The sequence below is a fragment of the Pseudorca crassidens genome, chromosome 5, assembly GCF_039906515.1.
Source record: "Pseudorca crassidens isolate mPseCra1 chromosome 5, mPseCra1.hap1, whole genome shotgun sequence".
NCBI classification, from domain to species: Eukaryota; Metazoa; Chordata; class Mammalia; order Artiodactyla; family Delphinidae; genus Pseudorca; species Pseudorca crassidens.
In genome coordinates, this window is record NC_090300.1 from 2,042,010 (window position 1) to 2,114,098 (window position 72,089).

A 72,089-nucleotide genomic window follows, 5' to 3' on the forward strand; every position below is an offset into this window, starting at 1 on the left:
AACTATTCCCACCCGTCCCAGGTAAAACACCTGAATATATACAAGGACTTGAAAGCCTAGAGGAAGGGCCATAGAGCCACACGAGTGACAGCATGCCGGCCGACTTGGTGCCTGCAGGCCAGCCAGGATGGTCCTGGCCCTGGGTGCTCTTCTGGAAGATTTCCATTTCCCTGCCTGAGATACCCGTCCTGTCCCTGCCCCCACTGCTTTTTTCCTTCCTCACCTCTGCCCAGGGAGAAATTCCAGCAGCAGGTATGGGTGACACATCCTCTTCTTTAGCAGGTGGCAGCCTGGCAACTGCTGCAGAAAGTCCAGCAGAGCCCCACTCACACTGGGCCACCCACAAAGCCGTGGCCTCTCACTCCCTCCCACCAGCCCAGCCCCGAGACTGCTGAAAGGGCAGAGAAAATGGCGTCAGGCACGGCTGCAGGGGCTCTTGCTGCCTGGAGTGGTATTTATATTGATCTCAACCCAGGCACACCTGGGGAGGGCTGGCCCGCACGGTAAGGCTGCCCAGGTCAGCCAATCATCACCCCTCAGGGGCTCACAGTTGCAGAAAATGGAACTTGCTGAACCGGCCAGGTCCAAGGAACAGGTGTGGGCTCCTGAGAGTCAGGATAGACAAGGGGCTGCAGCTTTGGCTTGTTTTCTAATCATTTTATCTGGCCCATGAGTGGGAGACAACTTCAAGAAAACCCTCTCCTTATGAGAGGAACCCAGGAGTCAGGGAGAGGAGGGGTGGGTGGTGGTTGGAGACAGAGGCCTGGTGCCCCGGGTGCAGTGGAAGTCTCTGGAAGACCAGGTGGAGGGAGGCCGCACAGAGTGATGCCCAGGGTCACGGACCTGTCGCAGCTGCTGTTTGTTAGTTCAAGTCCTGCTCTGAGGTGCTCTGTGTCAGCTCTGAGTGACAGGTGAGCTGGGGGTGCTCTGCAATGAGGGCTATGTGCACGGTTCCTGTGTGCCCAGCCCTGCCACGGTACCTGCAAGGGTAGCTCTGTATCCTGGGAAGGGCCTGACCACGAGAGCCCCGTGGGCTGGGGTGGGGGTGGGGTACCTGCCCAGGTGAGCTCCATATTCTGGGATTGGTCTGACCACGAGAGCCCCATGGGCTGCTGGGGACCTGGTAAAGGATGTCAGGACAGTCAGTGAAGCCACCGAGGATATACCTCCAGTTGCTCCTAATTCCTACACCCTGCTGGTCATTCTACCAACCACCAGGACATGGTATTCTGTATTAGTCTTCAATGATGCCTTCTTTTGTATTCCATTAGTCCCAGAGTCACAAGAAATTTTGGCTTGTGAGTGGCAGGACTCAACATACAACTAAAACAATACTTCCGGGCCGTCTTGCCCCAAGGGTGCAAAAATTCCCACACCATCTTTGGGGAAAGCTTAGCTAAAGACCTAAAAGTTCTACCTCTGGAAAAGGAAACCCTCCTTCAGTACGCAGATGACATTCTGATTGCCAGCCCTACTAAGGAGGCCTCTGAACTACCAAGCCAATAAAGGATAGAAGTTGTCCAAGAAAAAGCTCAAATATCACAGACCGCAGTGACCTGCCTGGGCTTCATTCTCACAGAAGGTCGGAGAAGCCCATCCCAGGAAAAGGAAGAAACCATTTGCAGCCTTACCCCTTTCTAAAACTAGAAGACAGCTTAGGGGTTCCTGGGGAGGCCAGGGTTTGCTGCTTCTGGATCCCTAACTACAGTCTACTAGCTGGGCCTCTATATGAAACACTGAAAGGAAAAGATGATGATCCTTTTGAATAGAATCCAGAAGTGGCCTTTCAAGAATGGAAAGAGCAGTCAATTCAGACCCTTGCCCTGGAACTCCCTAATTTAGCTAAACCCTTTGACCTTTACATTCCCGGTGAAAGGTGAATCGCCATTGGAGAATTAGTGCAAAAACTGGGACCACTTGAAATGGAACAATGCAAGAATGCCATCCAGGTAGGATAAACTACGGTCACCAAGGGGCTTGGCCCACTGCCGCATCTGGCCAAGATACTGGCGGTATCTAAAAACCTGGAAATCAGCAGCCCAAAAGGCCACCTCCCTCCTAAGGGAAAAGGACCCCACGTGGTGATCCTAACCACCAACCATGCCCTGAAGTTGCAGGGTTCGCTCCGTGGGCACACCGACCTCGAGTGAGGAGGCCCTCCAACTCCAACATCCAGAGAGATAACCGGGGGCAACAGGGCACCATGACGATTCGTGTGAACATCACTTGACCTGGAGTTTCTCTCATAAAACAACAAGAGTGTGTCCCAAAAGAGCAGACTACTGCTTGCAGGACTTACTGCACCCAGAGGGGAGCTAATAATCTTGGCGGGGGAACCGTATATCACACTGTCACCATAGAAAAGCCTACAGACACCGTGATGATGGTGGCCAATAAGACCGGCTGGACTCCTGTTTACTTCAAAAGGCTGTTGACTCAGTGGTCATCATGGTCCTTGATCACCACTGACCCTGGACTGTCTGGGAGTTGAGCGGGCAGGGCTCTGACACCTGGTGCTGTTTGTACGTTAATTCAGGGGCCTAATTGAAGAAAGCGCAGACTACTGGTCAGAGCATCTAGGCTGGCAGAAACGGTCAGCCTAAGGTGGCCGAACAAATGTGGGGCGGGGTGAAACCGGCCCCCACAGCGTCTCTGCATATCTCTTTCCTGGACCCTTAAAGGTCATTAGAATCTATAACACTTCCAATGCTGGTGCTCAGGTGGACGAGCAGGGAGGCAGGGGACCTGGGGACAATCAACATCACCTGGAGGCTGCTGGGGAGAAGCTCTGACCCTCGCCCCCGGGTATTAGGGCTCCCAACTCAGCACTCAGCAGTTACAGAAGAAGTGTCTGCACCCTCAGCACTCCAAGAATGAGGAACGGGACAAAAGGCAGAGGAGGGGTTTGTCCCCAGCAAAGCCCATTAAAAATCCCTGGGAGATAAAAATAGAATCTGGGCAATAAAGTCAAGTCTAACCTTTTTTATCCTTTGTGCTTTGTCTAATTTCACGTGCTCCTAGGGTCCCGCATGCAGAGGTTCCACACCCGGCACTTCAGACCAGATTTCCTAGTGCAGAATGGCTGGGTCGACACCTCAGCTCCTGGGGCCCAGTGCAGACTCCGCGATATAGAGCCTGAGCTGCAGCCAACCTGGCCCTCGAGAGCTCCGCCCCCTCCCTCCCACTGACTCTGACAGGATCTCTACACAGCAGCCCAGCCCACAGCCCACGGGGTAGTGCATGCTCTCACCTCTCCATTCTCTGATCAAAATATAAAGTTTCCTTTGCTTGTGAACCAAACTCAGTCTCGATCTGTTGGCCCCAATGACACTGGGCAGGGGGACACTTGTTGGGGTCCACTCTGGAGGATCAGTAACAGAAATTGAGACTATTGTAACCTCAATGAACAGATGTGTGAGCCAAACTGTAGTTAACATAGAACAGTGTATAAGGCTCGGGTAAAATAAGATGTTTCTAACACTTCCATTTGATATTTCCATCACTTTATTATAAGCAAGTTCAGTGAAAAGGTTTGTCTTATTTGTCAGGTCAATATGAGAGAAACGAAGTGATTTCTTTCCAAGGATGTACATCTAATAATCTTGGTTAAAGCTTCAATCTTGTTTTAAATGCTTTTCCATTGAAAATGATACCTCTCTTTCAGCTCCCCCATTTCTGAGAAGTATAAAATCTTATAATTTATTATTACCAAAGGGGAAAGGTGGGAGGAGGGATAAATTAACAGTTTGGGATTAACACATACACACTGCTATGTATAAAATAGATCATCAACAAGGAACTACTGTATAGCACAGGGAACTACACTCAACATTTTGCAATAACCTATAAGGGGAAATAATCTGAAAAAGAATAGATATTTTTATTGACATCATCTATCAATGACAGTTAAAGTGTAACCTAAGGGAAGCTGGTGGTGAGTGCTTCTGACCCTGAAGACTTCAATCATCTAAAGTTTGGACTCTGCCTACTTCCCAAGGCCCTTAATGAACATATGTGTAGCCGTAGCTTAAAAAATTCCCCAGTTTGGGTTTCGGGGAGACACTGATTTTGAAAAAGCCCTGGTGTTCTCCTTACATGAATGGGACTCTTCCTACTGCTAAAACATGTCTGTCACACCCAGAGGATGGTATACCGTCTGATCGGGAAGAGTTTGGGAAAGGCATCTCATCTCCTCATCTCCTGGTGCTCGGGTTCACCCCTCCAGCGTCTTTATTAACAGTCTCCCCACTTGGAGATGTCAGCACTGTCAACATCCTGTTGCGTACAGTTTGGAATTTGTCCAGAGGATGAAGCGGAAGGATGAGGAACAATGAGAGACAAGTCCTAGGTGTTCAGACAGGCACATGTCACTCTAATTTCCAATCAGGAAGACGAATTGACCAAAGGCTAGGGTTGCCCATGGAAACAGTATAGGGCTTGAGGAAATCCCGCTGCTTTGTGGCCAGTTCCCATAAACACAAGTTGAACAATGGAACTCAGGGGCAGTAAAATTCACAAAACTGCAGAGTTGAAAATATCCATCACTGAAAAATGTCTTGAGGAAAGTCAGAGAAAAGGACTTGTAAGCAAGGGAGAATGGCAGGAAAGGGATTTGAGGAGGTAGAAAGGACTCGCCATTAAGCACAAGAAAAGGAGCTGAACATTGCCAACATTGCAGTTGGCCAAAAAGGGTGTATGCGTTTTTTTCTGTATATATTCAAGAAAAGGGCATACACTTTTTTAGCCAACCAAACAGGTGGGCACTGGAAGTCAATACTACAAAAGATATCACTTCGCATCAGTCAGAAGAGCCATCCTCATAAAGCGTAAACAACAGAAATGCAAGACAGGGCAAGGAGAAGAGGGAGCCCTGTGAGACTTATAGTGGAAATGTATATTGCCAACGGCCATTCTGGAGAAGTGTATTGTGTTTACTAAAACATCTAAAAAATGAGCTACAGAGCATAGGGCACTTGCACTCATGGGCGTATATCTTGAGAAAAACAAAAATCGAGAGGACACAGGCACCCCAATGTTTACCCCCTCTCTGTTTAAAAGATCCTCAACTAGGATATAACTTAAATGTCTCTGGAGGGAAAAAATGGGTAGAGATGTAGTACTTAGGTAGAGTGGAATATTATTCAGCCTGGAAATCAATGAAATATGGCCAGTTGTAACAACTCTGGAGGAGTTACGTATGATCTTTCTAAGTGACATAATTCAAAAAGAAAAAGACACATATCATAAGATATCACTTAAAGGTGGAATCCAAAATGGCTACACATGAAATAAATTACAAAACAAAAACATAGTCAAATATGTAGAAAACACGCATAAGGCTGCTAAACGGGAAAGGTGGGGAGGGGTGAGGCATCACCCAGGAGGTTGAAATTAGCAAAGATACCATTCCAAATACCAAACTGATAATCAACAAGGCCTACACGGTAGCTAAAAGAACTGCACTCAGCACACTCAAGTCACTGGAAAAGAATATATACGACTGGTAAGAATCTGAAAAAGAATTTACTGATGTCTCTCTGTATGTGAATCAAGTGGATGTACAGCAGCAAGAAACAGAGCTTTGAAAATCAGCTGTAACCAATATAGTAATAAATTGAAAAAAATAAACGACAGAGAGACAGAGAAAACCTCTTACAACTTTTCCTCAGGGCCGGTGATGCAACATGGATTGAACACATCTAGACCCACAGCAGGATGAGACATAAGGCTGGAAACTGTTTGCGCTAAGAGAAATGTGAGGTTGGGTGAGGAAATGCACACCCTTTAAAGTAATACTACCTGGTACCCATTCAATGGGTCCCAAATATGCAGGTTCAAGGGATCTTCCTACAGCTAAAACATGCATGGAAAACCCAGAGGACTGTACACCATGTGATCGGGAGATGTGTCTAAAATGCAGCTCATTTATCCTCTCCTGGTGCTCCTGTTCACCATTCCAGCCACGTTACTTAGAATCTCCCCACTTGGAGAATCAGCACATTTCAACTTCTGTTTCACACATTTTGCAAATTGTGAGGAGGATGAACGGGGAACCAATGAGAGAATAGTTGTAGGGGTTTGGACGGGCACATATCACTCTAATTTCCCATTAAGAATAAGAATTGAAAAAAGGCTCAGCCCGCCTCGCCCGAGCCAAAATAGGGCCTGAAGCAATCCTGCGGGTTTGAGGCCAGCTCACAAAAGAGCAACTTAAAAAATGGAGCTCAGGGTCACTGCAATTCACAAACCTGCAGAGTTATAAATGAAAACTAACGTCCAAAAATATGTTGAGGTAAGGCAAAGAAGAGGATCTGAATGCAAGACAGAATTGCAAGAAACAGATTTCAAGAGATAGATTGGACTCGTCTTTAAAGCACATGAAAAGCGGCAGAATTTCGACAATGATGCAGTTGGCCCAAAAGGGCGTATGCGTTTTTTCCTGATTATATCCAGGAAAAAACGCATACGCACTTTATGGGCAACGAAGCAAGCAAGCAATGCAAATGTGCACAACAAAGAAGTCTCATTTCCCACTGGTCAAAAGGGCCATCCTAAAAAATTGTAAAAACCAGAAATGCAGGACAGGCCATGGAGAACAGGGAGCCTTTATACGCTGATGGGCAGTGTGTGAACTGCCGAGAGCCACTCTGGAGAAGTGTATGGTGGTTCCTAAATCATCTAAAAAACAGAGCTACAGAGCATAGGACACTTCCAATCATGGGAGTATATCTAGGGAAGTCTAAAAATCAACAAGACACAAGCACACCACAGTTTAGGGCTACTCTGTTTACAAGAACCTCAACTTCAGTATACCTTAAATATCCCAGGAAAGAGAGCAATGGATAAAGAAGATGTGGTACTTATGTACAATGGAATATTTCTTCACCATGAAATCAATGTAATAAGGCTAGTAGAAGGATAAAGAGTGGATTTAGGTCCGATAATACTACTTGAAATAAGTCAAACAGAAAAAGAAACATATCATAAGATATCACTTATAGAGGGAGGGTAAATATGGCTGCACAAGAAATGAATTACAGAACAGAACAGTGTCTCACATTTAGAAAACACACTTATTTCAGCTTAAGGGGAAAGGAGAGGTGGGGTGATGCATAAAACCAGAGTTTGAAATTAGCACAGATACCGTTCAATAAACCAAATAGATATTAGACAAGATCTACACCTTGCTCAATGAACTGGCCTCAACACACCCTATACACCGCAGAGAAATCTATCTGAGTAATAAGAATCTTAAAACCCATGTATTGATATATCTCCATAAGGGAATCAAGTGTGTGCAGAGCGGCACAAACACAGCAGTGAAAATGAGCTAAACCCCATTATAGAAATAAATTTTAAAAACAAAACGCAGAAACAATGAAAGAGAGAAAAATTCTTACAAAATTCGCTCAGGGGCTGTGATGCAACCTGGATTGACCACATATAAACCCACAGCTGGATAAGACATAAGGCTGGACACTTGGGGCTGAGAGGATTGATGAGCTTTGGTGAGCAACTGCCAAAAGTTTAATGCAATACTTCATGCTACTCATTCCAAGGGTCCCAACACTCCAGGTTGAAGGGAATCTTCCTACAGCTAAACCATGCTTGGGAAACCCAGCGACTGGTATACCATATGATCGGGAAAGGTTTCTAAAACGCACCTCATTTTTCCTCTCCTGGGGCTCCGGATCGACATTCCAGCCGCTTTACCAAAAATATCCCCACATGGAGAGTCAATGCCTTTAAGTTCTGGTATCGCACAGTCTGCAGTTAGTGCGGAGGATGAATGAGAATAGGGGGAACCAGTGAGAAACTAGCTGTAGCGGTTTCAATGGGCACATGTCACTCTAATTTCACATCAGTAAGAAGAATAAACCAAAGGGACAGCAAGGTGTCCCAGAAGAAGAATAGGGCCTGAAGGAATCCTGTGGTTATGAGGCAAGATCACAAAAATAAGAGCTGAAAAATGGAGCTAAGGGCCACTGCAATTCAAAAACCTGCAGAGTTATAAAGGCCAACTATTTTCAAAAAATATATTGAGGTAAGGCTATGAAGAGGCATTGAAAGCAAGGCAGAATTGCAGGAAAACGATTTCAGGAGGTAGACTGGAATTGCATTTAAAGCATAGGAAAAGAGGCAGAACGTCCACAATGATTCACTTGGCCAAAAAGGGCGTATGCCTTTTTTCCTGAATTTATTCAGGAAAAAAGGCATACGCCCTTTTTGGCCAACCAAGCAAGCTTGCAAAGGAAATCTGCACTACAATGAAGTCTCACTTCCCCCTGGTCAAAAGGGCCATCTGAAAAAACGTGTAAAATCCAGAAAGGCAGGACAGGCCATGGAGAACTGGGAGCCTTGTTATGCTGATGGACGGGATGTAAATGGCCAACAGCCACTCGGGAGAAGTGTATGGGGTTTCCTGAAACATCTAAAAAACAAAGCAACAGAGCCTAGGGCACTTCCACTTATGGTCCTATAGCTTAGGGAAATTAAAATAAAAAAGACACAGCCACCCCAAAATTTGGGACGCCTCTGTTTACAAGAACCTCATTTACGGTAGAAGTTCAATATCGCATAAAGTGAAAAATGGATAAAGAAGTTGTGGTACTTACGTACAATGCAATATCACTCAGCAATGAAATCTATGTCATCAGGCCCATAGCAGCATAAAGAGTGGATTCAGGTATGATGATTCTAACTGAAATAAGTCACACAGAAAAAGAAACATCATAAGATATCACTAATACACGGAATGTAAACTTGGCTACACAGGAACTGAATTCCAAAACAGAACAGGGTCTCAAATTTAGAAAACCAACTTATGCTTGCTTAAGGGGAAAGGTGAGTTGGGGTGCTGCATAAATCCAGAGATTGAAATGAGCACAGATAAAGTTTCTTAAGCCAAATATGGAATAGACAAGAGCTACTCCTTGCTCAACGAAATGGACTCAACACCCCATATTAAACGCCTAAGAATGTACCTGACTAGTAAGTATCTTAAAACCTATGGATTGCTATGTCTCCGAAAGAGAATCAAGCGTGTGAACAGGGGCATAAATGCAACAGTGATAGGATTGGAGAGGTTCGGTGAGCAAATGAAGACCCTTTGAAGTCATATTGCATGGTACCCATTCCACGGGTCTCAACTCTCCAGGTTTAAGGTATTCTTCCTTCAGCTAAAACATGCATGTGGAACCCAGAGTATGATCAACCATGTGAATGGGAGACGTGTTCAAATATGTCTCAGTTTTCGTACCCTGGTACTCGGGTGCAACATTCCAGACGCTTTACTAACACTCTCCCCACTTGGAGAGTCAGCGCCTTTAACCTCCTGTTTCGCCCAGTTTGCAATTTCTGCGGAAGATGAACAGGAATAGGGAGAACCAATGAGAGACTAGCTGGAGGTGTCTGGACGGGCAAATTTAACTCTCATTTCCCACCAGGAAGAGGAAATAACCAAAGGCTCAGCATGGCGTGCCGGAAACAGATTAGGGCCTGAAGCCATTCTGCGGTGTTGTGGCCGGCTCAAAGGAAAGCGAGTTGAAGAAAGGAGCTCAGGGGCACTGTAATTCACAAACCTGCAGAGTTATAAATGACAGCTATCGTCCAAAAATATACTGAAGTAAGGCTGCCAAGAGGACTTGAAAGCGGGGCAGAATTGCAGGAAACCGATTTCAGGAGGTAGACTGGAATTGCATTGAAAGCATAGGAAAAGAGGCAGAACGTCCACAATGATGCACTTGGCCAAAAAGGGCGTATGCGTTTTTTCCTGAGGAAAAAACGCATACGCCCTTTTTGGCCAACCAAGCAAGCTTGCAAAGGAAATCTGCACTACAATGAAGTCTCACTTCCCCCCGGTCACAAGGGCCATCTGAAAAAAGTGTAAAATCCAGAAAGGCAGGACAGGCCATGGAGAACTGGGAGCCTTGTTATGCTGATGGGCGGGATGTAAATTGCCAACAGCCACTTGGGAGAAGTGTATGGTGTTTCCTGAAACATCTAAAACACAAAGCAAAAGAGCCTAGGGCACTTGCACTTATGGTCCTATAGCTTAGGGAAATTAAAATCAAAAAGACACAGCCACCCCAAAGTTTGGGACGCCTCTGTTTACAAGAACCTCGTTTACGGTACAAGTTCAATATTGCAAAGAGCGAAAAATAGATAAAGAAGTTGTGGTACTTACGTACAATGCAATATCACTCAGCAATGAAATCTATGTCATCAGGCCCGTAGCAGCATAATGAGTGGATTCAGGTATGATGATTCTAACTGAAATAAGTCACACAGAAAAAGAAATATCATAAGATATCACTAATACACGGAATGTAAACTTGTCTACACAGGAACTGAATTCCAAAACAGAACAGGGTCTCAAATTTAGAAAACCAACTTATGCTTGCTTAAGGGGAAAGGTGAGTTGGGGTGCTGCATAAAACCAGAGATTGAAATGAGCACAGATAAAGTTCCTTAAGCCAAATATGGAATAGACAAGAGCTACTCCTTGCTCAACGAAATGGACTCAACACCCCATATTAAACGCCTAAGAATGTACCTGACTAGTAAGTATCTTAAAACCTATGGATTGCTATGTCTCCGAAAGAGAATCAAGCATGTGTACAGGGGCATAAACGCAGCAGTGATAGGATTGGAGAGGTTCAGTGAGCAAATGAAGACCCTTTGAAGTCATATTGCATGGTACCCATTCCACGGGTTTCAACTACCCAGGTTTAAGGTATTCTTCCTTCAGCTAAAACATGCATGTGGAACCTAGAGTATGATCAACCATGTGATCGGGAGACGTGTTCAAATATGTCTCAGTTTTCGTACCCTGGTACTCGGGTGCAACATTCCAGACGCTTTACTAACACTCTCCCGACTTGGAGAGTCAGTCCCTTTAACCTCCTGTTTGGCCCAGTTTGCAATTTCTGCGGAAGATGAACAGGAATAGTGAGAACCAATGAGAGACTAGCTGGAGGTGTCTGGACGGGAAAATTTAACTCTCATTTCCCACCAGGAAGAGGAAATAACCAAAGGCTCAGCGTGTCGTGCCGGAAACAGATTAGGGCCTGAAGCCATCCTGCGGTGTTGCGGCCAGGTCACAAGAAAGCGAGTCGAAGAAAGGAGCTCAGGGGCACTGTAATTCAAAAACCTGCAGAGTTATAAATGACAGCTATCATCCAAAAATATACTGAAGTAAGGCTGTCAAGAGGACTTGAAAGCGGGGCAGAATTGCAGGAAACCGATTTCAGGAGGTAGACTGGAATTGCATTGAAAGCATAGGAAAAGAGGCAGAACGTCCACAATGATGCACTTGGCCAAAAAGGGCGTATGCGTTTTTTCCTGAGGAAAAAACGCATACGCCCTTTTTGGCCAACCAAGCAAGCTTGCAAAGGAAATCTGCACTACAATGAAGTCTCACTTCCCCCCGGTCAAAAGGGCCATCTGAAAAAAGTGTAAAATCCAGAAAGGCAGGACAGGCCATGGAGAACTGGGAGCCTTGTTATGCTGATGGGCGGGATGTAAATTGCCAACAGCCACTCCGGAGAAGTGTATGGTGTTTCCTGAAACATCTAAAAAACAAAGCAACAGAGCCTAGGGCACTTCCACTTATGGTCCTATAGCTTAGGGAAATTAAAATCAAAAAGACACAGCCACCCCACAGTTTGGGACAGCTCTGTTTACAAGAACCTCGTTTACGGTACAAGTTCAATATCGCAGAAAGTGAAAAATGGATAAAGAAGTTGTGGTACTTATGTACAATGCAAAATCACTCAGCCATGAAATCTATGTCATCAGGCCCGTAGCAGCATAATGAGTGGATTCAGGTATGATGATTCTAACTGAAATAAGTCACACAGAAAAAGAAACATCATAAGATATCACTAATACACGGAATGTGAACTTGGCTACACATGTACTGAATTACAAAACAGAACAGGGTCTCAAGTTTAGAAAACCAACTTATGCTTGCTTAAGGGGGAAAGTGAGTTGGGGTGCTGCATAAAACCAGAGTTTGAAATTAGCACAGATACCATTCAATAAGCCAAATATGTAATAGACAAGACCTACCCCTTGCTCAACAAAATGGACTCAACAATGAGGTATCACCTCACACCTGATAGAATGGGCATCATGAGAAAATCTACAAACAAAAATGCTGGAAAGGGTGTGGAGAAAAGGAACCCTCTTCCACTATTGTTGGGAATATAAATTGATACAGTCACTACGGAGAACAATATGGAGTTTCTTAAGAAACTAACAATAGAATTACCATATGATACAGCAATCCCAGTACTGGACATATACCCAGACAAAACCATAAATCAAAACGAGACATTCACCGCAATGTTCATTGCATCACTATTTACAATATCGAGGTAATGGAAGCAACCTAAATGCCCACAGACAGACGAATGCATAAAGCTGTGGTACATATATAAAATGGAATATTACTAAGCCATGAAAAGGAATGAAATTGGGTCATTTGTAGAGACGTCGATGGATCTAGAGACTGTCATACAGAGTGAAGTAAGTCAGAAAGAGAAAAACAAATCTTGTATATTCATGCATATATGTGGAACCTAGAAAAACTGTACAGATTAACCATTTTGCAAGGCATAAATAGAGCAACAGATGTAGACAACAAATGTATGGACAACAAGGGGGGAAAGCTGTTGGGGGGATGGTGGTGGGAGGAGTTGAGAGACTGGGATTGGCATGTATACATTTATATGTATAAAATAGATAACCAATAAGAACCTGCTGTATAAAAATATAAAATAAAATTCAAAATTAAAAAGAAATAAAATTTAAAAAATAAAACAGAAAAAACAATTATTCCCTTCACATACATGTATTTATATGAATAAATTATTTCCATGCTTATATCTGTAAATACAAAAAAGAGGAATAAAATCTACCTTGAAGCAAAAACGAAAAAGAGAAAAAAAACACAGAACCCACCAGTTCCACAGAAGGAAACCGTATCAGGGCACTTGCTCCAGTTGTAAACAATTCTGAAGTTGGCCAGTGGTGGGGAATCGTCTCCCATTCAGCCAGCAGCCCCCACGCAACAAGCGTCCTCATTGCAAAGCTGGGGCACCGTGCCGAGGCATCTGTGAGTAAACGTGAGCTGAGCCCCAGGCCAGTTGCTGCTGAACTATTCCCACCCGTCCCAGGTAAAACACCTGAATATATACAAGGACTTGACAGCCTAGAGGAAGGGCCATAGAGCCACACGAGTGACAGCATGCCGGCCGACTTGGTGCCTGCAGGCCAGCCAGGATGGTCCTGGCCCTGGGTGCTCTTCTGGAAGATTTCCATTTCCCTGCCTGAGATACCCGTCCTGTCCCTGCCCCCACTGCTTTTTTCCTTCCTCACCTCTGCCCAGGGAGAAATTCCAGCAGCAGGTATGGGTGACACATCCTCTTCTTTAGCAGGTGGCAGCCTGGCAACTGCTAAGGAAAGTCCAGCAGAGCCCCACTCACACTGGGCCACCCACAAAGCCGTGGCCTCTCACTCCCTCCCACCAGCCCAGCCCCGAGACTGCTGACAGGGCAGAGAAAATGGCGTCAGGCACGGCTGCAGGGGCTCTTGCTGCCTGGAGTGGTATTTATATTGATCTCAACCCAGGCACACCTGGGGAGGGCTGGCCCGCACGGTAAGGCTGCCCAGGTCAGCCAATCATCACCCCTCAGGGGCTCACAGTTGCAGAAAATGGAACTTGCTGAACCGGCCAGGTCCAAGGAACAGGTGTGGGCTCCTGAGAGTCAGGATAGACAAGGGGCTGCAGCTTTGGCTTGTTTTCTAATCATTTTATCTGGCCCATGAGTGGGAGACAACTTCAAGAAAACCCTCTCCTTATGAGAGGAACCCAGGAGTCAGGGAGAGGAGGGGTGGGTGGTGGTTGGAGACAGAGGCCTGGTGCCCCGGGTGCAGTGGAAGTCTCTGGAAGACCAGGTGGAGGGAGGCCGCACAGAGTGATGCCCAGGGTCACGGACCTGTCGCAGCTGCTGTTTGTTAGTTCAAGTCCTGCTCTGAGGTGCTCTGTGTCAGCTCTGAGTGACAGGTGAGCTGGGGGTGCTCTGCAATGAGGGCTATGTGCACGGTTCCTGTGTGCCCAGCCCTGCCACGGTACCTGCAAGGGTAGCTCTGTATCCTGGGAAGGGCCTGACCACGAGAGCCCCGTGGGCTGGGGTGGGGGTGGGGTACCTGCCCAGGTGAGCTCCATATTCTGGGATTGGTCTGACCACGAGAGCCCCATGGGCTGCTGGGGACCTGGTAAAGGATGTCAGGACAGTCAGTGAAGCCACCGAGGATATACCTCCAGTTGCTCCTAATTCCTACACCCTGCTGGTCATTCTACCAACCACCAGGACATGGTATTCTGTATTAGTCTTCAATTATGCCTTCTTTTGTATTCCATTAGTCCCAGAGTCACAAGAAATTTTGGCTTGTGAGTGGCAGGACTCAACATACAACTAAAACAATACTTCCGGGCCGTCTTGCCCCAAGGGTGCAAAAATTCCCACACCATCTTTGGGGAAAGCTTAGCTAAAGACCTAAAAGTTCTACCTCTGGAAAAGGAAACCCTCCTTCAGTACGCAGACGACATTCTGATCGCCAGCCCTACTAAGGAGGCCTCTGAACTACCAAGCCAATAAAGGATAGAAGTTGTCCAAGAAAAAGCTCAAATATCACAGACCGCAGTGACCTGCCTGGGCTTCATTCTCACAGAAGGTCGGAGAAGCCCATCCCAGGAAAAGGAAGAAACCATTTGCAGCCTTACCCCTTTCTAAAACTAGAAGACAGCTTAGGGGTTCCTGGGGAGGCCAGGGTTTGCTGCTTCTGGATCCCTAACTACAGTCTACTAGCTGGGCCTCTATATGAAACACTGAAAGGAAAAGATGATGATCCTTTTGAATAGAATCCAGAAGTGGCCTTTCAAGAATGGAAAGAGCAGTCAATTCAGACCCTTGCCCTGGAACTCCCTAATTTAGCTAAACCCTTTGACCTTTACATTCCCGGTGAAAGGTGAATCGCCATTGGAGAATTAGTGCAAAAACTGGGACCACTTGAAATGGAACAATGCAAGAATGCCATCCAGGTAGGATAAACTACGGTCACCAAGGGGCTTGGCCCACTGCCGCATCTGGCCAAGATACTGGCGGTATCTAAAAACCTGGAAATCAGCAGCCCAAAAGGCCACCTCCCTCCTAAGGGAAAAGGACCCCACGTGGTGATCCTAACCACCAACCATGCCCTGAAGTTGCAGGGTTCGCTCCGTGGGCACACCGACCTCGAGTGAGGAGGCCCTCCAACTCCAACATCCAGAGAGATAACCGGGGGCAACAGGGCACCATGACGATTCGTGTGAACATCACTTGACCTGGAGTTTCTCTCATAAAACAACAAGAGTGTGTCCCAAAAGAGCAGACTACTGCTTGCAGGACTTACTGCACCCAGAGGGGAGCTAATAATCTTGGCGGGGGAACCGTATATCACACTGTCACCATAGAAAAGCCTACAGACACCGTGATGATGGTGGCCAATAAGACCGGCTGGACTCCTGTTTACTTCAAAAGGCTGTTGACTCAGTGGTCATCATGGTCCTTGATCACCACTGACCCTGGACTGTCTGGGAGTTGAGCGGGCAGGGCTCTGACACCTGGTGCTGTTTGTACGTTAATTCAGGGGCCTAATTGAAGAAAGCGCAGACTACTGGTCAGAGCATCTAGGCTGGCAGAAACGGTCAGCCTAAGGTGGCCGAACAAATGTGGGGCGGGGTGAAACCGGCCCCCACAGCGTCTCTGCACATCTCTTTCCTGGACCCTTAAAGGTCATTAGAATCTATAACACTTCCAATGCTGGTGCTCAGGTGGACGAGCAGGGAGGCAGGGGACCTGGGGACAATCAACATCACCTGGAGGCTGCTGGGGAGAAGCTCTGACCCTCGCCCCCGGGTATTAGGGCTCCCAACTCAGCACTCAGCAGTTACAGAAGAAGTGTCTGCACCCTCAGCACTCCAAGAATGAGGAACGGGACAAAAGGCAGAGGAGGGGTTTGTCCCCAGCAAAGCCCATTAAAAATCCCTGGGAGATAAAAATAGAATCTGGGCAATAAAGTCAAGTCTAACCTTTTTTATCCTTTGTGCTTTGTCTAATTTCACGTGCTCCTAGGGTCCCGCATGCAGAGGTTCCACACCCGGCACTTCAGACCAGATTTCCTAGTGCAGAATGGCTGGGTCGACACCTCAGCTCCTGGGGCCCAGTGCAGACTCCGCGATATAGAGCCTGAGCTGCAGCCAACCTGGCCCTCGAGAGCTCCGCCCCCTCCCTCCCACTGACTCTGACAGGATCTCTACACAGCAGCCCAGCCCACAGCCCACGGGGTAGTGCATGCTCTCACCTCTCCATTCTCTGATCAAAATATAAAGTTTCCTTTGCTTGTGAACCAAACTCAGTCTCGATCTGTTGGCCCCAATGACACTGGGCAGGGGGACACTTGTTGGGGTCCACTCTGGAGGATCAGTAACAGAAATTGAGACTATTGTAACCTCAATGAACAGATGTGTGAGCCAAACTGTAGTTAACATAGAACAGTGTATAAGGCTCGGGTAAAATAAGATGTTTCTAACACTTCCATTTGATATTTCCATCACTTTATTATAAGCAAGTTCAGTGAAAAGGTTTGTCTTATTTGTCAGGTCAATATGAGAGAAACGAAGTGATTTCTTTCCAAGGATGTACATCTAATAATCTTGGTTAAAGCTTCAATCTTGTTTTAAATGCTTTTCCATTGAAAATGATACCTCTCTTTCAGCTCCCCCATTTCTGAGAAGTATAAAATCTTATAATTTATTATTACCAAAGGGGAAAGGTGGGAGGAGGGATAAATTAACAGTTTGGGATTAACACATACACACTGCTATGTATAAAATAGATCATCAACAAGGAACTACTGTATAGCACAGGGAACTACACTCAACATTTTGCAATAACCTATAAGGGGAAATAATCTGAAAAAGAATAGATATTTTTATTGACATCATCTATCAATGACAGTTAAAGTGTAACCTAAGGGAAGCTGGTGGTGAGTGCTTCTGACCCTGAAGACTTCAATCATCTAAAGTTTGGACTCTGCCTACTTCCCAAGGCCCTTAATGAACATATGTGTAGCCGTAGCTTAAAAAATTCCCCAGTTTGGGTTTCGGGGAGACACTGATTTTGAAAAAGCCCTGGTGTTCTCCTTACATGAATGGGACTCTTCCTACTGCTAAAACATGTCTGTCACACCCAGAGGATGGTATACCGTCTGATCGGGAAGAGTTTGGGAAAGGCATCTCATCTCCTCATCTCCTGGTGCTCGGGTTCACCCCTCCAGCGTCTTTATTAACAGTCTCCCCACTTGGAGATGTCAGCACTGTCAACATCCTGTTGCGTACAGTTTGGAATTTGTCCAGAGGATGAAGTGGAAGGATGAGGAACAATGAGAGACAAGTCCTAGGTTTTCAGACAGGCACATGTCACTCTAATTTCCAATCAGGAAGACGAATTGACCAAAGGCTAGGGTTGCCCATGGAAACAGTATAGGGCTTGAGGAAATCCCGCTGCTTTGTGGCCAGTTCCCATAAACACAAGTTGAACAATGGAACTCAGGGGCAGTAAAATTCACAAAACTGCAGAGTTGAAAATATCCATCACTGAAAAATGTCTTGAGGAAAGTCAGAGAAAAGGACTTGTAAGCAAGGGAGAATGGCAGGAAAGGGATTTGAGGAGGTAGAAAGGACTCGCCATTAAGCACAAGAAAAGGAGCTGAACATTGCCAACATTGCAGTTGGCCAAAAAGGGTGTATGCGTTTTTTTCTGTATATATTCAAGAAAAGGGCATACACTTTTTTAGCCAACCAAACAGGTGGGCACTGGAAGTCAATACTACAAAAGATATCACTTCGCATCAGTCAGAAGAGCCATCCTCATAAAGCGTAAACAACAGAAATGCAAGACAGGGCAAGGAGAAGAGGGAGCCCTGTGAGACTTATAGTGGAAATGTATATTGCCAACGGCCATTCTGGAGAAGTGTATTGTGTTTACTAAAACATCTAAAAAATGAGCTACAGAGCATAGGGCACTTGCACTCATGGGCGTATATCTTGAGAAAAACAAAAATCGAGAGGACACAGGCACCCCAATGTTTACCCCCTCTCTGTTTAAAAGATCCTCAACTAGGATATAACTTAAATGTCTCTGGAGGGAAAAAATGGGTAGAGATGTAGTACTTAGGTAGAGTGGAATATTATTCAGCCTGGAAATCAATGAAATATGGCCAGTTGTAACAACTCCGGAGGAGTTACGTATGATCTTTCTAAGTGACATAATTCAAAAAGAAAAAGACACATATCATAAGATATCACTTAAAGGTGGAATCCAAAATGGCTACACATGAAATAAATTACAAAACAAAAACATAGTCAAATATGTAGAAAACACGCATAAGGCTGCTAAACGGGAAAGGTGGGGAGGGGTGAGGCATCACCCAGGAGGTTGAAATTAGCAAAGATACCATTCCAAATACCAAACTGATAATCAACAAGGCCTACACGGTAGCTAAAAGAACTGCACTCAGCACACTCAAGTCACCGGAAAAGAATATATATGACTGGTAAGAATCTGAAAAAGAATTTACTGATGTCTCTCTGTATGTGAATCAAGTGGATGTACAGCAGCAAGAAACAGAGCTTTGAAAATCAGCTGTAACCAATATAGTAATAAATTGAAAAAAATAAACGACAGAGAGACAGAGAAAACCTCTTACAACTTTTCCTCAGGGCCGGTGATGCAACATGGATTGAACACATCTAGACCCACAGCAGGATGAGACATAAGGCTGGAAACTGTTTGCGCTAAGAGAAATGTGAGGTTGGGTGAGGAAATGCACACCCTTTAAAGTAATACTACCTGGTACCCATTCAATGGGTCCCAAATATGCAGGTTCAAGGGATCTTCCTACAGCTAAAACATGCATGGAAAACCCAGAGGACTGTACACCATGTGATCGGGAGATGTGTCTAAAATGCAGCTCATTTATCCTCTCCTGGTGCTCCTGTTCACCATTCCAGCCACGTTACTTAGAATCTCCCCACTTGGAGAATCAGCACATTTCAACTTCTGTTTCACACATTTTGCAAATTGTGAGGAGGATGAACGGGGAACCAATGAGAGAATAGTTGTAGGGGTTTGGACGGGCACATATCACTCTAATTTCCCATTAAGAATAAGAATTGAAAAAAGGCTCAGCCCGCCTCGCCCGAGCCAAAATAGGGCCTGAAGCAATCCTGCGGGTTTGAGGCCAGCTCACAAAAGAGCAACTTAAAAAATGGAGCTCAGGGTCACTGCAATTCACAAACCTGCAGAGTTATAAATGAAAACTAACGTCCAAAAATATGTTGAGGTAAGGCAAAGAAGAGGATCTGAATGCAAGACAGAATTGCAAGAAACAGATTTCAAGAGATAGATTGGACTCGTCTTTAAAGCACATGAAAAGCGGCAGAATTTCGACAATGATGCAGTTGGCCCAAAAGGGCGTATGCGTTTTTTCCTGATTATATCCAGGAAAAAACGCATACGCACTTTATGGGCAACGAAGCAAGCAAGCAATGCAAATGTGCACAACAAAGAAGTCTCATTTCCCACTGGTCAAAAGGGCCATCCTAAAAAATTGTAAAAACCAGAAATGCAGGACAGGCCATGGAGAACAGGGAGCCTTTATACGCTGATGGGCAGTGTGTGAACTGCCGAGAGCCACTCTGGAGAAGTGTATGGTGGTTCCTAAATCATCTGAAAAACAGAGCTACAGAGCATAGGACACTTCCAATCATGGGAGTATATCTAGGGAAGTCTAAAAATCAACAAGACACAAGCACACCACAGTTTAGGGCTACTCTGTTTACAAGAACCTCAACTTCAGTATACCTTAAATATCCCAGGAAAGAGAGCAATGGATAAAGAAGATGTGGTACTTATGTACAATGGAATATTTCTTCACCATGAAATCAATGTAATAAGGCTAGTAGAAGGATAAAGAGTGGATTTAGGTCCGATAATACTACTTGAAATAAGTCAAACAGAAAAAGAAACATATCATAAGATATCACTTATAGAGGGAGGGTAAATATGGCTGCACAAGAAATGAATTACAGAACAGAACAGTGTCTCACATTTAGAAAACACACTTATTTCAGCTTAAGGGGAAAGGAGAGGTGGGGTGATGCATAAAACCAGAGTTTGAAATTAGCACAGATACCGTTCAATAAACCAAATAGATATTAGACAAGATCTACACCTTGCTCAATGAACTGGCCTCAACACACCCTATACACCGCAGAGAAATCTATCTGAGTAATAAGAATCTTAAAACCCATGTATTGATATATCTCCATAAGGGAATCAAGTGTGTGCAGAGCGGCACAAACACAGCAGTGAAAATGAGCTAAACCCCATTATAGAAATAAATTTTAAAAACAAAACGCAGAAACAATGAAAGAGAGAAAAATTCTTACAAAATTCGCTCAGGGGCTGTGATGCAACCTGGATTGACCACATATAAACCCACAGCTGGATAAGACATAAGGCTGGACACTTGGGGCTGAGAGGATTGATGAGCTTTGGTGAGCAACTGCCAAAAGTTTAATGCAATACTTCATGCTACTCATTCCAAGGGTCCCAACACTCCAGGTTGAAGGGAATCTTCCTACAGCTAAACCATGCTTGGGAAACCCAGCGACTGGTATACCATATGATCGGGAAAGGTTTCTAAAACGCATCTCATTTTTCCTCTCCTGGGGCTCCGGATCGACATTCTAGCCGCTTTACCAAAAATATCCCCACATGGAGAGTCAATGCCTTTAAGTTCTGGTATCGCACAGTCTGCAGTTAGTGCGGAGGATGAATGAGAATAGGGGGAACCAGTGAGAAACTAGCTGTAGCGGTTTCAATGGGCACATGTCACTCTAATTTCACATCAGTAAGAAGAATAAACCAAAGGGACAGCAAGGTGTCCCAGAAGAAGAATAGGGCCTGAAGGAATCCTGTGGTTATGAGGCAAGATCACAAAAATAAGAGCTGAAAAATGGAGCTAAGGGCCACTGCAATTCAAAAACCTGCAGAGTTATAAAGGCCAACTATTTTCAAAAAATATATTGAGGTAAGGCTATGAAGAGGCATTGAAAGCAAGGCAGAATTGCAGGAAAACGATTTCAGGAGGTAGACTGGAATTGCATTTAAAGCATAGGAAAAGAGGCAGAACGTCCACAATGATTCACTTGGCCAAAAAGGGCGTATGCCTTTTTTCCTGAATTTATTCAGGAAAAAAGGCATACGCCCTTTTTGGCCAACCAAGCAAGCTTGCAAAGGAAATCTGCACTACAATGAAGTCTCACTTCCCCCTGGTCAAAAGGGCCATCTGAAAAAACGTGTAAAATCCAGAAAGGCAGGACAGGCCATGGAGAACTGGGAGCCATGTTATGCTGATGGACGGGATGTAAATGGCCAACAGCCACTCGGGAGAAGTGTATGGGGTTTCCTGAAACATCTAAAAAACAAAGCAACAGAGCCTAGGGCACTTCCACTTATGGTCCTATAGCTTAGGGAAATTAAAATAAAAAAGACACAGCCACCCCAAAATTTGGGACGGCTCTGTTTACAAGAACCTCATTTACGGTAGAAGTTCAATATCGCATAAAGTGAAAAATGGATAAAGAAGTTGTGGTACTTACGTACAATGCAATATCACTCAGCAATGAAATCTATGTCATCAGGCCCATAGCAGCATAAAGAGTGGATTCAGGTATGATGATTCTAACTGAAATAAGTCACACAGAAAAAGAAACATCATAAGATATCACTAATACACGGAATGTAAACTTGGCTACACAGGAACTGAATTACAGAACAGAACAGGGTCTCAAATTTAGAAAACCAACTTATGCTTGCTTAAGGGGAAAGGTGAGTTGGGGTGCTGCATAAATCCAGAGATTGAAATGAGCACAGATAAAGTTTCTTAAGCCAAATATGGAATAGACAAGAGCTACTCCTTGCTCAACGAAATGGACTCAACACCCCATATTAAACGCCTAAGAATGTACCTGACTAGTAAGTATCTTAAAACCTATGGATTGCTATGTCTCCGAAAGAGAATCAAGCGTGTGAACAGGGGCATAAACGCAACAGTGATAGGATTGGAGAGGTTCGGTGAGCAAATGAAGACCCTTTGAAGTCATATTGCATGGTACCCATTACACGGGTCTCAACTCTCCAGGTTTAAGGTATTCTTCCTTCAGCTAAAACATGCATGTGGAACCCAGAGTATGATCAACTGTGTGAACGGGAGACGTGTTCAAGTATGTCTCAGGTTTCCTCCCCTGGTACTCGGGTGCAACATTCCAGACGCTTTACTAACACTCTCCCCACTTGGAGAGTCAGCGCCTTTAACCTCCTGTTTGGCCCAGTTTGCAATTTCTGCGGAAGATGAACAGGAATAGCGAGAACAAATGAGAGACTAGCTGGAGGTGTCTGGACGGGAAAATTTAACTCTCATTTCCCACCAGGAAGAGGAATTAACCAAAGGCTCAGCGTGCCGTGCCGGAACCAGATTAGGGCCTGAAGCCAACCTGCGGTGTTGCGGCCAGGTCACAAGAAAGCGAGTTGAAGAAATGAGCTCAGGGGCACTGTAATTCACAAACCTGCAGAGTTATAAATGACAGCTATCGTCCAAAAATATACTGAAGTAAGGCTGCCAAGAGGACTTGAAAGCGGGGCAGAATTGCAGGAATCCGATTTCAGGAGGTAGACTGGAATTGCATTGAAAGCATAGGAAAAGAGGCAGAACGTCCACAATGATGCACTTGGCCAAAAAGGGCGTATGCGTTTTTTCCTGAATATATTCAGGAAAAAACGCATACGCCCTTTTTGGCCAACCAAGCAAGCTTGCAAAGGAAATCTGCACTACAATGAAGTCTCACTTCCCCCCGGTCAAAAGGGCCATCTGAAAAAAGTGTAAAATCCAGAAAGGCAGGACAGGCCATGGAGAACTGGGAGCCTTGTTATGCTGATGGGCGGGATGTAAATTGCCAACAGACACTCGGGAGAAGTGTATGGTGTTTCCTGAAACATCTAAAAAACAAAGCAACAGAGCCTAGGGCACTTTTACTTATGGTCCTATAGCTTAGGGAAATTAAAATCAAAAAGACACAGCCACCCCAAAATTTGGGACGGCTCTGTTTACAAGAACCTCGTTTACGGTACAAGTTCAATATCGCAGAAAGTGAAAAATGGATAAAGAAGTTGTGGTACTTACGTACAATGCAGTATCACTCAGCAATGAAATCTATGTCATCAGGCCCATAGCAGCATAATGAGTGGATTCAGGTACGATGATTCTAACTGAAATAAGTCACACAGAAAAAGAAACATCATAAGATATCACTAATACACGGAATGCAAACTTGGCTACACAGGAACTGAATTCCAAAAGAGAACAGGGTCTCAAATTTAGAAAACCAACTTATGCTTGCTTAAGGGTAAAGGTGAGTTGGGGTGCTGCATAAAACCAGAGATTGAAATGAGCACAGATAAAGTTTCTTAAGCCAAATATGGAATAGACAAGAGCTAGTCCTTGCTCAACGAAATGGACTCAACACCCCATATTAAACGCCTAAGAATGTACCTGACTAGTAAGTATCTTAAAACCTATGGATTGCTATGTCTCCGAAAGAGAATCAAGCATGTGTACAGGGGCATAAACGCAGCAGCGATAGGATTGGAGAGGTTCGGTGAGCAAATGAAGACCCTTTGAAGTCATATTGCATGGTACCCATTCCACGGGTCTCAACTCTCCAGGTTTAAGGTATTCTTCCTTCAGCTAAAACATGCATGTGGAACCCAGAGTATGATCAACTGTGTGAACGGGAGACGTGTTCAAATATGTCTCAGGTTTCCTCCCCTGGTACTCGGGTGCAACATTCCAGACGCTTTACTAACACTCTCCCCACTTGGAGAGTCAGCGCCTTTAACCTCCTGTTTGGCCCAGTTTGCAATTTCTGCGGAAGATGAACAGGAATAGCGAGAACAAATGAGAGACTAGCTGGAGGTGTCTGGACGGGAAAATTTAACTCTCATTTCCCACCAGGAAGAGGAATTAACCAAAGGCTCAGCGTGCCGTGCCGGAACCAGATTAGGGCCTGAAGCCATCCTGCGGTGTTGCGGCCAGGTCACAAGAAAGCGAGTTGAAGAAAGGAGCTCAGGGGCACTGTAATTCACAAACCTGTAGAGTTATAAATGACAGCTATCGTCCAAAAATATACTGAAGTAAGGCTGCCAAGAGGACTTGAAAGCGGGGCAGAATTGCAGGAAACCGATTTCAGGAGGTAGACTGGAATTGCATTGAAAGCATAGGAAAAGAGGCAGAACGTCCACAATGATGCACTTGGCCAAAAAGGGCGTATGCGTTTTTTCCTGAATATATTCAGGAAAAAACGCATACGCCCATTTGGCCAACCAAGCAAGCTTGCAAAGGAAATCTGCACTACAATGAAGTCTCACTTCCCCCCGGTCAAAAGGGCCATCTGAAAAAAGTGTAAAATCCAGAAAGGCAGGACAGGCCATGGAGAACTGGGAGCCTTGTTATGCTGATGGGCGGGATGTAAATTGCCAACAGACACTCGGGAGAAGTGTATGGTGTTTCCTGAAACATCTAAAAAACAAAGCAACAGAGCCTAGGGCACTTCCACTTATGGTCCTATAGCTTAGGGAAATTAAAATCAAAAAGACACAGCCACCCCAAAGTTTGGGACGCCTCTGTTTACAAGAACCTCGTTTACCGTACAAGTTAAATATCGCAGAAAGTGAAAAATGGATAAAGAACTTGTGGTACTTATGTACAATGCAGTATCACTCAGCAATGAAATCTATGTCATCAGGCCCGTAGCAGCATAATGAGTGGATTCAGGTACGATGATTCTAACTGAAATAAGTCACACAGAAAAAGAAACATCATAAGATATCACTAATACATGGAATGTAAACTTGGCTACACAGGAACTGAATTCCAAAACAGAACAGGGTCTCAAATTTAGAAAACCAACTTATGCTTGCTTAAGGGGAAAGGTGAGTTTGGTGCTGCATAAAACCAGAGATTGAAATGAGCACAGATAAAGTTCCTTAAGCCAAATATGGAATAGACAAGAGCTACTCTTTGCTCAACGAAATGGACTCAACACCCCATATGAAACGCCTAAGAATGTACCTGACTAGTAAGTATCTTAAAACCTATGGATTCTATGTCTCCAAAAGAGAATCAAGCGTGTGTAGAGGGGCATAAACGCAGCAGTGATAGGATTGGAGAGGTTCGGTGAGCAAATGAAGACCCTTTGAAGTCATATTGTATGGTACCCATTCCACGGGTCTCAACTCTCCAGGTTTAAGGTATTCTTCCTTCAGCTAAAACATGCATGTGGAACCCAGAGTATGATCAACCGTGTGAACGGGAGACGTGTTCAAATATGTCTCAGTTTTGGTCCCCTGGTACTCGGGTGCAACATTCCTGACGCTTTACTAACACTCTCCCCACTTGGAGAGTCAGCGCCTTTAACCTCCTGTTTGGCCCAGTTTGCAATTTCTGCGGAAGATGAACAGGAATAGGGAGAACCAATGAGAGACTAGCTGGAGGTGTCTGGACGGGCAAATTTAACTCTCATTTCCCACCAGGAAGAGGAAATAACCAAAGGCTCAGCATGCCGTGCCGGAACCAGATTAGGGCCTGAAGCCATCCTGCGGTGTTGCGGCCAGCTCAAAAGAAAGCGAGTTGAAGAAAGGAGCTCAGGGGCACTGTAATTCACAAACCTGCAGAGTTATAAATGACAGCTATCGTCCAAAAATATACTGAAGTAAGGCTGCCAAGAGGACTTGAAAGCGGGGCAGAATTGCAGGAAACCGATTTCAGGAGGTAGACTGGAATTGCATTGAAAGCATAGGAAAAGAGGCAGAACGTCCACAATGATGCACTTGGCCAAAAAGGGCGTATGCGTTTTTTCCTGAATATATTCAGGAAAAAACGCATACGCCCTTTTTGGCCAACCAAGCAAACTTGCAAAGGAAATCTGCACTACAATGAAGTCTCACTTCCCCCCGGTCAAAAGGGCCATCTGAAAAAAGTGTAAAATCCAGAAAGGCAGGACAGGCCATGGAGAACTGGGAGCCTTGTTATGCTGATGGGCGGGATGTAAATTGCCAACAGACACACAGGAGAAGTGTATGGTGTTTCCTGAAACATCTAAAAAACAAAGCAACAGAGCCTAGGGCACTTCCACTTATGGTCCTATAGCTTAGGGAAATTAAAATCTAAAAGGCACAGCCACCCCAAAGTTTGGGACGCCTCTGTTTACAAGAACCTCGTTTACCGTACAAGTTCAATATCACAGAAAGTGAAAAATGGATACAGAACTTGTGGTACTTACGTACAATACAGTATCACTCAACAATGAAATCTACGTCATCAGGCCCATAGCAGCATAATGAGTGGATTCAGGTACGATGATTCTAACTGAAATAAGTCACACAGAAAAAGAAACATCATAAGATATCACTAATACACGGAATGTAAACTTGGCTAACAGGAACTGAATTACAGAACAGAACAGGGTCTCAAATTTAGAAAACCAACTTATGTTTGCTTAAGGGTAAAGGTGAGTTGGGGTGCTGCATAAAACCAGAGATTGAAATGAGCACAGATAAAGTTCCTTAAGCCAAATATGGAATAGACAAGAGCTACTCCTTGCTCAACGAAATGGACGCAACAACCCATATTAATCGCCTAAGAATGTACCTGACTAGTAAGTATCGTAAAACGTATGGATTGCTATGTCTGCGAAAGAGAATCAAGCATGTGTACAGGGGCATAAACGCAGCAGTGATAGGATTGGAGTGGTTCGGTGAGCAAATGAAGACCCTTTGAAGTCATATTGCATGGTACCCATTCCACGGGTTTCAACTACCCAGGTTGAAGGTATTCTTCCTTCAGCTAAAACATGCATGTGGAACCTAGAGTATGATCAACCATGTGATCGGGAGACGTGTTCAAATATGTCTCAGTTTTCGTACCCTGGTACTCGGGTGCAACATTCCAGACGGTTTACTAACACTCTCCCGACTTGGAGAGTCAGTCCCTTTAACCTCCTGTTTGGCCCAGTTTGCAATTTCTGCGGAAGATGAACAGGAATAGGGAGAACCAATGAGAGACTAGCTGGAGGTGTCTGGACGGGCAAATTTAACTCTCATTTCCCACCAGGAAGAGGAATTAACCAAAGGCTCAGCGTGCCGTGCCGGAACCAGATTAGGGCCTGAAGCCATCCTGCGGTGTTGCGGCCAGGTCACAAGGAAGCGAGTTGAAGAAAGGAGCTCAGGGGCACTGTAATTCACAAACCTGCAGAGTTATAAATGACAGCTATCATCCAAAAATATACTGAAGTAAGGCTGCCAAGAGGACTTGAAAGCGGGGCAGAATTGCAGGAAACCGATTTCAGGAGGTAGACTGGAATTGCATTGAAAGCATAGGAAACGAGGCAGAACGTCCACAATGATGCACTTAGCCAAAAAGGGCGTATGCGTTTTTTCCTGAATATATTCAGGAAAAAACGCATACGCCCTTTTTGGCCAACCAAGCAAACTTGCAAAGGAAATCTGCACTACAATGAAGTCTCACTTCCCCCCGGTCAAAAGGGCCATCTGAAAAAAGTGTAAAATCCAGAAACGCAGGACAGGCCATGGAGAACTGGGAGTCTTGTTATGCTGATGGGCGGGATGTAAATTGCCAACAGACACTCGGGAGAAGTGTATGGTGTTTCCTGAAATATCTAAAAAACTAAGCAACAGAGCCTAGGGCACTTCCACTTATGGTCCTATAGCTTAGGGAAATTAAAATAAAAAAGACACAGCCACCCCAAAGTTTGGGACGCCTCTGTTTACAAGAACCTCATTTACCGTACGAGTTCAAATTCACAGAAAGTGAAAAATGGATAAAGAACTTGTGGTACTTACGTACAATGCAGTATCACTCAGCAATGAAATCTATGTCATCAGGCCCATAGCAGCATAATGAGTGGATTCAGGTATGATGATTCTAACTGAAATAACTCACACAGAAAAAGAAACATCATAAGGTATCACTAATACACGGAATGTAATCTTGGCTACACAGGAACTGAATTACAGAATAGAACAGGGTCTCAAATTTAGAAAACCAACTTATCCTTGCTTAAGGGGAAAGGTGAGTTGGGGTGCTGCATAAAACCAGAGATTGAAATGAGCACAGATAAAGTTCCTTAAGCCAAATATGGAATAGACAAGAGCTACTCCTTGCTCAACGAAATGGACTCAACACCCCATATTAATCGCCTAAGAATGTACCTGACTAGTAAATATCTTAAAACCTATGGATTGCTATGTCTCCAAAAGAGAATCAAGCGTGTGTAGAGTGGCATAAACGCAGCAGTGAGAGGATTGGAGAGGTTCGGTGAGCAAATGAAGTCCCTTTGAAGTCATATTGCATGGTACCTATTCCACGGGTCTCAACTCTCAAGGTTTAAGGTATTCTTCCTTCAGCTAAAACATGCATGTGGAACCCAGAGTATGATCAACCGTGTGAACGGGAGACGTGTTCAAATATGTCTCAGTTTTGGTCCCCTGGTACTCGGGTGCAACATTCCTGACGCTTTACTAACACTCTCCCCACTTGGAGAGTCAGCGCCTTTAACCTCCTGTTTGGCCCAGTTTGCAATTTCTGCGGAATATGAACAGGAATATGGAGAACCAATGAGAGACTAGCTGGAGGTGTCTGGACGGGCAAATTTAACTCTCATTTCCCACCAGGAAGAGGAAATAACCAAAGGCTCAGCGTGCCGTGCCGGAACCAGATTAGGGCCTGAAGCCATCCGGCGGTGTTGCGGCCAGCTCACAAGAAAGCAAGTTGAAGAAAGGAGCTCAGGGGCACTGTAATTCACAAACCTGCAGAGTTATAAATGACAGCTATCGTCCAAAAATATACTGAAGTAAGGCTGCCAAGAGGACTTGAAAGCGGGGCAGAATTGCAGGAAACCGATTTCAGGAGGTAGACTGGAATTGCATTGAAAGCATAGGAAAAGAGGCAGAACGTCCACAATGATGCACTTGGCCAAAAAGGGCGTATGCGTTTTTTCCTGAATATATTCAGGAAAAAACGCATACGCGCTTTTTGGCCAACCAAGCAAGCTTGCAAAGGAAAGCTGCACTACAATGAAGTCTCACTTCCCCCTGGTCAAAAGGGCCATCTGAAAAAAGTGTAAAATCCAGAAAGGCAGGACAGGCCATGGAGAACTGGGAGCCTTGTTATGCTGATGGGCGGGATGTAAATTGCCAACAGACACTCGGGAGAAGTGTATGGTGTTTCCTGAAACATCTAAAAAACAAAGCAACAGAGCCTAGGGCACTTCCACTTATGGTCCTATAGCTTAGGGAAATTAAAATCTAAAAGGCACAGCCACCCCAAAGTTTGGGACGCCTCTGTTTACAAGAACCTCGTTTACAGTACAAGTTCAAGATCGCAGAAAGTGAAAAATGGATAAAGAAGTGGTGGTATTTACTTACAAAGCAATATCACTCAGCAATGAAATCTATGTCATCAGGCCCTTAGCAGCACAATGAGTGGATTCAGGTATGATGATTCTAACTGAAATAAGTCACACAGAAATAGAAACATCATAAGATATCAGTAATACACAGAATGTAAACTTGGCTACACAGGAACTGAATTACAGAACAGAATAGGGTCTCAAATTTAGAAAACCAACTTATGCTTGCTTAAGGGTAAAGGTGAGTTGGGGTGCTGCATAAAACCAGAGATTGAAATGAGCACAGATAAAGTTCCTTAAGCCAAATATGGAATAGACAAGAGCTACTCCTTGCTCAACGAAATGGACTCAACACCGCATATTAAACGCCTAAGAATGTACCTGACTAGTAAGTATCTTAAAACCTATGGATTGCTATGTCTCCGAAAGAGAATGAAGCATGTGTACATGGGCATAAACGCAGCAGTGATAGGATTGGAGAGGTTCGGTGAGCAAATGAAGACCCTTTGAAGTCATATTGCATGGTACCCATTCCACGGGTTTCAACTACCCAGGTTTAAGGTATTCTTCCTTCAGCTAAAACATGCATGTGGAACCTAGAGTATGATCAACCATGTGATCGGGAGACGTGTTCAAATATGTCTCAGTTTTCGTACCCTGGTACTCGGGTGCAACATTCCAGATGCTTTACTAACACCCTCCCGACTTGGAGAGTCAGTCCCTTTAACCTCCTGTTTGGCCCAGTTTGCAATTTCTGCGGAAGATGAACAGGAATAGCGAGAACCAATGAGAGACTAGCTGGAGGTGTCTGGACGGGCAAATTTAACTCTCATTTCCCACCAGGAAGAGGAATTAACCAAAGGCTCAGCGTGCCGTGCCGGAACCAGATTAGGGCCTGAAGCCATCCTGCGGTGTTGCGGCCAGGTCACAAGAAAGCGAGTTGAAGAAAGGAGCTCAGGGGCACTGTAATTCACAAACCTGCAGAGTTATAAATGACAGCTATCGTCCAAAAATATACTGAAGTAAGGCTGCCAAGAGGACTTGAAAGCGGGGCAGAATTGCAGGAAACCGATTTCAGGAGGTAGACTGGAATTGCATTGAAAGCATAGGAAAAGAGGCAGAACGTCCACAATGATGCACTTGGCCAAAAAGGGCGTATGCGTTTTTTCCTGAATATATTCAGGAAAAAACGCATACGCCCTTTTTGGCCAACCAAGCAAACTTGCAAAGGAAATCTGCACTACAATGAAGTCTCACTTCCCCCCGGTCAAAAGGGCCATCTGAAAAAAGTGTAAAATCCAGAAAGGCAGGACAGGCCATGGAGAACTGGGAGCCTTGTTATGCTGATGGGCGGGATGTAAATTGCCAACAGACACTCGGGAGACGTGTATTGTGTTTCCTGAAACATCTAAAAAACAAAGCAACAGAGCCTAGGGCACTTCCACTTATGGTCCTATAGCTTAGGGAAATTAAAATCTAAAAGGCACAGCCACCCCAAAGTTTGGGACGCCTCTGTTTACAAGAACCTCGTTTACCGTACAAGTTCAATATCACAGAAAGTGAAAAATGGATACAGAACTTGTGGTACTTACGTACAATACAGTATCACTCAACAATGAAATCTACGTCATCAGGCCCATAGCAGCATAATGAGTGGATTCAGGTACGATGATTCTAACTGAAATAAGTCACACAGAAAAAGAAACATCATAAGATATCACTAATACACGGAATGTAATCTTGGCTACACAGGAACTGAATTACAGAAGAGAACAGGGTCTCAAATTTAGAAAACCAACTTATGCTTGCTTAAGGGGAAAGGTGAGTTGGGGTGCTGCATAAAACCAGAGATTGAAATGAGCACAGATAAAGTTCCTTAAGCCAAATATGGAATAGACAAGAGCTACTCCTTGCTCAACGAAATGGACTCAACACCCCATATTAATCGCCTAAGAATGTACCTGACTAGTAAATATCTTAAAACCTATGGATTGCTATGTCTCCAAAAGAGAATCAAGCGTGTGTAGAGGGGCATAAACGCAGCAGTGATAGGATTGGAGAGGTTCGGTGAGCAAATGAAGTCCCTTTGAAGTCATATTGCATGGTACCCATTCCACGGGTCTCAACTCTCAAGGTTTAAGGTATTCTTCCTTCAGCTAAAACATGCATGTGGAACCCAGAGTATGATCAACCGTGTGAACGGGAGACGTGTTCAAATATGTCTCAGTTTTGGTCCCCTGGTACTCGGGTGCAACATTCCTGACGCTTTACTAACACTCTCCCCACTTGGAGAGTCAGTGCCTTTAACCTCCAGTTTGGCCCAGTTTGCAATTTCTGCGGAATATGAACAGGAATAGGGAGAACCAATGAGAGACTAGCTGGAGGTGTCTGGACGGGCAAATTTAACTCTCATTTCCCACCAGGAAGAGGAAATAACCAAAGGCTCAGCGTGCGGTGCTGGAACCAGATTAGGGCCTGAAGCCATCCTGCGGTGTTGCGGCCAGCTCACAAGAAAGCGAGTTGAAGAAAGGAGCTCAGGGGCACTGTAATTCACAAACCTGCAGAGTTATAAATGACAGCTATCGTCCAAAAATATACTGAAGTAAGGCTGCCAAGAGGACTTGAAAGCGGGGCAGAATTGCAGGAAACCGATTTCAGGAGGTAGACTGGAATTGCATTGAAAGCATAGGAAAAGAGGCAGAACGTCCACAATGATGCACTTGGCCAAAAAGGGCGTATGCGTTTTTTCCTGAATATATTCAGGAAAAAACGCATACGCGCTTTTTGGCCAACCAAGCAAGCATGCAAAGGAAAGCTGCACTACAATGAAGTCTCACTTCCCCCCGGTCAAAAGGGCCATCTGAAAAAAGTGTAAAATCCAGAAAGGCAGGACAGGCCATGGAGAACTGGGAGCCTTGTTATGCTGATGGGCGGGATGTAAATTGCCAACAGACACTCGGGAGAAGTGTATGGTGTTTCCTGAAACATCTAAAAAACAAAGCAACAGAGCCTAGGGCACTTCCACTTATGGTCCTATAGCTTAGGGAAATTAAAATCTAAAAGGCACAGCCACCCCAAAGTTTGGGACGCCTCTGTTTACAAGAACCTCGTTTACAGTACAAGTTCAACATCGCAGAAAGTGAAAAATGGATAAAGAAGTTGTGGTATTTACTTACAAAGCAATATCACTCAGCAATGAAATCTATGTCATCAGGCCCTTAGCAGCACAATGAGTTGATTCAGGTATGATGATTCTAACTGAAATAAGTCACACAGAAATAGAAACATCATAAGATATCAGTAATACACGGAATGTAAACTTGGCTACACAGGAACTGAATTACAGAACAGAATAGGGTCTCAAATTTAGAAAACCAACTTATGCTTGCTTAAGGGTAAAGGTGAGTTGGGGTGCTGCATAAAACCAGAGATTGAAATGAGCACAGATAAAGTTCCTTAAGCCAAATATGGAATAGACAAGAGCTACTCCTTGCTCAACGAAATGGACTCAACACCGCATATTAAACGCCTAAGAATGTACCTGACTAGTAAGTATCTTAAAACCTATGGATTGCTATGTCTCCGAAAGAGAATCAAGCATGTGTACAGAGGCATAAACGCAGCAGTGATAGGATTGGAGAGGTTCGGTGAGCAAATGAAGACCCTTTGAAGTCATATTGCATGGTACCCATTCCACGGGTTTCAACTACCCAGGTTTAAGGTATTCTTCCTTCAGCTAAAACATGCATGTGGAACCTAGAGTATGATCAACCATGTGATCGGGAGACATGTTCAAATATGTCTCAGTTTTCCTCCCCTGGTACTCGGGTGCAACATTCCAGACACTTTACTAACACTCTCCCCAATTGGAGAGTCAGTCCCTTTAACCTCCTGTTTGGCCCAGTTTGCAATTTCTGCGGAAGATGAACAGGAATAGCGAGAACCAATGAGAGACTAGCTGGAGGTGTCTGGACGGGCAAATTTAACTCTCATTTCCCACCAGGAAGAGGAATTAACCAAAGGCTCAGCGTGCCGTGCCGGAACCAGATTAGGGCCTGAAGCCATCCTGCGGTGTTGCGGCCAGGTCACAAGAAAGCGAGTTGAAGAAAGGAGCTCAGGGGCACTGTAATTCACAAACCTGCAGAGTTATAAATGACAGCTATCGTCCAAAAATATACTGAAGTAAGGCTGCCAAGAGGACTTGAAAGCGGGGCAGAATTGCAGGAAACCGATTTCAGGAGGTAGACTGGAATTGCATTGAAAGCATAGGAAACGAGGCAGAACGTCCACAATGATGCACTTGGCCAAAAAGTGCGTATGCGTTTTTTCCTGAATATATTCAGGAAAAAACGCATACGCCCTTTTTGGCCAACCAAGCAAACTTGCAAAGGAAATCTGCACTACAATGAAGTCTCACTTCCCCCCGGTCAAAAGGGCCATCTGAAAAAAGTGTAAAATCCAGAAAGGCAGGACAGGCCATGGAGAACTGGGAGCCTTGTTATGCTGATGGGCGGGATGTAAATTGCCAAGAGACACTCGGGAGAAGTGTATGGTGTTTCCTGAAACATCTAAAAAACAAAGCAACAGAGCCTAGGGCACTTCCACTTATGGTCCTATAGCTTAGGGAAATTAAAATCTAAAAGGCACAGTCACCCCAAAGTTTGGGACGCCTCTGTTTACAAGAACCTCGTTTACCGTACAAGTTCAATATCACAGAAAGTGAAAAATGGATACAGAACTTGTGGTACTTACGTACAATACAGTATCACTCAACAATGAAATCTACGTCATCAGGCCCATAGCAGCATAATGAGTGGATTCAGGTACGATGATTCTAACTGAAATAAGTCACACAGAAAAAGAAACATCATAAGATATGACTAATACACGGAATGTAAACTTGGCTACACAGGAACTGAATTACAGAACAGAACAGGGTCTCAAAGTTAGAAAACCAACTTATGCTTGCTTAAGGGTAAAGGTGAGTTGGGGTGCTGCATAAAACCAGAGATTGAAATGAGCACAGATAAAGTTCCTTAAGCCAAATATGGAATAGACAAGAGCTACTCCTTGCTCAACGAAATGGACTCAACACCGCATATTAAACGCCTAAGAATGTACCTGACTAGTAAGTATCTTAAAACCTATGGATTGCTATGTCTCCGAAAGAGAATCAAGCATGTGTACAGGGGCATAAACGCAGCAGTGATAGGATTGGAGAGGTTCGGTGAGCAAATGAAGACCCTCTGAAGTCATATTGCATGGTACCCATTCCACGGGTTTCAACTACCCAGGTTGAAGGTATTCTTCCTTCAGCTAAAACATGCATGTGGAACCTAGAGTATGATCAACCATGTGATCGGGAGACGTGTTCAAATATGTCTCAGTTTTCGTACCCTGGTACTCGGGTGCAACATTCCAGACGCTTTACTAACACTCTCCCGACTTGGAGAGTCAGTCCCTTTAACCTCCTGTTTGGCCCAGTTTGCAATTTCTGCAGAAGATGAACAGGAATAGCGAGAACCAATGAGAGACTAGCTGGAGGTGTCTGGACGGGCAAATTTAACTCTCATTTCCCACCAGGAAGAGGAATCAACCAAAGGTTCAGCGTGCCATGCCGGAACCAGATTAGGGCCTGAAGCCATCCTGCGGTGTTGCGGCCAGCTCAAAAGAAAGCGAGTTGAAGAAAGGAGCTCAGGGGCACTGTAATTCACAAACCTGCAGAGTTATAAATGACAGCTATCGTCCAAAAATATACTGAAGTAAGGCTGCCAAGAGGACTTGAAAGCGGGGCAGAATTGCAGGAAACCGATTTCAGGAGGTAGACTGGAATTGCATTGAAAGCATAGGAAAAGAGGCAGAACGTCCACAATGATGCACTTGGCCAAAAAGGGCGTATGCGTTTTTTCCTGAATACATTCAGGAAAAAACGCATACGCACTTTTTGGCCAACCAAGCAAACTTGCAAAGGAAATCTGCACTACAATGAAGTCTCACTTCCCCCCAGTCAAAAGGGCCATCTGAAAAAAGTGTAAAATCCAGAAAGGCAGGACAGGCCATGGAGAACTGGGAGCCTTGTTATGCTGATGGGCGGGATGTAAATTGCCAACAGACACTCGGGAGAAGTGTATGGTGTTTCCTGAAACATCTAAAAAACAAAGCAACAGAGCCTAGGGCACTTCCACTTATGGTCCTATAGCTTAGGGAAATTAAAATCAAAAAGACACAGCCACCCCAAAGTTTGGGACGCCTCTGTTTACAAGAACCTCGTTTACCGTACAAGTTCAATATCACAGAAAGTGAAAAATGGATAAAGAACTTTTGGTACTTACGTACAATGCAGTATCACTCAGCAATGAAATCTATGTCATCAGGCCCGTAGCAGCATAATGAGTGGATTCAGGTACGATGATTCTAACTGAAATAAGTCACACAGAAAAAGAAACATCATAAGATATCACTAATACACGGAATGCAAACTTGGCTACACAGGAACTGAATTCCAAAACAGAACAGGGTCTCAAATTTAGAAAACCAACTTATGCTTGCTTAAGGGGAAAGGTGAGTTGGGGTGCTGCATAAAACCAGAGATTGAAATGAGCACAGATAAAGTTCCTTAAGCCAAATATGGAATAGACAAGAGCTACTCCTTGCTCAACGAAATGGACTCAACACCCCATATTAAACGCCTAAGAATGTACCTGACTAGTAAGTATCTTAAAACCTATGGATTGCTATGTCTCCAAAAGAGAATCAAGCGTGTGTACAGGGGCATAAACGCAGCAGTGATAGGATTGGAGAGGTTCGGTGAGCAAATGAAGACCCTTTGAAGTCATATTGCATGGTACCCATTCCACGGGTCTCAACTCTCCAGGTTTAAGGTATTCTTCCTTCAGCTAAAACATGCATGTGGAACCCAGAGTATGATCAACCGTGTGAACGGGAGACGTGTTCAAATAAGTCTCAGTTTTCCTCCCCTGGTACTCGGGTGCAACATTCCAGACCCTTTACTAACACTCTCCCCACTTGGAGAGTCAGCGCCTTTAACCTCCCGTTTGGCCCAGTTTGCAATTTCTGCGGAAGATGAACAGGAATAGGGAGAACCAATGAGAGACTAGCTGGAGGTGTCTGGACGGGCAAATTTAACTCTCATTTCCCACCAGGAAGAGGAAATAACCAAAGGCTCAGCGTGCGGTGCCGGAACCAGATTAGGGCCTGAAGCCATCCTGCGGTGTTGCGGCCAGCTCAAAAGAAAGCGAATTGAAGAAAGGAGCTCAGGGACACTCTAATTCACAAACCTGCAGAGTTATAAATGACAGCTATCGTCCAAAAATATACTGAAGTAAGGCTGCCAAGAGGACTTGAAAGCGGGGCAGAATTGCAGGAAACCGATTTCAGGAGGTAGACTGGAATTGCATTGAAAGCATAGGAAAAGAGGCAGAACGTCCACAATGATGCACTTGGCCAAAAAGGGCGTATGCGTTTTTTCCTGAATATATTCAGGAAAAAACGCATACGCCCTTTTTGGCCAACCAAGCAAGCTTGCAAAGGAAATCTGCACTACAATGAAGTCTCACTTCCCCCCAGTCAAAAGGGCCATCTGAAAAAAGTGTAAAATCCAGAAAGGCAGGACAGGCCATGGAGAACTGGGAGCCTTGTTATGCTGATGGGCGGGATGTAAATTGCCAACAGACACTCGGGAGAAGTGTATGGTGTTTCCTGAAACATCTAAAAAACAAAGCAACAGAGCCTAGGGCACTTCCACTTATGGTCCTATAGCTTAGGGAAATTAAAATCAAAAAGACACAGCCACCCCAATGTTTGGGACGCCTCTGTTTACAAGAACCTCGTTTACCGTACAAGTTCAATATCACAGAAAGTGAAAAATGGATAAAGAACTTTTGGTACTTACGTACAATGCAGTATCACTCAGCAATGAAATCTATGTCATCAGGCCCGTAGCAGCATAATGAGTGGATTCAGGTACGATGATTCTAACTGAAATAAGTCACACAGAAAAAGAAACATCATAAGATATCACTAATACACGGAATGCAAACTTGGCTACACAGGAACTGAATTCCAAAACAGAACAGGGTCTCAAATTTAGAAAACCAACTTATGCTTGCTTAAGGGGAAAGGTGAGTTGGGGTGCTGCATAAAACCAGAGATTGAAATGAGCACAGATAAAGTTCCTTAAGCCAAATATGGAATAGACAAGAGCTACTCCTTGCTCAACGAAATGGACTCAACACCCCATATTAAACGCCTAAAAATGTACCTGACTAGTAAGTATCTTAAAACCTATGGATTGCTATGTCTCCAAAAGAGAATCAAGCGTGTGTACAGGGGCATAAACGCAGCAGTGATAGGATTGGAGAGGTTCGGTGAGCAAATGAAGACCCTTTGAAGTCATATTGCATGGTACCCATTCCACGGGTCTCAACTCTCCAGGTTTAAGGTATTCTTCCTTCAGCTAAAACATGCATGTGGAACCCAGAGTATGATCAACCGTGTGAACGGGAGACGTGTTCAAATATGTCTCAGTTTTCCTTCCCTGGTACTCGGGTGCAACATTCCAGACCCTTTACTAACAATCTCCCCACTTGGAGAGTCAGCGCCTTTAACCTCCCGTTTGGCCCAGTTTGCAATTTCTGCGGAAGATGAACAGGAATAGGGAGAACCAATGAGAGACTAGCTGGAGGTGTCTGGACGGGCAAATTTAACTCTCATTTCCCACCAGGAAGAGGAAATAACCAAAGGCTCAGCGTGCCGTGCCGGAACCAGATTAGGGCCTGAAGCCATCCTGCGGTGTTGCGGCCAGCTCAAAAGAAAGCGAGTTGAAGAAAGGAGCTCAGGGGCACTCTAATTCACAAACCTGCAGAGTTATAAATGACAGCTATCGTCCAAAAATATACTGAAGTAAGGCTGCCAAGAGGACTTGAAAGCGGGGCAGAATTGCAGGAAACCGATTTCAGGAGGTAGACTGGAATTGCATTGAAAGCATAGGAAAAGAGGCAGAACGTCCACAATGATGCACTTGGCCAAAAAGGGTGTATGCGTTTTTTCCTGAATATATTCAGGAAAAAACGCATACGCTCTTTTTGGTCAACCAAGCAAGCTTGCAAAGGAAACCTGCACTACAATGAAGTCTCACTTCCCCCCGGTCAAAAGGGCCATCTGAAAAAAGTGTAAAATCCAGAAAGGCAGGACAGGCCATGGAGAACTGGGAGCCTTGTTATGCTGATGGGCGGGATGTAAATTGCCAACAGACACTCGGGAGAAGTGTATGGTGTTTCCTGAAACATCTAAAAAACAAAGCAACAGAGCCTAGGGCACTTCCACTTATGGTCCTATAGCTTAGGGAAATTAAAATCAAAAAGACACAGCCACCCCAAAGTTTGGGACGCCTCTGTTTACAAGAACCTCGTTTACAGTACAAGTTCAACATCGCAGAAAGTGGAAAATGGATAAAGAAGTTGTGGTATTTACTTACAAAACAATATCACTCAGCAATGAAATCTATGTCATCAGGCCCTTAGCAGCACAATCAGTTCATTCAGGTATGATGATTCTAACTATAATAAGTCACACAGAAAAAGAAACATCATAAGATATCAGTAATACACGGAATGTAAACTTGGCTACACAGGAACTGAATTACAGAACAGAACAGGGTCTCAAATTTAGAAAACCAACTTATGCTTGCTTAAGGGTAAAGGTGAGTTGGGGTGCTGCATAAAACCAGAGATTGAAATGAGCACAGATAAAGTTCCTTAAGCCAAATATGGAATAGACAAGAGCTACTCCTTGCTGAACGAAATGGACTCAACACCGCATATTAAACGCCTAAGAATGTACCTGACTAGTAAGTATCTTAAAACCTATGGATTGCTATGTCTCTGAAAGAGAATGAAGCATGTGTACATGGGCATAAACGCAGCAGTGATAGGATTGGAGAGGTTCGGTGAGCAAACGAAGACCCTTTGAAGTCATATTGCATGGTACCCATTCCAAGGGTTTCAACTACCCAGGTTTAAGGTATTCTTCCTTCAGCTAAAACATGCATGTGGAACCTAGAGTATGATCAACCATGTGATCGGGAGACGTGTTCAAATATGTCTCAGTTTTCGTACCCTGGTACTCGGGTGCAACATTCCAGACGCTTTACTAACACTCTCCCGACTTGGAGAGTCAGTCCCTTTAACCTCCTGTTTGGCCCAGTTTGCAATTTCTGCGGAAGATGAACAGGAATAGCGAGAACCAATGAGAGACTAGCTGGAGGTGTCTTGACGGGCAAATTTAACTCTCATTTCCCACCAGGAAGAGGAAATAACCAAAGGCTCAGCGTGCCGTGCCGGAACCAGATTAGGGCCTGAAGCCATCCTGCGGTGTTGCGGCCAGCTCAAAAGAAAGCGAGTTGAAGAAAGGAGCTCAGGGGCACTGCAATTCACAAACCTGCAGAGTTATAAATGACAGCTATCGTCCAAAAATATACTGAAGTAAGGCTGCCAAGAGGACTTGAAAGTGGGGCAGAATTGCAGGAAACCGATTTCAGGAGGTAGACTGGAATTGCATTGAAAGCATAGGAAAAGAGGCAGAACGTCCACAATGATGCACTTGGCCAAAAAGGGCGTATGCGTTTTTTCCTGAATATATTCAGGAAAAAACGCATACGCACTTTTTGGCCAACCAAGCAAGCTTGCAAAGGAAATCTGCACTACAATGAAGTCTCACTTCCCTCCGGTCAAATGGGCCATCTGAAAAAAGTGTAAAATCCAGAAAGGCAGGACAGGCCATGGAGAACAGGGAGCCTTGTTATGCTGATGGGCGGGATGTAAATTGCCAACAGACACTCGGGAGAAGTGTATGGTGTTTCCTGAAACATCTAAAAAACAAAGCAACAGAGCCTAGGGCACTTCCACTTATGGTCCTATAGCTTAGGGAAATTAAAATCAAAAAGACACAGCCACCCCAAAGTTTGGGACGCCTCTGTTTACAAGAACCTCGTTTACCGTACAAGTTCAATATCGCAGAAAAGTGAAAAATGGATAAAGACCTTGTGGTACTTATGTACAATGCAGTATCACTCAGCAATGAAATCTATGTCATCAGGCCCGTAGCAGCATAATGAGTGGATTCAGGTACGATGATTCTAACTGAAATAAGTCACACAGAAAAAGAAACATCATAAGATATCACTAATACACGGAATGTAAACTTGGCTACACAGGAACTGAATTACAGAACAGAACAGGGTCTCAAATTTAGAGAACCAACTTATCCTTGCTTAAGGGGAAAGGTGAGTTGTGGTGCTGCATAAAACCAGAGATTGAAATGAGCACAGATAAAGTTCCTAAAGCCAAATATGGAATAGACAAGAGCTACTCCTTGCTCAACGAAATGGACTCAACACCCCATATTAATCGCCTAAGAATGTACCTGACTAGTAAATATCTTAAAACCTATGGATTGCTATGTCTCCAAAAGAGAATCAAGCGTGTGTAGAGGGGCATAAACGCAGCAGTGATAGGATTGGAGAGATTCGGTGAGCAAATGAAGTCCCTTTGAAGTCATATTGCATGGTACCCATTCCACGGGTCTCAACTCTCCAGGTTTAAGGTATTCTTCCTTCAGCTAAAACATGCATGTGGAACCCAGAGTATGATCAACCGTGTGAACGGGAGACGTGCTCAAATATGTCTCAGTTTTCGTACCCTGGTACTCGGGTGCAACATTCCAGATGCTTTCCTAACACTCTCCCGACTTGGAGAGTCAGCGCCTTTAACATCCTGTTTGGCCCAGTTTGCAATTTCTGTGGAAGATGAACAGGAATAGCGAGAACCAATGAGAGACTAGCTGGAGGTGTGTCGACGGGCAAATTTAACTCTCATTTCCCACCAGGAAGAGGAAATAACCAAAGGCTCAGCGTGCCGTGCCAGAACCAGATTAGGGCCTGAAGCCATCCTGCGGTGTTGCGGCCAGCTCAAAAGAAAGCGAGTTGAAGAAAGGAGCTCAGGGGCACTGTAATTCACAAACCTGCAGAGTTATAAATGACAGCTATCGTCCAAAAATATACTGAAGTAAGGCTGCCAAGAGGACTTGAAAGCGGGGCAGAATTGCAGGAAACAGATTTCAGGAGGTAGACTGGAATTGCATTGAAAGCATAGGAAAAGAGGCAGAACGTCCACAATGATGCACTTGGCCAAAAAGGGCGTATGCGTTTTTTCCTGAATATATTCAGGAAAAAACGCATACGCCCTTTTTGGCCAACCAAGCAAGATTGCAAAGGAAATCTGCACTACAATGAAGTCTCACTTCCCCCCGGTCAAAAGGGCCATCTGAAAAAAGTGTAAAATCCAGAAAGGCAGGACAGGCCATGGAGACCTGGGAGGCTTGTTATGCTGATGGGCGGGATGTAAATTGCCAACAGACACTCGGGAGAAGTGTATGGTGTTTCCTGAAACATCTAAGAAACAAAGCAACAGAGCCTAGGGCACTTCCACTTATGGTCCTATAGCTTAGGGAAATTAAAATCAAAAAGACACAGCCACCCCAAAGTTTGGGATGTCTCTGTTTACAAGAACCTCGTTTACAGTACAAGTTCAACATCGCAGAAAGTGAAAAATGGATAAAGAAGTTGTGGTATTTACTTACAAAGCAATATCACTCAGCAATGAAATCTATGTCATCAGGCCCGTTGCAGCATAATGAGTGGATTCAGGTACGATGATTCTAACTGAAATAAGTCACACAGAAAAAGAAACATCATAAGATATCACTAATACACGGAATGTAAACTTGGCTACACAGGAACTGAAATCCAAAACAGAACAGGGTCTCAAATTTAGAAAACCAACTTATGCTTGCTTAAGGGGAAAGGTGAGTTGGGGTGCTGCATAAAACCAGAGATTGAAATGAGCACAGATAAAGTTCCTTAAGCCAAATATGGAATAGACAAGAGCTACTCCTTGCTCAACGAAATGGACTCAACACCCCATAGTAAACGCTTAAGAATGTACCTGACTAGTAAGTATCTTAAAACCTATGGATTGCTATGTGTCTGAAAGAGAATGAAGCATGTGTACATGGGCATAAACGCAGCAGTGATAGAATTGGAGAGGTTCGGTGAGCAAACGAAGACCCTTTGAAGACATATTGCATGGTACCCATTCCACGGGTTTCAACTACCCAGGTTTAAGGTATTCTTCCTTCAGCTAAAACATGCATGTAGAACCTAGAGTATGATCAACCATGTGATCGGGAGACGTGTTCAAATATGTCTCAGTTTTCGTACCCTGGTACTCGGGTGCAACATTCCAGACGCTTTACTAACACTCTCCCGACTTGGAGAGTCAGTCCCTTTAACCTCCTGTTTGGCCCAGTTTGCAATTTCTGCGGAAGATAAACAAGAATAGCGAGAACCAATGAGAGACTAGGTGGAGGTGTCGCGACGGGCAAATTTAACTCTCATTTCCCACCAGGAAGAGGAAATAACCAAAGGCTCAGCGTGCCGTGCCGGAACCAGATTAGGGCCTGAAGCCATCCTGCGGTGTTGCGGCCAGCTCAAAAGAAAGCGAGTTGAAGAAAGGAGCTCAGGGGCACTGCAATTCACAAACCTGCAGAGTTATAAATGACAGCTATCGTCCAAAAATATACTGAAGTAAGGCTGCCAAGAGGACTTGAAAGCGGGGCAGAATTGCAGGAAACCGATTTCAGGAGGTAGACTGGAATTGCATTGAAAGCATAGGAAAAGAGGCAGAACGTCCACAATGATGCACTTGGCCAAAAAGGGCGTATGCGTTTTTTCCTGAATATATTCAGGAAAAAACGCATACGCACGTTTTGGCCAACCAAGCAAACTTGCAAAGGAAATCTGCACTACAATGAAGTCTCACTTCCCCCCGGTCAAAAGGGCCATCTGAAAAAAGTGTAAAATCCAGAAAGGCAGGACAGGCCATGGAGAACAGGGAGCCTTGTTATGCTGATGGGCGGGATGTAAATTGCCAACAGACACTCGGGAGAAGTGTATGGTGTTTCCTGAAACATCTAAAAAACAAAGCAACAGAGCCTAGGGCACTTCCACTTATGGTCCTATAGCTTAGGGAAATTAAAATCAAAAAGACACAGCCACCCCAAAGTTTGGGACGCCTCTGTTTACAAGAACCTCGTTTACCGAACAAGTTCAATATCGCAGAAAGTGAAAAATGGATAAAGATCTTGTGGTACTTACGTACAATGCAGTATCACTCAGCAATGAAATCTATGTCATCAGGCCCATAGCAGCATAATGAGTGGATTCAGGTACGATGATTCTAACTGAAATAAGTCACACAGAAAAAGAAACATCATAAGATATCACTAATACACGGAATGTAAACTTGGCTACACAGGAACTCAATTACAGAACAGAACAGGGTCTCAAATTTAGAAAACCAACTTATGTTTGCTTAAGGGGAAATGTGAGTTGTGGTGCTGCATAAAACCAGAGATTGAAATGAGCACAGATAAAGTTCCTTAAGCCAAATATGGAATAGACAAGAGCTACTCCTTGCTCACCGAAATGGACTCAACACCCCATATTAATCTCCTAAGAATGTACCTGACTAGTAAGTATCTTAAAACCTATGGATTGCTATGTCTCCGAAAGAGAATCAAGCGTGTGTACAGGGGCATAAACGCAGCAGTGATAGGATTGGAGAGGTTCGGTGAGCAAATGAAGACCCTTTGAAGTCATATTGCATGGTACCCATTCCACGGGTTTCAACTACCCAGGTTTAAGGTATTCTTCCTTCAGCTAAAACATGCATGTGGAACCTAGAGTATGATCAACCATGTGATCGGGAGACGTGTTCAAATATGTCTCAGTTTTCGTACCCTGGTACTCGGGTGCAACATTCCAGATGCTTTACTAACACCCTCCCGACTTGGAGAGTCAGTCCCTTTAACCTCCTGTTTGGCCCAGTTTGCAATTTCTGCGGAAGATGAACAGGAATAGCGAGAACCAATGAGAGACTAGCTGGAGGTGTCTGGACGGGCAAATTTAACTCTCATTTCCCACCAGGAAGAGGAATTAACCAAAGGCTCAGCGTGCCGTGGCGGAACCAGATTAGGGCCTGAAGCCATCCTGCGGTGTTGCGGCCAGGTCACAAGAAAGCGAGTTGAAGAAAGGAGCTCAGGGGCACTGTAATTCACAAACCTGCAGAGTTATAAATGACAGCTATCGTCCAAAAATATACTGAAGTAAGGCTGCCAAGAGGACTTGAAAGCGGGGCAGAATTGCAGGAAACCGATTTCAGGAGGTAGACTGGAATTGCATTGAAAGCATAGGAAAAGAGGCAGAACGTCCACAATGATGCACTTGGCCAAAAAGGGCGTATGCGTTTTTTCCTGAATATATTCAGGAAAAAACGCATACGCCCTTTTTGGCCAACCAAGCAAACTTGCAAAGGAAATCTGCACTACAATGAAGTCTCACTTCCCCCCGGTCAAAAGGGCCATCTGAAAAAAGTGTAAAATCCAGAAAGGCAGGACAGGCCATGGAGAACTGGGAGCCTTGTTATGCTGATGGGCGGGATGTAAATTGCCAACAGACACTCGGGAGACGTGTATGGTGTTTCCTGAAACATCTAAAAAACAAAGCAACAGAGCCTAGGGCACTTCCACTTATGGTCCTATAGCTTAGGGAAATTAAAATCTAAAAGGCACAGCCACCCCAAAGTTTGGGACGCCTCTGTTTACAAGAACCTCGTTTACCGTACAAGTTCAATATCACAGAAAGTGAAAAATGGATACAGAACTTGTGGTACTTACGTACAATACAGTATCACTCAACAATGAAATCTACGTCATCAGGCCCGTAGCAGCATAATGAGTGGATTCAGGTACGATGATTCTAACTGAAATAAGTCACACAGAAAAAGAAACATCATAAGATATCACTAATACACGGAATGTAATCTTGGCTACACAGGAACTGAATTACAGAAGAGAACAGGGTCTCAAATTTAGAAAACCAACTTATGCTTGCTTAAGGGGAAAGGTGAGTTGGGGTGCTGCATAAAACCAGAGATTGAAATGAGCACAGATAAAGTTCCTTAAGCCAAATATGGAATAGACAAGAGCTACTCCTTGCTCAACGAAATGGACTCAACACCCCATATTAATCGCCTAAGAATGTACCTGACTAGTAAATATCTTAAAACCTATGGATTGCTATGTCTCCAAAAGAGAATCAAGCGTGTGTAGAGGGGCATAAACGCAGCAGTGATAGGATTGGAGAGGTTCGGTGAGCAAATGAAGTCCCTTTGAAGTCATATTGCATGGTACCCATTCCACGGGTCTCAACTCTCAAGGTTTAAGGTATTCTTCCTTCAGCTAAAACATGCATGTGGAACCCAGAGTATGATCAACCGTGTGAACGGGAGACGTGTTCAAATATGTCTCAGTTTTGGTCCCCTGGTACTCGGGTGCAACATTCCTGACGCTTTACTAACACTCTCCCCACTTGGAGAGTCAGTGCCTTTAACCTCCAGTTTGGCCCAGTTTGCAATTTCTGCGGAATATGAACAGGAATAGGGAGAACCAATGAGAGACTAGCTGGAGGTGTCTGGACGGGCAAATTTAACTCTCATTTCCCACCAGGAAGAGGAAATAACCAAAGGCTCAGCGTGCGGTGCCGGAACCAGATTAGGGCCTGAAGCCATCCTGCGGTGTTGCGGCCAGCTCACAAGAAAGCGAGTTGAAGAAAGGAGCTCAGGGGCACTGTAATTCACAAACCTGCAGAGTTATAAATGACAGCTATCGTCCAAAAATATACTGAAGTAAGGCTGCCAAGAGGACTTGAAAGCGGGGCAGAATTGCAGGAAACCGATTTCAGGAGGTAGACTGGAATTGCATTGAAAGCATAGGAAAAGAGGCAGAACGTCCACAATGATGCACTTGGCCAAAAAGGGCGTATGCGTTTTTTCCTGAATATATTCAGGAAAAAACGCATACGCGCTTTTTGGCCAACCAAGCAAGCATGCAAAGGAAAGCTGCACTACAATGAAGTCTCACTTCCCCCCGGTCAAAAGGGCCATCTGAAAAAAGTGTAAAATCCAGAAAGGCAGGACAGGCCATGGAGAACTGGGAGCCTTGTTATGCTGATGGGCGGGATGTAAATTGCCAACAGACACTCGGGAGAAGTGTATGGTGTTTCCTGAAACATCTAAAAAACAAAGCAACAGAGCCTAGGGCACTTCCACTTATGGTCCTATAGCTTAGGGAAATTAAAATCTAAAAGGCACAGCCACCCCAAAGTTTGGGACGCCTCTGTTTACAAGAACCTCGTTTACAGTACAAGTTCAACATCGCAGAAAGTGAAAAATGGATAAAGAAGTTGTGGTATTTACTTACAAAGCAATATCACTCAGCAATGAAATCTATGTCATCAGGCCCTTAGCAGCACAATGAGTTGATTCAGGTATGATGATTCTAACTGAAATAAGTCACACAGAAATAGAAACATCATAAGATATCAGTAATACACGGAATGTAAACTTGGCTACACAGGAACTGAATTACAGAACAGAATAGGGTCTCAAATTTAGAAAACCAACTTATGCTTGCTTAAGGGTAAAGGTGAGTTGGGGTGCTGCATAAAACCAGAGATTGAAATGAGCACAGATAAAGTTCCTTAAGCCAAATATGGAATAGACAAGAGCTACTCCTTGCTCAACGAAATGGACTCAACACCGCATATTAAACGCCTAAGAATGTACCTGACTAGTAAGTATCTTAAAACCTATGGATTGCTATGTCTCCGAAAGAGAATCAAGCATGTGTACAGAGGCATAAACGCAGCAGTGATAGGATTGGAGAGGTTCGGTGAGCAAATGAAGACCCTTTGAAGTCATATTGCATGGTACCCATTCCACGGGTTTCAACTACCCAGGTTTAAGGTATTCTTCCTTCAGCTAAAACATGCATGTGGAACCTAGAGTATGATCAACCATGTGATCGGGAGACATGTTCAAATATGTCTCAGTTTTCCTCCCCTGGTACTCGGGTGCAACATTCCAGACACTTTACTAACACTCTCCCCAATTGGAGAGTCAGTCACTTTAACCTCCTGTTTGGCCCAGTTTGCAATTTCTGCGGAAGATGAACAGGAATAGCGAGAACCAATGAGAGACTAGCTGGAGGTGTCTGGACGGGCAAATTTAACTCTCATTTCCCACCAGGAAGAGGAATTAACCAAAGGCTCAGCGTGCCGTGCCGGAACCACATTAGGGCCTGAAGCCATCCTGCGGTGTTGCGGCCAGGTCACAAGAAAGCGAGTTGAAGAAAGGAGCTCAGGGGCACTGTAATTCACAAACCTGCAGAGTTATAAATGACAGCTATCGTCCAAAAATATACTGAAGTAAGGCTGCCAAGAGGACTTGAAAGCGGGGCAGAATTGCAGGAAACCGATTTCAGGAGGTAGACTGGAATTGCATTGAAAGCATAGGAAACGAGGCAGAACGTCCACAATGATGCACTTGGCCAAAAAGTGCGTATGCGTTTTTTCCTGAATATATTCAGGAAAAAACGCATACGCCCTTTTTGGCCAACCAAGCAAACTTGCAAAGGAAATCTGCACTACAATGAAGTCTCACTTCCCCCCGGTCAAAAGGGCCATCTGAAAAAAGTGTAAAATCCAGAAAGGCAGGACAGGCCATGGAGAACTGGGAGCCTTGTTATGCTGATGGGCGGGATGTAAATTGCCAAGAGACACTCGGGAGAAGTGTATGGTGTTTCCTGAAACATCTAAAAAACAAAGCAACAGAGCCTAGGGCACTTCCACTTATGGTCCTATAGCTTAGGGAAATTAAAATCTAAAAGGCACAGTCACCCCAAAGTTTGGGACGCCTCTGTTTACAAGAACCTCGTTTACCGTACAAGTTCAATATCACAGAAAGTGAAAAATGGATACAGAACTTGTGGTACTTACGTACAATACAGTATCACTCAACAATGAAATCTACGTCATCAGGCCCGTAGCAGCATAATGAGTGGATTCAGGTACGATGATTCTAACTGAAATAAGTCACACAGAAAAAGAAACATCATAAGATATGACTAATACACGGAATGTAAACTTGGCTACACAGGAACTGAATTACAGAACAGAACAGGGTCTCAAAGTTAGAAAACCAACTTATGCTTGCTTAAGGGTAAAGGTGAGTTGGGGTGCTGCATAAAACCAGAGATTGAAATGAGCACAGATAAAGTTCCTTAAGCCAAATATGGAATAGACAAGAGCTACTCCTTGCTCAACGAAATGGACTCAACACCGCATATTAAACGCCTAAGAATGTACCTGACTAGTAAGTATCTTAAAACCTATGGATTGCTATGTCTCCGAAAGAGAATCAAGCATGTGTACAGGGGCATAAACGCAGCAGTGATAGGATTGGAGAGGTTCGGTGAGCAAATGAAGACCCTCTGAAGTCATATTGCATGGTACCCATTCCACGGGTTTCAACTACCCAGGTTGAAGGTATTCTTCCTTCAGCTAAAACATGCATGTGGAACCTAGAGTATGATCAACCATGTGATCGGGAGACGTGTTCAAATATGTCTCAGTTTTCGTACCCTGGTACTCGGGTGCAACATTCCAGACGCTTTACTAACACTCTCCCGACTTGGAGAGTCAGTCCCTTTAACCTCCTGTTTGGCCCAGTTTGCAATTTCTGCAGAAGATGAACAGGAATAGCGAGAACCAATGAGAGACTAGCTGGAGGTGTCTGGACGGGCAAATTTAACTCTCATTTCCCACCAGGAAGAGGAATCAACCAAAGGTTCAGCGTGCCATGCCGGAACCAGATTAGGGCCTGAAGCCATCCTGCGGTGTTGCGGCCAGCTCAAAAGAAAGCGAGTTGAAGAAAGGAGCTCAGGGGCACTGTAATTCACAAACCTGCAGAGTTATAAATGACAGCTATCGTCCAAAAATATACTGAAGTAAGGCTGCCAAGAGGACTTGAAAGCGGGGCAGAATTGCAGGAAACCGATTTCAGGAGGTAGACTGGAATTGCATTGAAAGCATAGGAAAAGAGGCAGAACGTCCACAATGATGCACTTGGCCAAAAAGGGCGTATGCGTTTTTTCCTGAATACATTCAGGAAAAAACGCATACGCACTTTTTGGCCAACCAAGCAAACTTGCAAAGGAAATCTGCACTACAATGAAGTCTCACTTCCCCCCAGTCAAAAGGGCCATCTGAAAAAAGTGTAAAATCCAGAAAGGCAGGACAGGCCATGGAGAACTGGGAGCCTTGTTATGCTAATGGGCGGGATGTAAATTGCCAACAGACACTCGGGAGAAGTGTATGGTGTTTCCTGAAACATCTAAAAAACAAAGCAACAGAGCCTAGGGCACTTCCACTTATGGTCCTATAGCTTAGGGAAATTAAAATCAAAAAGACACAGCCACCCCAAAGTTTGGGACGCCTCTGTTTACAAGAACCTCGTTTACCGTACAAGTTCAATATCACAGAAAGTGAAAAATGGATAAAGAACTTTTGGTACTTACGTACAATGCAGTATCACTCAGCAATGAAATCTATGTCATCAGGCCCGTAGCAGCATAATGAGTGGATTCAGGTACGATGATTCTAACTGAAATAAGTCACACAGAAAAAGAAACATCATAAGATATCACTAATACACGGAATGCAAACTTGGCTACACAGGAACTGAATTCCAAAACAGAACAGGGTCTCAAATTTAGAAAACCAACTTATGCTTGCTTAAGGGGAAAGGTGAGTTGGGGTGCTGCATAAAACCAGAGATTGAAATGAGCACAGATAAAGTTCCTTAAGCCAAATATGGAATAGACAAGAGCTACTCCTTGCTCAACGAAATGGACTCAACACCCCATATTAAACGCCTAAAAATGTACCTGACTAGTAAGTATCTTAAAACCTATGGATTGCTATGTCTCCGAAAGAGAATCAAGCATGTGTACAGGGGCATAAACGCAGCAGTGATAGGATTGGAGAGGTTCGGTGAGCAAATGAAGACCCTTTGAAGTCATATTGCATGGTACCCATTCCACGGGTCTCAACTCTCCAGGTTTAAGGTATTCTTCCTTCAGCTAAAACATGCATGTGGAACCCAGAGTATGATCAACCGTGTGAACGGGAGACGTGTTCAAATAAGTCTCAGTTTTCCTCCCCTGGTACTCGGGTGCAACATTCCAGACCCTTTACTAACACTCTCCCCACTTGGAGAGTCAGCGCCTTTAACCTCCCGTTTGGCCCAGTTTGCAATTTCTGCGGAAGATGAACAGGAATAGGGAGAACCAATGAGAGACTAGCTGGAGGTGTCTGGACGGGCAAATTTAACTCTCATTTCCCACCAGGAAGAGGAAATAACCAAAGGCTCAGCGTGCGGTGCCGGAACCAGATTAGGGCCTGAAGCCATCCTGCGGTGTTGCGGCCAGCTCAAAAGAAAGCGAATTGAAGAAAGGAGCTCAGGGACACTCTAATTCACAAACCTGCAGAGTTATAAATGACAGCTATCGTCCAAAAATATACTGAAGTAAGGCTGCCAAGAGGACTTGAAAGCGGGGCAGAATTGCAGGAAACCGATTTCAGGAGGTAGACTGGAATTGCATTGAAAGCATAGGAAAAGAGGCAGAACGTCCACAATGATGCACTTGGCCAAAAAGGGCGTATGCGTTTTTTCCTGAATATATTCAGGAAAAAACGCATACGCCCTTTTTGGCCAACCAACTAAGCTTGCAAAGGAAATCTGCACTACAATGAAGTCTCACTTCCCCCCAGTCAAAAGGGCCATCTGAAAAAAGTGTAAAATCCAGAAAGGCAGGACAGGCCATGGAGAACTGGGAGCCTTGTTATGCTGATGGGCGGGATGTAAATTGCCAACAGACACTCGGGAGAAGTGTATGGTGTTTCCTGAAACATCTAAAAAACAAAGCAACAGAGCCTAGGGCACTTCCACTTATGGTCCTATAGCTTAGGGAAATTAAAATCAAAAAGACACAGCCACCCCAATGTTTGGGACGCCTCTGTTTACAAGAACCTCGTTTACCGTACAAGTTCAATATCACAGAAAGTGAAAAATGGATAAAGAACTTTTGGTACTTACGTACAATGCAGTATCACTCAGCAATGAAATCTATGTCATCAGGCCCGTAGCAGCATAATGAGTGGATTCAGGTACGATGATTCTAACTGAAATAAGTCACACAGAAAAAGAAACATCATAAGATATCACTAATACACGGAATGCAAACTTGGCTACACAGGAACTGAATTCCAAAACAGAACAGGGTCTCAAATTTAGAAAACCAACTTATGCTTGCTTAAGGGGAAAGGTGAGTTGGGGTGCTGCATAAAACCAGAGATTGAAATGAGCACAGATAAAGTTCCTTAAGCCAAATATGGAATAGACAAGAGCTACTCCTTGCTCAACGAAATGGACTCAACACCCCATATTAAACGCCTAAAAATGTACCTGACTAGTAAGTATCTTAAAACCTATGGATTGCTATGTCTCCAAAAGAGAATCAAGCGTGTGTACAGGGGCATAAACGCAGCAGTGATAGGATTGGAGAGGTTCGGTGAGCAAATGAAGACCCTTTGAAGTCATATTGCATGGTACCCATTCCACGGGTCTCAACTCTCCAGGTTTAAGGTATTCTTCCTTCAGCTAAAACATGCATGTGGAACCCAGAGTATGATCAACCGTGTGAACGGGAGACGTGTTCAAATATGTCTCAGTTTTCCTTCCCTGGTACTCGGGTGCAACATTCCAGACCCTTTACTAACAATCTCCCCACTTGGAGAGTCAGCGCCTTTAACCTCCCGTTTGGCCCAGTTTGCAATTTCTGCGGAAGATGAACAGGAATAGGGAGAACCAATGAGAGACTAGCTGGAGGTGTCTGGACGGGCAAATTTAACTCTCATTTCCCACCAGGAAGAGGAAATAACCAAAGGCTCAGCGTGCCGTGCCGGAACCAGATTAGGGCCTGAAGCCATCCTGCGGTGTTGCGGCCAGCTCAAAAGAAAGCGAGTTGAAGAAAGGAGCTCAGGGGCACTCTAATTCACAAACCTGCAGAGTTATAAATGACAGCTATCGTCCAAAAATATACTGAAGTAAGGCTGCCAAGAGGACTTGAAAGCGGGGCAGAATTGCAGGAAACCGATTTCAGGAGGTAGACTGGAATTGCATTGAAAGCATAGGAAAAGAGGCAGAACGTCCACAATGATGCACTTGGCCAAAAAGGGTGTATGCGTTTTTTCCTGAATATATTCAGGAAAAAACGCATACGCTCTTTTTGGTCAACCAAGCAAGCTTGCAAAGGAAACCTGCACTACAATGAAGTCTCACTTCCCCCCGGTCAAAAGGGCCATCTGAAAAAAGTGTAAAATCCAGAAAGGCAGGACAGGCCATGGAGAACTGGGAGCCTTGTTATGCTGATGGGCGGGATGTAAATTGCCAACAGACACTCGGGAGAAGTGTATGGTGTTTCCTGAAACATCTAAAAAACAAAGCAACAGAGCCTAGGGCACTTCCACTTATGGTCCTATAGCTTAGGGAAATTAAAATCAAAAAGACACAGCCACCCCAAAGTTTGGGACGCCTCTGTTTACAAGAACCTCGTTTACAGTACAAGTTCAACATCGCAGAAAGTGGAAAATGGATAAAGAAGTTGTGGTATTTACTTACAAAACAATATCACTCAGCAATGAAATCTATGTCATCAGGCCCTTAGCAGCACAATCAGTTCATTCAGGTATGATGATTCTAACTATAATAAGTCACACAGAAAAAGAAACATCATAAGATATCAGTAATACACGGAATGTAAACTTGGCTACACAGGAACTGAATTACAGAACAGAACAGGGTCTCAAATTTAGAAAACCAACTTATGCTTGCTTAAGGGTAAAGGTGAGTTGGGGTGCTGCATAAAACCAGAGATTGAAATGAGCACAGATAAAGTTCCTTAAGCCAAATATGGAATAGACAAGAGCTACTCCTTGCTGAACGAAATGGACTCAACACCGCATATTAAACGCCTAAGAATGTACCTGACTAGTAAGTATCTTAAAACCTATGGATTGCTATGTCTCTGAAAGAGAATGAAGCATGTGTACATGGGCATAAACGCAGCAGTGATAGGATTGGAGAGGTTCGGTGAGCAAACGAAGACCCTTTGAAGTCATATTGCATGGTACCCATTCCAAGGGTTTCAACTACCCAGGTTTAAGGTATTCTTCCTTCAGCTAAAACATGCATGTGGAACCTAGAGTATGATCAACCATGTGATCGGGAGACGTGTTCAAATATGTCTCAGTTTTCGTACCCTGGTACTCGGGTGCAACATTCCAGACGCTTTACTAACACTCTCCCGACTTGGAGAGTCAGTCCCTTTAACCTCCTGTTTGGCCCAGTTTGCAATTTCTGCGGAAGATGAACAGGAATAGCGAGAACCAATGAGAGACTAGCTGGAGGTGTCTTGACGGGCAAATTTAACTCTCATTTCCCACCAGGAAGAGGAAATAACCAAAGGCTCAGCGTGCCGTGCCGGAACCAGATTAGGGCCTGAAGCCATCCTGCGGTGTTGCGGCCAGCTCAAAAGAAAGCGAGTTGAAGAAAGGAGCTCAGGGGCACTGCAATTCACAAACCTGCAGAGTTATAAATGACAGCTATCGTCCAAAAATATACTGAAGTAAGGCTGCCAAGAGGACTTGAAAGTGGGGCAGAATTGCAGGAAACCGATTTCAGGAGGTAGACTGGAATTGCATTGAAAGCATAGGAAAAGAGGCAGAACGTCCACAATGATGCACTTGGCCAAAAAGGGCGTATGCGTTTTTTCCTGAATATATTCAGGAAAAAACGCATACGCACTTTTTGGCCAACCAAGCAAGCTTGCAAAGGAAATCTGCACTACAATGAAGTCTCACTTCCCTCCGGTCAAATGGGCCATCTGAAAAAAGTGTAAAATCCAGAAAGGCAGGACAGGCCATGGAGAACAGGGAGCCTTGTTATGCTGATGGGCGGGATGTAAATTGCCAACAGACACTCGGGAGAAGTGTATGGTGTTTCCTGAAACATCTAAAAAACAAAGCAACAGAGCCTAGGGCACTTCCACTTATGGTCCTATAGCTTAGGGAAATTAAAATCAAAAAGACACAGCCACCCCAAAGTTTGGGACGCCTCTGTTTACAAGAACCTCGTTTACCGTACAAGTTCAATATCGCAGAAAAGTGAAAAATGGATAAAGACCTTGTGGTACTTATGTACAATGCAGTATCACTCAGCAATGAAATCTATGTCATCAGGCCCGTAGCAGCATAATGAGTGGATTCAGGTACGATGATTCTAACTGAAATAAGTCACACAGAAAAAGAAACATCATAAGATATCACTAATACACGGAATGTAAACTTGGCTACACAGGAACTGAATTACAGAACAGAACAGGGTCTCAAATTTAGAGAACCAACTTATCCTTGCTTAAGGGGAAAGGTGAGTTGTGGTGCTGCATAAAACCAGAGATTGAAATGAGCACAGATAAAGTTCCTAAAGCCAAATATGGAATAGACAAGAGCTACTCCTTGCTCAACGAAATGGACTCAACACCCCATATTAATCGCCTAAGAATGTACCTGACTAGTAAATATCTTAAAACCTATGGATTGCTATGTCTCCAAAAGAGAATCAAGCGTGTGTAGAGGGGCATAAACGCAGCAGTGATAGGATTGGAGAGATTCGGTGAGCAAATGAAGTCCCTTTGAAGTCATATTGCATGGTACCCATTCCACGGGTCTCAACTCTCCAGGTTTAAGGTATTCTTCCTTCAGCTAAAACATGCATGTGGAACCCAGAGTATGATCAACCGTGTGAACGGGAGACGTGCTCAAATATGTCTCAGTTTTCGTACCCTGGTACTCGGGTGCAACATTCCAGATGCTTTCCTAACACTCTCCCGACTTGGAGAGTCAGCGCCTTTAACATCCTGTTTGGCCCAGTTTGCAATTTCTGTGGAAGATGAACAGGAATAGCGAGAACCAATGAGAGACTAGCTGGAGGTGTGTCGACGGGCAAATTTAACTCTCATTTCCCACCAGGAAGAGGAAATAACCAAAGGCTCAGCGTGCCGTGCCAGAACCAGATTAGGGCCTGAAGCCATCCTGCGGTGTTGCGGCCAGCTCAAAAGAAAGCGAGTTGAAGAAAGGAGCTCAGGGGCACTGTAATTCACAAACCTGCAGAGTTATAAATGACAGCTATCGTCCAAAAATATACTGAAGTAAGGCTGCCAAGAGGACTTGAAAGCGGGGCAGAATTGCAGGAAACAGATTTCAGGAGGTAGACTGGAATTGCATTGAAAGCATAGGAAAAGAGGCAGAACGTCCACAATGATGCACTTGGCCAAAAAGGGCGTATGCGTTTTTTCCTGAATATATTCAGGAAAAAACGCATACGCCCTTTTTGGCCAACCAAGCAAGATTGCAAAGGAAATCTGCACTACAATGAAGTCTCACTTCCCCCCGGTCAAAAGGGCCATCTGAAAAAAGTGTAAAATCCAGAAAGGCAGGACAGGCCATGGAGACCTGGGAGGCTTGTTATGCTGATGGGCGGGATGTAAATTGCCAACAGACACTCGGGAGAAGTGTATGGTGTTTCCTGAAACATCTAAAAAACAAAGCAACAGAGCCTAGGGCACTTCCACTTATGGTCCTATAGCTTAGGGAAATTAAAATCAAAAAGACACAGCCACCCCAAAGTTTGGGATGTCTCTGTTTACAAGAACCTCGTTTACAGTACAAGTTCAACATCGCAGAAAGTGAAAAATGGATAAAGAAGTTGTGGTATTTACTTACAAAGCAATATCACTCAGCAATGAAATCTATGTCATCAGGCCCGTTGCAGCATAATGAGTGGATTCAGGTACGATGATTCTAACTGAAATAAGTCACACAGAAAAAGAAACATCATAAGATATCACTAATACACGGAATGTAAACTTGGCTACACAGGAACTGAAATCCAAAACAGAACAGGGTCTCAAATTTAGAAAACCAACTTATGCTTGCTTAAGGGGAAAGGTGAGTTGGGGTGCTGCATAAAACCAGAGATTGAAATGAGCACAGATAAAGTTCCTTAAGCCAAATATGGAATAGACAAGAGCTACTCCTTGCTCAACGAAATGGACTCAACACCCCATAGTAAACGCTTAAGAATGTACCTGACTAGTAAGTATCTTAAAACCTATGGATTGCTATGTGTCTGAAAGAGAATGAAGCATGTGTACATGGGCATAAACGCAGCAGTGATAGAATTGGAGAGGTTCGGTGAGCAAACGAAGACCCTTTGAAGACATATTGCATGGTACCCATTCCACGGGTTTCAACTACCCAGGTTTAAGGTATTCTTCCTTCAGCTAAAACATGCATGTAGAACCTAGAGTATGATCAACCATGTGATCGGGAGACGTGTTCAAATATGTCTCAGTTTTCGTACCCTGGTACTCGGGTGCAACATTCCAGACGCTTTACTAACACTCTCCCGACTTGGAGAGTCAGTCCCTTTAACCTCCTGTTTGGCCCAGTTTGCAATTTCTGCGGAAGATGAACAAGAATAGCGAGAACCAATGAGAGACTAGGTGGAGGTGTCGCGACGGGCAAATTTAACTCTCATTTCCCACCAGGAAGAGGAAATAACCAAAGGCTCAGCGTGCCGTGCCGGAACCAGATTAGGGCCTGAAGCCATCCTGCGGTGTTGCGGCCAGCTCAAAAGAAAGCGAGTTGAAGAAAGGAGCTCAGGGGCACTGCAATTCACAAACCTGCAGAGTTATAAATGACAGCTATCGTCCAAAAATATACTGAAGTAAGGCTGCCAAGAGGACTTGAAAGCGGGGCAGAATTGCAGGAAACCGATTTCAGGAGGTAGACTGGAATTGCATTGAAAGCATAGGAAAAGAGGCAGAACGTCCACAATGATGCACTTGGCCAAAAAGGGCGTATGCGTTTTTTCCTGAATATATTCAGGAAAAAACGCATACGCACGTTTTGGCCAACCAAGCAAACTTGCAAAGGAAATCTGCACTACAATGAAGTCTCACTTCCCCCCGGTCAAAAGGGCCATCTGAAAAAAGTGTAAAATCCAGAAAGGCAGGACAGGCCATGGAGAACAGGGAGCCTTGTTATGCTGATGGGCGGGATGTAAATTGCCAACAGACACTCGGGAGAAGTGTATGGTGTTTCCTGAAACATCTAAAAAACAAAGCAACAGAGCCTAGGGCACTTCCACTTATGGTCCTATAGCTTAGGGAAATTAAAATCAAAAAGACACAGCCACCCCAAAGTTTGGGACGCCTCTGTTTACAAGAACCTCGTTTACAGTACAAGTTCAACATCGCAGAAAGTGGAAAATGGATAAAGAAGTTGTGGTATTTACTTACAAAACAATATCACTCAGCAATGAAATCTATGTCATCAGGCCCTTAGCAGCACAATCAGTTCATTCAGGTATGATGATTCTAACTATAATAAGTCACACAGAAAAAGAAACATCATAAGATATCAGTAATACACGGAATGTAAACTTGGCTACACAGGAACTGAATTACAGAACAGAACAGGGTCTCAAATTTAGAAAACCAACTTATGCTTGCTTAAGGGTAAAGGTGAGTTGGGGTGCTGCATAAAACCAGAGATTGAAATGAGCACAGATAAAGTTCCTTAAGCCAAATATGGAATAGACAAGAGCTACTCCTTGCTGAACGAAATGGACTCAACACCGCATATTAAACGCCTAAGAATGTACCTGACTAGTAAGTATCTTAAAACCTATGGATTGCTATGTCTCTGAAAGAGAATGAAGCATGTGTACATGGGCATAAACGCAGCAGTGATAGGATTGGAGAGGTTCGGTGAGCAAACGAAGACCCTTTGAAGTCATATTGCATGGTACCCATTCCAAGGGTTTCAACTACCCAGGTTTAAGGTATTCTTCCTTCAGCTAAAACATGCATGTGGAACCTAGAGTATGATCAACCATGTGATCGGGAGACGTGTTCAAATATGTCTCAGTTTTCGTACCCTGGTACTCGGGTGCAACATTCCAGACGCTTTACTAACACTCTCCCGACTTGGAGAGTCAGTCCCTTTAACCTCCTGTTTGGCCCAGTTTGCAATTTCTGCGGAAGATGAACAGGAATAGCGAGAACCAATGAGAGACTAGCTGGAGGTGTCTTGACGGGCAAATTTAACTCTCATTTCCCACCAGGAAGAGGAAATAACCAAAGGCTCAGCGTGCCGTGCCGGAACCAGATTAGGGCCTGAAGCCATCCTGCGGTGTTGCGGCCAGCTCAAAAGAAAGCGAGTTGAAGAAAGGAGCTCAGGGGCACTGCAATTCACAAACCTGCAGAGTTATAAATGACAGCTATCGTCCAAAAATATACTGAAGTAAGGCTGCCAAGAGGACTTGAAAGTGGGGCAGAATTGCAGGAAACCGATTTCAGGAGGTAGACTGGAATTGCATTGAAAGCATAGGAAAAGAGGCAGAACGTCCACAATGATGCACTTGGCCAAAAAGGGCGTATGCGTTTTTTCCTGAATATATTCAGGAAAAAACGCATACGCACTTTTTGGCCAACCAAGCAAGCTTGCAAAGGAAATCTGCACTACAATGAAGTCTCACTTCCCTCCGGTCAAATGGGCCATCTGAAAAAAGTGTAAAATCCAGAAAGGCAGGACAGGCCATGGAGAACAGGGAGCCTTGTTATGCTGATGGGCGGGATGTAAATTGCCAACAGACACTCGGGAGAAGTGTATGGTGTTTCCTGAAACATCTAAAAAACAAAGCAACAGAGCCTAGGGCACTTCCACTTATGGTCCTATAGCTTAGGGAAATTAAAATCAAAAAGACACAGCCACCCCAAAGTTTGGGACGCCTCTGTTTACAAGAACCTCGTTTACCGTACAATTTCAATATCGCAGAAAGTGAAAAATGGATAAAGACCTTGTGGTACTTATGTACAATGCAGTATCACTCAGCAATGAAATCTATGTCATCAGGCCCGTAGCAGCATAATGAGTGGATTCAGGTACGATGATTCTAACTGAAATAAGTCACACAGAAAAAGAAACATCATAAGATATCACTAATACACGGAATGTAAACTTGGCTACACAGGAACTGAATTACAGAACAGAACAGGGTCTCAAATTTAGAGAACCAACTTATCCTTGCTTAAGGGGAAAGGTGAGTTGTGGTGCTGCATAAAACCAGAGATTGAAATGAGCACAGATAAAGTTCCTAAAGCCAAATATGGAATAGACAAGAGCTACTCCTTGCTCAACGAAATGGACTCAACACCCCATATTAATCGCCTAAGAATGTACCTGACTAGTAAATATCTTAAAACCTATGGATTGCTATGTCTCCAAAAGAGAATCAAGCGTGTGTAGAGGGGCATAAACGCAGCAGTGATAGGATTGGAGAGATTCGGTGAGCAAATGAAGTCCCTTTGAAGTCATATTGCATGGTACCCATTCCACGGGTCTCAACTCTCCAGGTTTAAGGTATTCTTCCTTCAGCTAAAACATGCATGTGGAACCCAGAGTATGATCAACCGTGTGAACGGGAGACGTGCTCAAATATGTCTCAGTTTTCGTACCCTGGTACTCGGGTGCAACATTCCAGATGCTTTCCTAACACTCTCCCGACTTGGAGAGTCAGCGCCTTTAACATCCTGTTTGGCCCAGTTTGCAATTTCTGTGGAAGATGAACAGGAATAGCGAGAACCAATGAGAGACTAGCTGGAGGTGTGTCGACGGGCAAATTTAACTCTCATTTCCCACCAGGAAGAGGAAATAACCAAAGGCTCAGCGTGCCGTGCCAGAACCAGATTAGGGCCTGAAGCCATCCTGCGGTGTTGCGGCCAGCTCAAAAGAAAGCGAGTTGAAGAAAGGAGCTCAGGGGCACTGTAATTCACAAACCTGCAGAGTTATAAATGACAGCTATCGTCCAAAAATATACTGAAGTAAGGCTGCCAAGAGGACTTGAAAGCGGGGCAGAATTGCAGGAAACAGATTTCAGGAGGTAGACTGGAATTGCATTGAAAGCATAGGAAAAGAGGCAGAACGTCCACAATGATGCACTTGGCCAAAAAGGGCGTATGCGTTTTTTCCTGAATATATTCAGGAAAAAACGCATACGCCCTTTTTGGCCAACCAAGCAAGATTGCAAAGGAAATCTGCACTACAATGAAGTCTCACTTCCCCCCGGTCAAAAGGGCCATCTGAAAAAAGTGTAAAATCCAGAAAGGCAGGACAGGCCATGGAGACCTGGGAGGCTTGTTATGCTGATGGGCGGGATGTAAATTGCCAACAGACACTCGGGAGAAGTGTATGGTGTTTCCTGAAACATCTAAAAAACAAAGCAACAGAGCCTAGGGCACTTCCACTTATGGTCCTATAGCTTAGGGAAATTAAAATCAAAAAGACACAGCCACCCCAAAGTTTGGGATGTCTCTGTTTACAAGAACCTCGTTTACAGTACAAGTTCAACATCGCAGAAAGTGAAAAATGGATAAAGAAGTTGTGGTATTTACTTACAAAGCAATATCACTCAGCAATGAAATCTATGTCATCAGGCCCGTTGCAGCATAATGAGTGGATTCAGGTACGATGATTCTAACTGAAATAAGTCACACAGAAAAAGAAACATCATAAGATATCACTAATACACGGAATGTAAACTTGGCTACACAGGAACTGAAATCCAAAACAGAACAGGGTCTCAAATTTAGAAAACCAACTTATGCTTGCTTAAGGGGAAAGGTGAGTTGGGGTGCTGCATAAAACCAGAGATTGAAATGAGCACAGATAAAGTTCCTTAAGCCAAATATGGAATAGACAAGAGCTACTCCTTGCTCAACGAAATGGACTCAACACCCCATAGTAAACGCTTAAGAATGTACCTGACTAGTAAGTATCTTAAAACCTATGGATTGCTATGTGTCTGAAAGAGAATGAAGCATGTGTACATGGGCATAAACGCAGCAGTGATAGAATTGGAGAGGTTCGGTGAGCAAACGAAGACCCTTTGAAGACATATTGCATGGTACCCATTCCACGGGTTTCAACTACCCAGGTTTAAGGTATTCTTCCTTCAGCTAAAACATGCATGTAGAACCTAGAGTATGATCAACCATGTGATCGGGAGACGTGTTCAAATATGTCTCAGTTTTCGTACCCTGGTACTCGGGTGCAACATTCCAGACGCTTTACTAACACTCTCCCGACTTGGAGAGTCAGTCCCTTTAACCTCCTGTTTGGCCCAGTTTGCAATTTCTGCGGAAGATGAACAAGAATAGCGAGAACCAATGAGAGACTAGGTGGAGGTGTCGCGACGGGCAAATTTAACTCTCATTTCCCACCAGGAAGAGGAAATAACCAAAGGCTCAGCGTGCCGTGCCGGAACCAGATTAGGGCCTGAAGCCATCCTGCGGTGTTGCGGCCAGCTCAAAAGAAAGCGAGTTGAAGAAAGGAGCTCAGGGGCACTGCAATTCACAAACCTGCAGAGTTATAAATGACAGCTATCGTCCAAAAATATACTGAAGTAAGGCTGCCAAGAGGACTTGAAAGCGGGGCAGAATTGCAGGAAACCGATTTCAGGAGGTAGACTGGAATTGCATTGAAAGCATAGGAAAAGAGGCAGAACGTCCACAATGATGCACTTGGCCAAAAAGGGCGTATGCGTTTTTTCCTGAATATATTCAGGAAAAAACGCATACGCACGTTTTGGCCAACCAAGCAAACTTGCAAAGGAAATCTGCACTACAATGAAGTCTCACTTCCCCCCGGTCAAAAGGGCCATCTGAAAAAAGTGTAAAATCCAGAAAGGCAGGACAGGCCATGGAGAACAGGGAGCCTTGTTATGCTGATGGGCGGGATGTAAATTGCCAACAGACACTCGGGAGAAGTGTATGGTGTTTCCTGAAACATCTAAAAAACAAAGCAACAGAGCCTAGGGCACTTCCACTTATGGTCCTATAGCTTAGGGAAATTAAAATCAAAAAGACACAGCCACCCCAAAGTTTGGGACGCCTCTGTTTACAAGAACCTCGTTTACCGAACAAGTTCAATATCGCAGAAAGTGAAAAATGGATAAAGATCTTGTGGTACTTACGTACAATGCAGTATCACTCAGCAATGAAATCTATGTCATCAGGCCCATAGCAGCATAATGAGTGGATTCAGGTACGATGATTCTAACTGAAATAAGTCACACAGAAAAAGAAACATCATAAGATATCACTAATACACGGAATGTAAACTTGGCTACACAGGAACTCAATTACAGAACAGAACAGGGTCTCAAATTTAGAAAACCAACTTATGTTTGCTTAAGGGGAAATGTGAGTTGTGGTGCTGCATAAAACCAGAGATTGAAATGAGCACAGATAAAGTTCCTTAAGCCAAATATGGAATAGACAAGAGCTACTCCTTGCTCACCGAAATGGACTCAACACCCCATATTAATCTCCTAAGAATGTACCTGACTAGTAAGTATCTTAAAACCTATGGATTGCTATGTCTCCGAAAGAGAATCAAGCGTGTGTACAGGGGCATAAACGCAGCAGTGATAGGATTGGAGAGGTTCGGTGAGCAAATGAAGACCCTTTGAAGTCATATTGCATGGTACCCATTCCACGGGTTTCAACTACCCAGGTTTAAGGTATTCTTCCTTCAGCTAAAACATGCATGTGGAACCTAGAGTATGATCAACCATGTGATCGGGAGACGTGTTCAAATATGTCTCAGTTTTCGTACCCTGGTACTCGGGTGCAACATTCCAGATGCTTTACTAACACCCTCCCGACTTGGAGAGTCAGTCCCTTTAACCTCCTGTTTGGCCCAGTTTGCAATTTCTGCGGAAGATGAACAGGAATAGCGAGAACCAATGAGAGACTAGCTGGAGGTGTCTGGACGGGCAAATTTAACTCTCATTTCCCACCAGGAAGAGGAATTAACCAAAGGCTCAGCGTGCCGTGGCGGAACCAGATTAGGGCCTGAAGCCATCCTGCGGTGTTGCGGCCAGGTCACAAGAAAGCGAGTTGAAGAAAGGAGCTCAGGGGCACTGTAATTCACAAACCTGCAGAGTTATAAATGACAGCTATCGTCCAAAAATATACTGAAGTAAGGCTGCCAAGAGGACTTGAAAGCGGGGCAGAATTGCAGGAAACCGATTTCAGGAGGTAGACTGGAATTGCATTGAAAGCATAGGAAAAGAGGCAGAACGTCCACAATGATGCACTTGGCCAAAAAGGGCGTATGCGTTTTTTCCTGAATATATTCAGGAAAAAACGCATACGCCCTTTTTGGCCAACCAAGCAAACTTGCAAAGGAAATCTGCACTACAATGAAGTCTCACTTCCCCCCGGTCAAAAGGGCCATCTGAAAAAAGTGTAAAATCCAGAAAGGCAGGACAGGCCATGGAGAACTGGGAGCCTTGTTATGCTGATGGGCGGGATGTAAATTGCCAACAGACACTCGGGAGACGTGTATGGTGTTTCCTGAAACATCTAAAAAACAAAGCAACAGAGCCTAGGGCACTTCCACTTATGGTCCTATAGCTTAGGGAAATTAAAATCTAAAAGGCACAGCCACCCCAAAGTTTGGGACGCCTCTGTTTACAAGAACCTCGTTTACCGTACAAGTTCAATATCACAGAAAGTGAAAAATGGATACAGAACTTGTGGTACTTACGTACAATACAGTATCACTCAACAATGAAATCTACGTCATCAGGCCCGTAGCAGCATAATGAGTGGATTCAGGTACGATGATTCTAACTGAAATAAGTCACACAGAAAAAGAAACATCATAAGATATCACTAATACACGGAATGTAATCTTGGCTACACAGGAACTGAATTACAGAAGAGAACAGGGTCTCAAATTTAGAAAACCAACTTATGCTTGCTTAAGGGGAAAGGTGAGTTGGGGTGCTGCATAAAACCAGAGATTGAAATGAGCACAGATAAAGTTCCTTAAGCCAAATATGGAATAGACAAGAGCTACTCCTTGCTCAACGAAATGGACTCAACACCCCATATTAATCGCCTAAGAATGTACCTGACTAGTAAATATCTTAAAACCTATGGATTGCTATGTCTCCAAAAGAGAATCAAGCGTGTGTAGAGGGGCATAAACGCAGCAGTGATAGGATTGGAGAGGTTCGGTGAGCAAATGAAGTCCCTTTGAAGTCATATTGCATGGTACCCATTCCACGGGTCTCAACTCTCAAGGTTTAAGGTATTCTTCCTTCAGCTAAAACATGCATGTGGAACCCAGAGTATGATCAACCGTGTGAACGGGAGACGTGTTCAAATATGTCTCAGTTTTGGTCCCCTGGTACTCGGGTGCAACATTCCTGACGCTTTACTAACACTCTCCCCACTTGGAGAGTCAGTGCCTTTAACCTCCAGTTTGGCCCAGTTTGCAATTTCTGCGGAATATGAACAGGAATAGGGAGAACCAATGAGAGACTAGCTGGAGGTGTCTGGACGGGCAAATTTAACTCTCATTTCCCACCAGGAAGAGGAAATAACCAAAGGCTCAGCGTGCGGTGCCGGAACCAGATTAGGGCCTGAAGCCATCCTGCGGTGTTGCGGCCAGCTCACAAGAAAGCGAGTTGAAGAAAGGAGCTCAGGGGCACTGTAATTCACAAACCTGCAGAGTTATAAATGACAGCTATCGTCCAAAAATATACTGAAGTAAGGCTGCCAAGAGGACTTGAAAGCGGGGCAGAATTGCAGGAAACCGATTTCAGGAGGTAGACTGGAATTGCATTGAAAGCATAGGAAAAGAGGCAGAACGTCCACAATGATGCACTTGGCCAAAAAGGGCGTATGCGTTTTTTCCTGAATATATTCAGGAAAAAACGCATACGCGCTTTTTGGCCAACCAAGCAAGCATGCAAAGGAAAGCTGCACTACAATGAAGTCTCACTTCCCCCCGGTCAAAAGGGCCATCTGAAAAAAGTGTAAAATCCAGAAAGGCAGGACAGGCCATGGAGAACTGGGAGCCTTGTTATGCTGATGGGCGGGATGTAAATTGCCAACAGACACTCGGGAGAAGTGTATGGTGTTTCCTGAAACATCTAAAAAACAAAGCAACAGAGCCTAGGGCACTTCCACTTATGGTCCTATAGCTTAGGGAAATTAAAATCTAAAAGGCACAGCCACCCCAAAGTTTGGGACGCCTCTGTTTACAAGAACCTCGTTTACAGTACAAGTTCAACATCGCAGAAAGTGAAAAATGGATAAAGAAGTTGTGGTATTTACTTACAAAGCAATATCACTCAGCAATGAAATCTATGTCATCAGGCCCTTAGCAGCACAATGAGTTGATTCAGGTATGATGATTCTAACTGAAATAAGTCACACAGAAATAGAAACATCATAAGATATCAGTAATACACGGAATGTAAACTTGGCTACACAGGAACTGAATTACAGAACAGAATAGGGTCTCAAATTTAGAAAACCAACTTATGCTTGCTTAAGGGTAAAGGTGAGTTGGGGTGCTGCATAAAACCAGAGATTGAAATGAGCACAGATAAAGTTCCTTAAGCCAAATATGGAATAGACAAGAGCTACTCCTTGCTCAACGAAATGGACTCAACACCGCATATTAAACGCCTAAGAATGTACCTGACTAGTAAGTATCTTAAAACCTATGGATTGCTATGTCTCCGAAAGAGAATCAAGCATGTGTACAGAGGCATAAACGCAGCAGTGATAGGATTGGAGAGGTTCGGTGAGCAAATGAAGACCCTTTGAAGTCATATTGCATGGTACCCATTCCACGGGTTTCAACTACCCAGGTTTAAGGTATTCTTCCTTCAGCTAAAACATGCATGTGGAACCTAGAGTATGATCAACCATGTGATCGGGAGACATGTTCAAATATGTCTCAGTTTTCCTCCCCTGGTACTCGGGTGCAACATTCCAGACACTTTACTAACACTCTCCCCAATTGGAGAGTCAGTCACTTTAACCTCCTGTTTGGCCCAGTTTGCAATTTCTGCGGAAGATGAACAGGAATAGCGAGAACCAATGAGAGACTAGCTGGAGGTGTCTGGACGGGCAAATTTAACTCTCATTTCCCACCAGGAAGAGGAATTAACCAAAGGCTCAGCGTGCCGTGCCGGAACCACATTAGGGCCTGAAGCCATCCTGCGGTGTTGCGGCCAGGTCACAAGAAAGCGAGTTGAAGAAAGGAGCTCAGGGGCACTGTAATTCACAAACCTGCAGAGTTATAAATGACAGCTATCGTCCAAAAATATACTGAAGTAAGGCTGCCAAGAGGACTTGAAAGCGGGGCAGAATTGCAGGAAACCGATTTCAGGAGGTAGACTGGAATTGCATTGAAAGCATAGGAAACGAGGCAGAACGTCCACAATGATGCACTTGGCCAAAAAGTGCGTATGCGTTTTTTCCTGAATATATTCAGGAAAAAACGCATACGCCCTTTTTGGCCAACCAAGCAAACTTGCAAAGGAAATCTGCACTACAATGAAGTCTCACTTCCCCCCGGTCAAAAGGGCCATCTGAAAAAAGTGTAAAATCCAGAAAGGCAGGACAGGCCATGGAGAACTGGGAGCCTTGTTATGCTGATGGGCGGGATGTAAATTGCCAAGAGACACTCGGGAGAAGTGTATGGTGTTTCCTGAAACATCTAAAAAACAAAGCAACAGAGCCTAGGGCACTTCCACTTATGGTCCTATAGCTTAGGGAAATTAAAATCTAAAAGGCACAGTCACCCCAAAGTTTGGGACGCCTCTGTTTACAAGAACCTCGTTTACCGTACAAGTTCAATATCACAGAAAGTGAAAAATGGATACAGAACTTGTGGTACTTACGTACAATACAGTATCACTCAACAATGAAATCTACGTCATCAGGCCCGTAGCAGCATAATGAGTGGATTCAGGTACGATGATTCTAACTGAAATAAGTCACACAGAAAAAGAAACATCATAAGATATGACTAATACACGGAATGTAAACTTGGCTACACAGGAACTGAATTACAGAACAGAACAGGGTCTCAAAGTTAGAAAACCAACTTATGCTTGCTTAAGGGTAAAGGTGAGTTGGGGTGCTGCATAAAACCAGAGATTGAAATGAGCACAGATAAAGTTCCTTAAGCCAAATATGGAATAGACAAGAGCTACTCCTTGCTCAACGAAATGGACTCAACACCGCATATTAAACGCCTAAGAATGTACCTGACTAGTAAGTATCTTAAAACCTATGGATTGCTATGTCTCCGAAAGAGAATCAAGCATGTGTACAGGGGCATAAACGCAGCAGTGATAGGATTGGAGAGGTTCGGTGAGCAAATGAAGACCCTCTGAAGTCATATTGCATGGTACCCATTCCACGGGTTTCAACTACCCAGGTTGAAGGTATTCTTCCTTCAGCTAAAACATGCATGTGGAACCTAGAGTATGATCAACCATGTGATCGGGAGACGTGTTCAAATATGTCTCAGTTTTCGTACCCTGGTACTCGGGTGCAACATTCCAGACGCTTTACTAACACTCTCCCGACTTGGAGAGTCAGTCCCTTTAACCTCCTGTTTGGCCCAGTTTGCAATTTCTGCAGAAGATGAACAGGAATAGCGAGAACCAATGAGAGACTAGCTGGAGGTGTCTGGACGGGCAAATTTAACTCTCATTTCCCACCAGGAAGAGGAATCAACCAAAGGTTCAGCGTGCCATGCCGGAACCAGATTAGGGCCTGAAGCCATCCTGCGGTGTTGCGGCCAGCTCAAAAGAAAGCGAGTTGAAGAAAGGAGCTCAGGGGCACTGTAATTCACAAACCTGCAGAGTTATAAATGACAGCTATCGTCCAAAAATATACTGAAGTAAGGCTGCCAAGAGGACTTGAAAGCGGGGCAGAATTGCAGGAAACCGATTTCAGGAGGTAGACTGGAATTGCATTGAAAGCATAGGAAAAGAGGCAGAACGTCCACAATGATGCACTTGGCCAAAAAGGGCGTATGCGTTTTTTCCTGAATACATTCAGGAAAAAACGCATACGCACTTTTTGGCCAACCAAGCAAACTTGCAAAGGAAATCTGCACTACAATGAAGTCTCACTTCCCCCCAGTCAAAAGGGCCATCTGAAAAAAGTGTAAAATCCAGAAAGGCAGGACAGGCCATGGAGAACTGGGAGCCTTGTTATGCTAATGGGCGGGATGTAAATTGCCAACAGACACTCGGGAGAAGTGTATGGTGTTTCCTGAAACATCTAAAAAACAAAGCAACAGAGCCTAGGGCACTTCCACTTATGGTCCTATAGCTTAGGGAAATTAAAATCAAAAAGACACAGCCACCCCAAAGTTTGGGACGCCTCTGTTTACAAGAACCTCGTTTACCGTACAAGTTCAATATCACAGAAAGTGAAAAATGGATAAAGAACTTTTGGTACTTACGTACAATGCAGTATCACTCAGCAATGAAATCTATGTCATCAGGCCCGTAGCAGCATAATGAGTGGATTCAGGTACGATGATTCTAACTGAAATAAGTCACACAGAAAAAGAAACATCATAAGATATCACTAATACACGGAATGCAAACTTGGCTACACAGGAACTGAATTCCAAAACAGAACAGGGTCTCAAATTTAGAAAACCAACTTATGCTTGCTTAAGGGGAAAGGTGAGTTGGGGTGCTGCATAAAACCAGAGATTGAAATGAGCACAGATAAAGTTCCTTAAGCCAAATATGGAATAGACAAGAGCTACTCCTTGCTCAACGAAATGGACTCAACACCCCATATTAAACGCCTAAAAATGTACCTGACTAGTAAGTATCTTAAAACCTATGGATTGCTATGTCTCCGAAAGAGAATCAAGCATGTGTACAGGGGCATAAACGCAGCAGTGATAGGATTGGAGAGGTTCGGTGAGCAAATGAAGACCCTTTGAAGTCATATTGCATGGTACCCATTCCACGGGTCTCAACTCTCCAGGTTTAAGGTATTCTTCCTTCAGCTAAAACATGCATGTGGAACCCAGAGTATGATCAACCGTGTGAACGGGAGACGTGTTCAAATAAGTCTCAGTTTTCCTCCCCTGGTACTCGGGTGCAACATTCCAGACCCTTTACTAACACTCTCCCCACTTGGAGAGTCAGCGCCTTTAACCTCCCGTTTGGCCCAGTTTGCAATTTCTGCGGAAGATGAACAGGAATAGGGAGAACCAATGAGAGACTAGCTGGAGGTGTCTGGACGGGCAAATTTAACTCTCATTTCCCACCAGGAAGAGGAAATAACCAAAGGCTCAGCGTGCGGTGCCGGAACCAGATTAGGGCCTGAAGCCATCCTGCGGTGTTGCGGCCAGCTCAAAAGAAAGCGAATTGAAGAAAGGAGCTCAGGGACACTCTAATTCACAAACCTGCAGAGTTATAAATGACAGCTATCGTCCAAAAATATACTGAAGTAAGGCTGCCAAGAGGACTTGAAAGCGGGGCAGAATTGCAGGAAACCGATTTCAGGAGGTAGACTGGAATTGCATTGAAAGCATAGGAAAAGAGGCAGAACGTCCACAATGATGCACTTGGCCAAAAAGGGCGTATGCGTTTTTTCCTGAATATATTCAGGAAAAAACGCATACGCCCTTTTTGGCCAACCAACTAAGCTTGCAAAGGAAATCTGCACTACAATGAAGTCTCACTTCCCCCCAGTCAAAAGGGCCATCTGAAAAAAGTGTAAAATCCAGAAAGGCAGGACAGGCCATGGAGAACTGGGAGCCTTGTTATGCTGATGGGCGGGATGTAAATTGCCAACAGACACTCGGGAGAAGTGTATGGTGTTTCCTGAAACATCTAAAAAACAAAGCAACAGAGCCTAGGGCACTTCCACTTATGGTCCTATAGCTTAGGGAAATTAAAATCAAAAAGACACAGCCACCCCAATGTTTGGGACGCCTCTGTTTACAAGAACCTCGTTTACCGTACAAGTTCAATATCACAGAAAGTGAAAAATGGATAAAGAACTTTTGGTACTTACGTACAATGCAGTATCACTCAGCAATGAAATCTATGTCATCAGGCCCGTAGCAGCATAATGAGTGGATTCAGGTACGATGATTCTAACTGAAATAAGTCACACAGAAAAAGAAACATCATAAGATATCACTAATACACGGAATGCAAACTTGGCTACACAGGAACTGAATTCCAAAACAGAACAGGGTCTCAAATTTAGAAAACCAACTTATGCTTGCTTAAGGGGAAAGGTGAGTTGGGGTGCTGCATAAAACCAGAGATTGAAATGAGCACAGATAAAGTTCCTTAAGCCAAATATGGAATAGACAAGAGCTACTCCTTGCTCAACGAAATGGACTCAACACCCCATATTAAACGCCTAAAAATGTACCTGACTAGTAAGTATCTTAAAACCTATGGATTGCTATGTCTCCAAAAGAGAATCAAGCGTGTGTACAGGGGCATAAACGCAGCAGTGATAGGATTGGAGAGGTTCGGTGAGCAAATGAAGACCCTTTGAAGTCATATTGCATGGTACCCATTCCACGGGTCTCAACTCTCCAGGTTTAAGGTATTCTTCCTTCAGCTAAAACATGCATGTGGAACCCAGAGTATGATCAACCGTGTGAACGGGAGACGTGTTCAAATATGTCTCAGTTTTCCTTCCCTGGTACTCGGGTGCAACATTCCAGACCCTTTACTAACAATCTCCCCACTTGGAGAGTCAGCGCCTTTAACCTCCCGTTTGGCCCAGTTTGCAATTTCTGCGGAAGATGAACAGGAATAGGGAGAACCAATGAGAGACTAGCTGGAGGTGTCTGGACGGGCAAATTTAACTCTCATTTCCCACCAGGAAGAGGAAATAACCAAAGGCTCAGCGTGCCGTGCCGGAACCAGATTAGGGCCTGAAGCCATCCTGCGGTGTTGCGGCCAGCTCAAAAGAAAGCGAGTTGAAGAAAGGAGCTCAGGGGCACTCTAATTCACAAACCTGCAGAGTTATAAATGACAGCTATCGTCCAAAAATATACTGAAGTAAGGCTGCCAAGAGGACTTGAAAGCGGGGCAGAATTGCAGGAAACCGATTTCAGGAGGTAGACTGGAATTGCATTGAAAGCATAGGAAAAGAGGCAGAACGTCCACAATGATGCACTTGGCCAAAAAGGGTGTATGCGTTTTTTCCTGAATATATTCAGGAAAAAACGCATACGCTCTTTTTGGTCAACCAAGCAAGCTTGCAAAGGAAACCTGCACTACAATGAAGTCTCACTTCCCCCCGGTCAAAAGGGCCATCTGAAAAAAGTGTAAAATCCAGAAAGGCAGGACAGGCCATGGAGAACTGGGAGCCTTGTTATGCTGAT